A 72,089-nucleotide genomic window follows, 5' to 3' on the forward strand; every position below is an offset into this window, starting at 1 on the left:
GAATGAATGCTAAACACTTAATTGAATACATCTACATGCGAACTTGGATTAGAATGAATGCAAAACACTTGATTGATTGAATGAATGCATCTACAAGCAAGCATGCATTAGAATGAATGCAAAACTCATGATTGAATGCATCTACGTATGAGCTTGCATTAGAATGAATGCAAAACACTTGATTGAAAGTATCTACGTGTGAGCTTGCATTAGAATGAATGCAAAACACTAGATTGATTGAATGAACACATTTACAATTGAGCTTGCATTAAATGAATGCATCTACGTGTGAACTTGCATTAGAATGAATGCAAAACACTTGATTGAATTCATGTATGAGTGAGCTTCCATTAGAATGAATACAAATTACTTGATTGGTTGAATGAACATATCTACAAGCGAGTTTGCATCAAAGTGAGCTACAAGGCTTGATGCAAGGACTTAAGTTAGTTGAAGCCCACAACATAATGAGGATTAAAGCTCAGACAGATTCGAGTATTGTGGTCTCATTCATGAAGGCCCAGAAACAGTACCCATGGCAGGCAAAGAATATAATGGATGATATACAACACTATGTAGGGAAATTAGAATCATTTTCTATTGTCCATGTATATAGGGAGGCTACTAAGTTGGCATATGCACTGGCTGCCAATATTCCTACACTTAGCTTTATAGAGATAGTACCTAGTTTATTTCTGAAGATTTTAACAAAATTGTATATGAGGATGCTATAGGCAAGGAATATGCAAGAATGTAAAAGCTCTATTTATTTATTTATGAAAAGGGGTAAGAGACCTCTCTAAAAACTCTTCTTACCTACCAAAAAAATAAGTTTGCATCAGAATGAATGCAAAACACTTGATTGGATGCATCTACGTGTGAGCTTGCATTAGAATGAATGCAAAACACTTGATTGAATGCATCTACGTGTGAGCTTGCATTAGAATGAATACAAAACACTTGATTGATTGAATGAATGCATTTACAAGCAAGCTTGCATTACAATGAATGCAAAGCACTTGATTGAATGCATCTACGTGTGAGCTCACATTAGAATGAATGCAAAACATTTGATTGATTGAATGAACGCATGTACAAGCGAGCTTTCATTAGAATGAATGCAAAACACTTGATTGAATGCATCTACGTGTGATCTTGCATTGGAATGAATACAAAACACTTGATTGCTTGAATGAACTCATCTACAAGCGAGCATGCATTAGAATGAATGCAAAACCCATGATTGAATGCATCTAGGTGTGAGCTTGCATTAGAATGAATTCAAAACACTTGTTTGATTGAATGAATGCATCTACGTATGATCTTGTATTTGAATGAATGCAAAACACTTGAATGATTTAATGAATGCATTTATAATTGAGCTTGCATTACTTAACAGGGATGTATCCAGCTTGGTTAGTTGTTAATGGGGACTAATAATGGGTGATTTTAAAACTTTGGGGTATTTTCGTCTTTTTACCAAAAATTTAGGAAAACATGTAAAAAACACAAGATTTTAGGTTTGTAACAGCTGCGAACCCTAGCACACCAACTAGGGTAGGAGACAACAATGATGATTCTGATCAAGAACTTGAGTCATCTGATGAGGAGGGTGATATAGAAATCATCAGGACTACATTACTAAAGAAATATGGATTTGGTTCCTTAGAGAGACTCAGGAGAAGGCTAGATGAAGATGGACCCTTGCCTGGGGAAGATGCACAAGAACGTATCCAGTTTGAAGCCAAAGTTGAAGCAGCGTTGGTATTACAGAAAAAGGAAACGAGGGCTTCTGTCAAGGCCCAAGCTGTGGAGCCACAAAAAGAAACTGAGAAAGGGAAGGAAGATAAAGACTTTAAAGTGGGAAGTAACTCGTTAGGCAGCCAAGATACATTATAGAAACTCCAAAAAGATGTTGAGTACTATCACAAGGAAGCAAGAAATCGAGGATTCGAGGGATCTGGAAAAGTAACGCAACAAGAAGGAACAAAACTAGTGAAAGGATGAAACTTTGAGGCCAAACAAGATGCGTCTGGTATAAATATAGCACTCGAGGCTACTACTACAGGGAATGAAACGCAGAAACAGAACAATGGAGACTTAAGAGCTAAAAGCTCATGGGTAGAAGTGATTGGGAAGACGGCAGCAGGCAAAGAAGACCTAAGATATGTACCGCCAACCATGGTTAATGGCAAACCGATTATTCATGTGCAAAGTTCACAATTTGCTGGATTCAACAAGAAATTCAAAAATCTGGTTGTGGGTTCTTTTGTGGGGAAGAGGATGAACTACAACTATGTGAAGGAGATAGTTAGTAGGACAAGGAGATTGAAGAGTTTCATCATGAAACCTTATGGTGATACGATGTTTACATTTCAGTTTGAGAAGGATGATGATCGAAAAGCTGTTTTGGACATTGGTTCATTTCATATCGCAAGTAAGTTGTTTGTTGTTAGGCCATGGAGACTCTTTGTCGAGGCAGAAACGCGAGAGTTGAGAACGATTCTGATATGGGTTGTGGTTAAGGGATTAACCATGGAAATGTGGGACAAAGATGGCTTCAGCCAAGTGAGAAGTGTTGTTGGCGTGCCCATGTTCACAGACCGCCTAACAGAAAACATGGCCAGAACATCATATCGCGAGAGTGTGTATCGAGATTGATGTTGATTACCCATACCCAGAAAGCATTCCAGTGGTTCTAGACCAGAGAAGGGCATACAAAGTGGATTTTGAATATAATTGGAAGCCACCTTGTTGTTAGATGTGCAATATCTTTGGACACACAAAGTAGACCTGCCCGAAACAGCCTTTCACAGAGAAGCCTAAGACATAGATGGGAGTGAAATCAGTGTGGCTGAAGAAAGAAACAAAAGTGAATGACATTACCAAAAAATCAGAAGGAGAGAGTGAACAGAGGGAGAAAGAAGCTAGAGCAGAAAATAAGAAAGGAAATGAATGACCAGACCAAGAAGTTCAAAAAGTGCACGGTGTATCAGACGATAAAGGATGGGAATCTCCATGGAAAAAACATAGCTGCAAAGCTAGGAGTAATGGAAGTGATTCAAAGGATGAGGAAGGAAAGAGGGGTCGACTGAGTAGTAGTGGCACAAAGGGACAAGATGAACAAAAGAGAGAAAGGCAGCAAACTCAGAAACATGGGAACAATAGTCATGGCAACAAGCATTTGGTCATGGCAGAAGAGGATACTAAAGAGGGTGAGGCAACATACGAGGTGAGAATGCCACCATCGAACAAAGAAACATTGAGACAAGCAAAGATGGATAACAAAAGCAAAGAAGGAATGAGGCAAGGTGCGTCATATGAAACAAATAATCAAGATACCACACAAGATGGGCCTCGGAGGGGACCATTATTATCACTCAATCTTTCTTAAATGATAAGTGTAGGCTGCTAGAATATGAGGGGAATGAATAAAGCTTTTAAGCATTATGAGATTAGGGAATTAATTAGGAAGAATGAGATAAGCATAATGGGATTGGTGGAAACAAAGGTGAAGGAAGAGAATATGCAAGCAGTACTCAATGGATGCTGCCCAGGCTGGGAGATAGAGCACAACTGCGAATAATGAGAAGGGTAGAATATGGTGCTGTTAGAACTCAAATAATTGCAGCATGATACTTATTCAAAAAGATGACCAGAGCATCATGATGGATGCTAAGGTAGTAAGTGGCGAAAGCTTTGTTATAACAGTGGTGTATGGGTCAAATGAAAGGGAGAGAAGGAAAATATTATGGAAGAACTTGGTGCAGATGGCATGTACGGTACAAAAAACATGGATTGTGTTGGGTGATTTTAACTCGATGCTGAACTCACATGAGAGAATTGGTGGGAAAGAGACAAGACCGCAACATTTCCATGATCTGCTGGAATGTGTGACACTAGTTAGGCTAACAGACTTTAAATATAAGGGGAATTTCCTCACATGGAGTAATAAACAAGCTGTGAGGAAATGGAGAAACTGGATCGTGTGATGGTAAACACAGAATGGGTTAGTTAAACAGAGGCTACATTTAACAACCCAGGCGCAACTTCAAACCACTCATCAATGGTGGTGAAGTCAAGCAAACCAAGGGGACAGTGTAAGAAATCATTCAAATTCTTTAACAACTGGATACAAGAGGATGTGTTTCTGGAATTGGTTCAAGAGTCATGGCACATTCCGGTAGTTGGCAATCCAATGTATACATTTATGAAAAAACTGAAGCATGTCAAGGCTGAGTTGATCTCCTAAAATCGAGAGAGAGTATTGGCCACAACAAGAAAACAAGATGCACAAACAGAGTTGGATCAGATTCAGACACAGCTACAAATACAACCAATGGAAACAGAGTTGTTACAAAAGGAGAGGATAATCACACAGAGGTATGTAAGGGTAGCAGTGGTAGAGGAGTCAAAATACAAACAAAAATCGAGAGAACAAAAAGTAACTGTGGGTGATAACAATACCAAGTATTTTTTTCAATTCAGTGAAGGCGAGAAGGATGACAGGACCAGAAGGGGTATTGAAGGTGAGTAAGAATACGCAGATTCCAAATTATAGGAAATCTAACATAGTGGATGCGTAGTACGATCACTCTAATCCTAAAAGAAATATTAAATGATTGGTATAGGATGCTGGAATGTGAGGGGCCTAAACAGAGCTTTTAAGCAGTTTGAGGTGAAACACATGATAAGACGGAAAGAGTTGGACTGATTGAAACGAAAGTGAAGCAAGCAAAGATGCAAGACGTCATTAACTGCTGCTGTAATGGATGGATGGTGGAACATAACTATGAGTATAGTGCAAAGGGAAGGATATGGTGCTGCTGGAACCCACAGCAGTGTAACTTGAACATTATAGAGAAAGGTGAACAGAGTATAACCATGGATGCTGAACTGATGAATGGGAAATCATTCGTAATAATAATGGTTTATGGTTCAAATGATAAAGACAAGAGAAGAGAGCTATGGAGGATTTTGATTTAGGTATCGTGTACAATACATAAACCATGGGTTGTAATAGGAGATTTTAACTCAGTATTAAATGGGCAAGAAAGAGTAGGAGGGATGGAGACAAGACCGCATCACTTCCAAGATTTGCTGCATTGTGTAACAATGGCTGGGCTAGTCAACTTGAAATATTCAAGGAACTTTCTAATATGGAGCAATAAGCAAACAGTGAGGCTATGGAGGAAACTAGACAGATTCATGGTCAATGTGAAGTGGATAAAAGAGTTCGGAGATACAGAAGCAACTTTTAAAAACCCGGGAGCAACATCTGATCATTCATCAACGGTGGTGGAAACGATAAAAACAAAAGGGCAATGTAAAAAGTCATTTCGATTTTTCAACTATTGGATTGATGAGGAGGGGTTTTTTGAGGTGGTTCAAGATGCATGGGGGGTGTCATTGGTAGGAAATCCAATGTACACCTCCATAAAAAAGCTGAAGAACGTCAAGAATGCTTTAATCAGCTGGAACAGAGAAAAAGGAAAGGCATGCACAAGGAAAGTAGAAGCGGAAAGAGAACTAGAAGGAGTACAAAATCAGCTATAGAATCAGCCATTGGACCTACAACTCATCACACAAGAGAGAGTGATAACAAGAAAGTACGTCAAAGCTGCAATAGAGGAGGAGAACGAGTGCAAACAAAAATCAAGGGATCAGGTAGTAACTCTTGGAGACGGCAATACAAAGTATTTTTTTAACTCAGTAAAAGTTAGAAGGATGACAAACAAGATTACTTGCCTAAGAGATGGGAATGGGAAGATTCTGGAAGAGATAGAGAGTATAGGGGTGGAATGCGTGAAGTTTTATACTGACCTATACAGCTCGGATCAGATGGAAGAAATGGACTTCAGTATGCTAGAGGAAATTCAGGTAGAACAGCTGGATCAAAATACTCAAGAGGAGCTAATAAAGGAGGTCACTAGAGATGAAATTATTGAATGTCTATCAGGTATAGACAGTGACAAACACCAGGGAGTGATAGGTTCTCTTCATTATTCTTCAAGGCTGGAGGATTATAGGAGATGAGTTTGTTAAAGCTGTGAAGAATTTTTTCAGGTCAGGCATGATGTTGTAGGAGGTGAATACAACATGTATAACCTTGATTCCGAAAATACCAAAGCATAACTCATTGGGTGACTACAGGCCTATTGCATGTTGCAATGTGATATACAAATGCATTACAAATATCATGACACGCAGAATGAAAATTTTCATGGCTCAGGTGATATCCCTCAATCAGTCTACATTCATTTCTGGCAGAAGTATCCATGATAATATCTTACTTTCGCATGAGCTGCTACACAATTACCACAGGAATAATGGCCCACCTCTATGTGCAGCAAAAATTGATCTAAGAAAGGCTTATGATACTGTGAGATGGGACGCTGTTACTTTTGCTTTAACAAGGATTGGAGTTCCCTTACAATTTGTACAGTGGATTCAGAAATGCATGGAAACCCCGAGATATAGCATTATGATAAATGGAACACCTTTCGGGAATTTCAAGGGAAAGAAAGGTATCAGGCAAGGGGATCCAATGTCACCATATTTATTTGTTTTGGTCATGGAGTTCTTCACTCAAATTCTGAAACGGAAAGTAGAGGAAGGAGAATATAGGCTTCATTATAAATGCAGGACCCCACTCATCACTCATTTGTCATTTGCAGATGATTTGATTGCTTTCATGAATGGAAACCTGGAAACAGTATGAGCTCTAAAGGAAACTTTGAGTAAGCTGAAAAAGTTCTCGGGATTGCAAGTTAACTTACAGAAGAGCAATATATTTTACTCGGGAATGGATGCAACAAGGTGTACACAAGTCGAGAGTATTATTCAGTTCCAAAGAGGAGAGTTACCGGTGAGATATCTGGGACTACCTTTGATAATGACAAGATTAAAGAATACTGATTGTGGGGCTTTGATAGAAAAGGTAAGGACAAAGACACAAGCATGGAAAGGACGTGCACTGTCGTATGCGGGGAGGCTTCAGCTGTTAAAGGGCATCTACTAGACGTCTTCTTTTGTGTTGCCACAGCAAACAATAGATACCATAAATCAAATGTGCAAAAATTTCTTATGGTCGGGGCCAGAATGTGCTACATCCCACGCATTAATTAGTTGGGAAAGACTGTGTTTCCCTTATGAAGAAGGTGGTCTTGGGATTAGAAACCTCAGCACCACCAATATGGCAACAAATCTAAAGCATATCTGGAATCTACTGAGTGGGAAGGAGACGCTATGGGTTAAATGGATACAACTAAACTTGATTAAGGGCAGAAACTTCTGGCAGTTAGCGATACCCAATGACTGTTCATGGGTATGGCGCAACATCTTGAAAAACAGGAAGGAAACGAAACACATAGCACAACACCAGATCGGAGATTGAAGGGGCACCAAGTTTTGGTTGGATCCATGGCATTCGATGGGCATATTGATAGAGCACTTCCCTCCTTCTCTTCTATATGACTCAACTTGCAACCTGAACTCAACAATTGCAAATTTGATCAAAAATGGGCGCTGGAATACACCATGGCACATTAGAGTCCACATGCCAGACATTATCACCGAAATGGAAGAAGATGTTAAGGTGGGCAGAGGTGAGGACAGAGTCATCTGGAATGCATCACAAAAAAGGGAGTACACACTCAGAGACACGTATGAGAATGTAAGAGAAACAAGAAGACCGATTACATGGCATAACATCATCTGGTTTCCAAACAGAATTCCGAGACACTCGTTTGTAGCTTGGCTATCACTGAGTGAAGGACTAAAGACTTTAGTCAAGCTGAAGTAGTGGAATACAGTACAAGACGATACATGTGTTATTTGTAGGAAGGGAAGAGAGACAGTGATACATTTGTTCTTTGATTGTATGTACTCACAGTTTATTTGGCAATATGTGCTGAAGTTTGCAGGTTATCAAAGACCAAGAGCTGCTTCATGGCAACTAGAGATTGCATGGGTTCTACAAGTGACAAAGGGGAAAGGCTATAAGTAAGATGCAGTTCGATTATTGTTCACTGGTTTCATTTATAAAGTGTGGCAAGAGCGAAATCAGCGCATTTTTCAGAGAAAAGAAAACATGGTAGAGCAGGTGGGGAAAGAGATCATAAGGGATGCAAGGACCAAGCTACAATCGCTCAAAACTGAAATGGATGAGGGGCCTGAGAGAAGCAATTTCATAGCGAGATGGGACATTAATGTGAGAACAAAGCATAAAGAAATGAAGCACTGTAGCTGGGAGAGAGCTGGTGTAGGCATATACAATTTGAACACGGATGGCACACTCCAAGGGACTCAAGGAGGATGGGCAGCAGCAGTTCGGGATGTGAATGGGAATGTTGTTGCAGCAGCACATGGCAAAGCAGACTATGATACAATAGAACTGATCAAATTGCAAGGGCTTGAACAAGGGCTGAGACTAGGATTGCGGAAAGGATTCCAAATAGTGAGGGCACAAACAGACTCGACTTGTGTAACAGCATACGTGAAGAACAAAGGCCAGCACCCATGGCGGGCACATCACATGATGAAAGAGATACATGACATGATAGAACAGTTAGAAGAATTTTCCATTACGCATGTATTTAGAGAAGCAAATAAATTAGCAGACATATTAACATCTACCATACCTACAGCTAGTTATATAGAATTCGACTTTAGTTCTTTTTCAGAGGATGTAAAAAAGATTATATATGATGATGCCAGGGTCAAAGAATATGTAAGAATGTAACTAAGCTATGATTTTATTATGAATAAAATAGGGGTAAGGGACCTCTCAAAAACCCTGCTTGCCATTCAAAAAAAAAAAAAAAAAAAGGATGACAAATAAAATAACTTGTCTGAAGGACAAGCAGGGACAAATACTTGAGGAAATTGAAGATATAAGGGATGAGTGTGTGAAGTTCTATAAGAATCTATATAGCCCGGATCAGATGGATGAAATGGATTTCAATATGCTGAATGAAATACAGGTGGAGCAATTAAATCAAAATGATCAAGAGGAATTGATTAAGGAGGTGAGTAGGGATGAAATAATAGAATGCTTATCTAACATCGATAGTGATAAGGCGCCAGGTAGTGATGGCTTCTCCTCCTTGTTCTTCAAAGCAACTTGGAGAATAATTGGGGATGATTTTGTGAAGGTAGTAAGAATTATTTTCAGATCAGGCATGATGCTACAAGAGGTGAACGCTACATGTATTACCTTGATCGCAAAGGTGCACTCTCCAAGTTCTCTCAGTGATTATAGACCAATTGCATGCTGTAATGTGGTTTATAAGTGCATAACAAAGATTCTGACAGGCAGAATGAGATCATTTCTACCCAAGGTGATATCACTTAACCAATCTACATTTATATCAGGCCGGAGTATACAGGATAATATTTTACTATCGCATGAGCTGCTTCACAATTACCATAGAGATAATGGCCCTCCGAGATGTGCAACAAAAATAGACCTAAGAAAGGTCTATGATTCAGTAAGATGGGAGGCAATGAGATTTGCATTGCTTAGATTGGGAGTACCATTAATCTTCGCAAATTGTGTGCAAACATGTATTGAAACACCTAGGTTCTCGATTATGATAAATGGGACACCGTTTGGGTACTTCAGAAGTAAGAGAGGGATAAGGCAAAGAGACCCTATGTCACCATATTTATTTGTTCTGGTAATGGAGTTCTTCACTCAGATACTAAGAAGAAGAGTTGAGGAAGGGGAGTATAAGTTACATTATAAATGCATTAATCCACCTGTTACTCATCTGTCTTTTGCAGATGACTTAATTGCCTTTATGAATGGAGATGTGAACACAGTACGAAATTTAAAAGACTTTAGACAAGTTCAAACTGTAGTCGGGGTTGCAAGTGAATTAGGGAAAGAGTAACATGTCATATGTAGGAATGACTGACACTATAAGTACACAAATAGAAGGGATAATCCAATTTCAAAGGGGAGTGTTGCCGGGGAGATATCTAGGGCTGCCACTGATAACAACAAGGTTTAAAAGCTATAGATTGCATGTCATTGATAGAGAATGTAAGGAGAAAGATACAAAGTTGGAAAGGAAGAGCATTGTCTTATGCAGGGAGGCTGCAACTAATCAAGGCAATGTTAAATAACATGAGCATATACTGGACTTCTTCTTTTGTACTACCACAAAGTATTATTGATTAAATTAATCAGTTATGCAGGAACTTCCTATGGTCTGGGCCTGAATGCACCACTTCACATGCACTAATCAGTTGGGAAAAGTTATGTTATCCATATGAAGAAGGAGGGTTGGGGATAAGGGATTTGAACAAATCGAATTTAGCTGCAAGTTTGAAGCACATATGGTATATAGTGAGTGGAAGGAACACACTATGGACAAAATGGGTACAAAAGAATCTGATAAAGGATAGGAACTTCTGGCAGCTTAAAATACCCAATGATTGCTCATGGGTGTGGAGGAACATCCTTAAATATAGAAAGGAAGCTAAGAATATAGTTCATCATCAGCTGCAGATTAAATGCGAATGTGTCCAATAGAAAATGGAAAGTGGAATGTACCAGCACATGTAAGAGTGCATATGCCGGATATTGTCACATATATGGAGGAAGAAGGAAACTAGGAAGAGGAGAAGACAAGATCATATGGTCGGCATCACAGAAGGGTGATTACATAATGAAAGACACTTATGAGAGTATGATATTTTTCCAGTATCATGGAAAAATATGGTGTGGTTTACGAATTGAATACCAAGGCAGTCCTTTATAACATGGTTAGCTCTGAAAGGAGGTTTGAAGACATTAGTTCGAATGAGAGAATGGAAAGTAGTTCAGACAGATTGGTGTGTGTTGTGTTGGGGGGAAAGAGAAACAGAGGAACACTTATTCTTTTCATGTATATATGCACAAGCTGTATGGCAGAAGCTACTGAAGCAAGCTAGGAACAATAGGATGCGGGTAGCAACATGGCAAAATGAGATTGAATGGATTGACCAGAACTCAAGAGGAAAGGGATAAAAGCAAGATGCATTGCGACTAGTTTCCAATGGGCTCATATATGGCATATGGATGGAGAGGAATTGAAGAATATTTGAGAACAAGCGAATAAGGGCAGATCAGGTCGGGAAGATGATTTTTGATGATGCAAGAACTAAAATGGAGGCTATGACTATGAAGATGGAGGATGGGCCTGAGAGAGAAAGGTTTATGTAACTCTGGAGCTTAAACATCGAAATAAACACGAAGACTCTAAAGCATTGCAAATGGGAGAGAGCGGAAGAGGGAGTTCATAATTTAAACACAGATGGCACGATTCAAGGCATAGAAGGGAGATGGATAGGCATCGACAATACGCGATGGAAGTGGAACTGTACTTGCAGCAGCTTGCTAGAAGACGAAGTATAAAACAATAGATTTGATCGAGCTAAATGGGCTTGATAATGGGCTACGACTAGCGGTGAGACACGGTACAAAAAAATTAGAGACCAAACGGATTCAACTACTATAGTCAGTTTTTTCAAAGAACCGAGGCAGCACCCATGGAGAGCAAACTACATGATGGAAGAAATACAAGCACTTATTAGCGAGCTAGAAGTTTTTAATTTAGTGCATGTATATAGAGAGTCAAATAAATTAGTAGATATCTTAGCATATAATATTCCAAGTGTTAGTTTTATAGAGTTGATTCCAAGCTCTTTTTCAGAAGATGTAAAGAAAATCATATATGATGATGCGACGGGCAAAGATCATATAAGAATGTAACCAAGCCAGCATTATTTTTTATTTATACAATAGGGGTAAGGGACCTCTCAAAAACCCTGCTTGCCTTCCAAAAAAAAAACTTGCATTAGAATGAATGCATCTATGTGTGAGCTTGCATTATAATGAATACAAAACTCTTGATTGATTGAATGAACGCATCTACAGGCGAGCTTGCATTAGAATGAATGAAAAACAATTGATTGAATGCATCTACATGTGAGCTTGCACTATAATGAATGCAAAACACTTGATTGATTAAATGAACGCATCTACAAGCGAGCTTGCATTATAGTGAATGCAAAACACTTGATTGAATGCAACTACGTTTGAGTTTGCATTAGAATGAATGCAAAACACTTGATTGATTGAATGAACGCATCTACAAGCGAGAGCTTATAGTGGATGTTACGATAGTTACTGGAGGGAATGTGGTGGTGACTATTATTTATGCGAGTACCAATATAGTAGTTAGAAGGGAATTGTGAAATAATATCATGCAACAAGTTGTTACAATGAATAAACCATGGATCATCTTAGGAGATTTAAACACAGTACTAAGCACCCAAGAGAGGGTAGGAGGAGCTGAATTGAGGCCGCATCATTTCACAGACCTCCGAAACTGTGCAACAATGGCTGATATAGTAGATATAAGATACAAAGGTAACTTGTTCACATGGAACAATAGACAATAAAAGAGATTATCCTGCAAGTTTGACAGAGTCATGGTTAACGTAGAATGGATTGGGATGTCTGGGGATTATAAGGCATAATTCTTGAATCCAAGAGTAGTGTCTGATCATAATGTAATGGTAGTATGCTCAACTAAGCAAGTGAATGTACAAAAGAAGTCATTTCAACTTTTTAATTTCTGGGTTGAGGAGGAAGGCTTTATGGGTATAGTGGAGAAAGCGTGGGCATGTCCAGCAGTGGGTAATCCAATGTATGTCTTTATGAAGAAGCTAAAGATGGTGAAAAATGAGCTGATTATATGGAATAGAGAAAGAATAGGTAATGTCATCAATAGGGCTGCTAAAATGAAGGAAATGATGCTTAGCATTCAAACTGAATTGCAAGAAGAGCCGTTGAACATAGTACTTATCAGGAAGGAGATAGAAGCCATCAAGGAATATGTTAAAGTGGCTATGGCAGAAGAGGGTTTCCATAGATAGAAATCGAGGGATCAAGTTATTGTAGGGGATAATAATACAAAGTATTTCTACACATCTGTCAAAGCAAGAAGGAACACAAATAAAATCACCTGTCTCACTAATAGTGAAGGAACAATATTGGAAGACATCCAAGAGATTGGTGAGCAATGTGTGGAATTTTATAAGGAACTATATAGTCTGGAGCATATGGAGGAGGTTAGTTTCTCTATGTTTGCAGATATGGCACCCAAGCAACATATTGATGAAGGTACCTATGAAGAGCTGCAAGCAAGAGTAACTAGAAATGAGATAAATGAGGCATTATCAAGTATTAGTAGTGACAATGCTATAGGAAGTGATGGTTTCTCTTCTTTGTTCTTCAAAGCCACATGGAAAGTAATCTCTGAAGAATTCATTCAAGCCATTCAGAAAATTTTCAAATCAGGTATGATGCTTAGAGAACTAAACTCTACATGTATCACACTTATTCCTAAAGTACATAGTCCATCCTCTTTAACGGACTATAGGCCCATTTCATGTTGTGGAGTGATGTATAAATGTATTACTAAGATTTTAACTTCTAGAATGAAGAAGTTCATTCATCTGGTTGTGGCACCGAATCAGTCTGCATTTATTACAGGAAGAGCAATGCAAGACAATATCCTTTTATCTCATGAGTTGTTACACAACTACTTAGGGATTTGTACCCTCCAAGATGTGCAGCCAAGATAGATCTTAAGAAGGCATATGACTCAGTAAGATTGGAGATAGTGGAATATGCAATCCAGAGAATTGGCCTTCTAAGGAAGTTCATATAGTGTGTGAAAGTGTGTGTGGAGACTCCATCATACTCTATCATGTTGAATGGCTCACCCTATGGGTATTTCAAAGGCAAAAGAGGGATAAGGCAGGGTGGTGGACCTTACCTGTTTGTACTTGTAATGGATATTCTCTCAGAGATAATGATACACAGTCTCAAGGAAGAAAGATACAAGCTACACCAGAAATGTAATGAACCTATCATCACTCATCTTGCCTTTGCGGATGACCATATTGCTTTCATTTATGGAGATACTGATGCAGCTAAGTGTTTGAAAGAAAATATTGATATATTCACAAGATGTTCAGGACTAGAAGTGAATGTAAGGAAGAGCCAAGTATTCTTTGCAGGAGTTGATCAAAGCAATTGTGATTCTATACAGCTGATTCGTTCGTTTGCTACAAGTGAGCTACCGGTTAAATATCTGGGCATGCCCCTTTATTACAACAAGGTTAACATCAACTGATTGCCTTCCTTTGATTTCTAAAGTTACTAATAGAATTCAAAGTTGGAGAGGCAAGTTTCTATCTTATGCAGGAAGAGTCCAACTCATCAAATCAGTATTGAATAGCTTGAGTATCTATTGGTTCTCATGCTTTATTGTGCCACAAAGGATTATCGAGGATATTAATAAGCTTTTTCGGAATTTCTTATGGAATGGACCAAATTATGCAACATCCCATGTTGTCATCAGTTGGGAGAGTATATGTTATCCATATAAGGAAGGAGGGCTAGGAGCAAGGATGAATCATGCAGCTAATATGAGGCACTTATGGAACATCATAAACAAGAATGAAACTCTGTGGGTTCAATGGGTTTATAAGAATCTTATTAAGGAGAAAAACTTATGGAGTATGAATATAGTCAACGGCTGTTCCTGGAGCTGGTGAAATATTCTAAAAGAGAGGGATGAAGCAAAATACATTGCATTGCATCAAATTGGAGATGGAAAAAGCACATCATTCTAGTTAGATCCTTGGCACCCAGATGGGATTTTGAAGGAGAGGTTTCCGCAAGCTCTAAAATATAACTCGACTTGCAATCTTGGCAGCAAGCTTTCGGTGTTCATTGAGAATGGAAGGTGGTATGTACCTAATCATATTAGGGTACATGCCATTGACATATTTGAAAGAATGGAAGAAGAGGTGAGCATTATCAGTGGGGAAGATATGATGGTGTGGGCTGTTTCGAATAGGGGTGGGTTTACACTGAAAGATACCTACCACAATATAAGGGATACAAAACAACAAGTAGCATGGCACTCTATTGTCTGGTATACCAACAGGATTCCGAGACACTCTTTTATAACATGGATGGTGTTACAGAGGAGCTTGAAGACATTATGCAGAATGAAAGAGAGGAAAGTGATGACAGATGACACGTGTATTTTCTGCTGGGGAGAAGTGGAGACTGAAGAGCACTTATTCTTCAATTGTACATTCACTCAAGAGGTATGGAGTAAATTGTTGAATGCATGTGGGTATTCAAAGATCAGAGCGATCAATTGGGAGGAAGAAGTGAAATGGGTAATACTGGTTACAGCTGGGAAAGGATGCAAGCAAGATGCGTTCAAGCTTTTGTTTAATGGGTTTTGTTATTGGATTTGGAGGGAGCAAAATGAAAGAATCTTTGAACAGCAAAGTAAAATGGGGGATAGCATTGTCTTCAATGTAATGAGCGATGTTAAGACGAAGTTGAGTGCAATAAACTTAAAGATGGAGGATGGGCCCGAGAGGGAGTGGTTTGCTGATCTATGGAACGTGGATATTATGAGAAAAAAGAAAAATAAGATTTTTGCAGATGGGAAAGGGCACCTGACGGTATACATATTGTGAATTCATATGAGACTATGCAAGGACAACAAGGGGCATGGGCAGTTGTGCTCAGAGATGAAAGGGGGAGAGTCACGACAACAGCAAAAGGAAAGTCAGAATATAACACCATTGCTTTGGTGGAACTTCAAGGCGTGGGACAAGGTATGAAGTTAGCGATTGCGCAGAACATTAGGAAACTCCGGGCACAAAAGATTCTCAAAATGTAATAGCTTTTATACATAAATCTGTTTTTCCATGGGAAGCGAACAAGATGATGAGAATCATTAGAAGAATGGAGATAGAGCTGGAGGAGTTCAGTATAGTCTACATTTACAGAGAAGCGAACAAACTAGCGGATTCTTTAGCTAGTACTATTCCTGATGAGGCATATGTAGATATTAGTATATACTCTTTTCTAATGATATAATGAAAATTATAGATGATGATGTAATAGGAAGAGAGTATGAGAGATTGTAATCCAGTTCAGAACCTTTTTATTATGAATAAAGGGGTAGGGGCCCCCCTTAACAACCTCGCTTGCTGATAAAAAAAAAACACACAAACACAACAAGTGAGCTTGCATTAGAATGAATGCAAAACATTTGATTGAATGCATCTACGTATGAGCTTGTATTGGAATCAATGCAAAACACTTGATTTATTGCATTACATCATGAGAAAAGGAACTAGGACTGATATTTACATCTGGATCTACTGGATTGGTACTTCCTAGGGCATCAGCTTGCTTGTCGACTTCTCTATTCCCATGCTCTTACTACTGTCCATGCTTCTTGCTGCTTGTGTAATGTGCTAGCTTTCTATTCCCACCAATCTGAAGTATATGGTCTTTGTGTACTCATAATTCCTCCCGATTCTTTTGTGCTTGCTGCTTGTCATGTTGTTTACTCACAATAGTATCTTTAGGTTCTGTTTGCTTGTTGTTGCCCATATTTTGTAGGTTGTTTTCTTCTCTAGCACGCATTGTATGCCACGAGGTCCCTTTTAGGATCCTTTTATCTCCGTTTTTGCCTCTAGAACATGTCTTTTAAGATATTTGGTTTAGAATAGGCTTGTATCTTGAAAAAGCAATAAGAATATAAGTTTTCTACAATATTGATCATATAATTTGACTAAATTGAAGCATTACAAGGGCATAAAAACACATATTTGAGGACTGATCACCCTAACCAACATACTATTTTGTGGGCATCTCTACACTTATATATATGTAGAGATGTACATAATTGCCTCTCTCATATCTTATCTAACAAATAACCTAATATAGAACCTTTTTGTGCCTTCTTTTAGTGGATAAGATTAAGCCTTGTTGGGCCCAAGCCCATTGTTAAGCACCCAAAAGTGTAGTTTAAACCCCTTAATAGTATTCTACTTAGGCCAATTATGTCTATAATAAATGAGAGTTAGTATTATTTACGTATTTTTGTGTATTTCAGAACTTGAAGCTGATTAGGTGACTAAAGACACTATTTTTGCATGGAAAATGAGTCAAGATGATTGTTAAGGAAGTTCTATATTTAAAGCTCAAGAATCAAGAAGAAAAGCCTTTTTCAAGCCCAGTAAAAGTCAATTCGGGTAGAAAAAGGGACAAAAAGCCGTCAAAACTTCAAATAGACGTATCTTTGGACTCGGTCCTCAGAATTGAGCCTACTATAATTCAAAACGATCGGCTCAGAACCAGTTTTCCAATGGACTCTTTCTTGCTCTAATTAGATCTATAAAAGTGGACGAAAAGGGCATTGAAGTAATTTTCAGTAGTTGTGGCCTCTTTAGACTTAACCTAATGGACTCTAGGCTCACATTAGAGGCCCAAAGTCCCCTTTTTTGGCCCATGTACGAAAATGTAACCCTAACCCTCTCCTATATAAAGACAGTTAAGGCTAAACTTAAGCTCTCCTCCTTACTTTTAATTATTACCCTCTCATTAGTTTAGTTTAGTTTATAGTTTAGAATTAGGGTTAGCATTATAGCCTCCATTAGAACCTATCAATAAAAAGCTTTAGTTTAATATTCAATTCTCTTCTTTACATTATGTCTCTACTTTATTGTTTAGTTAAATTGATTTCGATGATACAAGGCTAAACCACCATTAGAGGGGGTTTATGAAGCCATGTGAGGATGATTAGTAATTAGTTATTTATCGTTTTGCAATAGAGTTCCAAGTCCTTCGTTGTGAGTTTCTAGAGATCGAACACATAACGAAGGGCTAGAGATTAGAAACCCCATCAAAGAGATTTTTGGGGGTGTTAATCTCTAATACTTTTTATCATTCATCAAATCACTGTTTTTCTATCTTAAATCTACTGTTTTGACATCATTAATCTCTCAATAGTGAATTATTTTAGTTTAATCTAGATAAGCATTCAAGTACGTACAAGCAAGAGTGGATCGAACACGACTACTCCTCTATATCGCATGATTTAGAGAGTATTCAATTTACCCGTTTTTCCATCTTTATCTACTGTTCAAGCATCTTCTATCTACGATTTTCACACATATTACGTATGCACTCGTTAAATGGCGTCGCTGGCCATCTTGTTTGCTTTTGTATCGCATGTTTAGAACACATTAAACTATTCACTATTTTCAAACTAAAATACTGTTTTCACTATTCATGATTTTCCAAAATATTTCTGCTACTGTTTCAGTGCATACGAGTTGAGAAACCAACTCCTTGCATCTCCGTGACCTGACCCTAAAAGTTTGAACCTACTCTTTTTCTTCGCGAGCGTGTGCACGCGCCCTAAATTAGCCTTCACACAGCGCACCCCACGCTCTCTCTCCTAGGCGCGACCCGTGAATTCGCTCTATATTGTTCTATTTCAATGCGCGCCCGTGCCCTACTTTAATTAGAAAATTTTAATTTTTTTCTATTAAGTACAATACTGCCTCACTAGTATAGTATAGTTCTCGTATGCCCAAAACTTTTAGTAATTAAAATTAATTTTTCATACTATACGGTGTCTAGAAAACTTAAAAGAATTGGGATTCTCTAATTAAGGAACGTGCACGCACAGGCAACCTCCCTCAATTCTTAAGTGGCCTGGCTGTTGGTTTGATACAAAAATATAAAAAAAATGAATTAATATTAGTTAAATTAGTAAGCCCACCTACTACCAAAGCCCGTTTCACAGGCCTGACATCCAAGCCGAACATGAAGCCCATCGTAAAAAGCCTGAACATTATTCTTAAATGTTAGCACTAATTAGCATAAACTTTTTACAGGACTTCACAATCCACATCGTGTGCCCGGACCAATACTCATATAATTGTTCAAGTAACATAGACGTGCTTCAAGGTTGTTGAAGGTGCTATTTATACGCGTAGCAAGGACGCTCCAGGTAACATCTCTCTACATCCTCGAATCTACTGTAAGAGAATTCTATTTCTAGTAATAATTAGGCTATTTTTGCATGCTCGTTAGGAATTGCCTATTAAACTTAAAACTTGCATGAGATTAAGATCTAGTACGCATAAACCTGCCATATTAGTTTATCGTAGACGCAGAAATAATCGTCTATCTAGAAATTCACATATCACCACACACACAACACCTACACCCACCTGTTTACTACATCTATAGCAATGGGTGAAGAAATAGCAAAGAGACCCCTCTCTGATTTTTATAAGGTTTTAAATGATGGGCCTGAGTCCTGCATCATTCTTGCAGATACTACAAGAGATTTTAGAATCCCCCCCAATATATTTAATCTGCTACATGTTTTCCATGGCTTAGACCATGAGAAGCCTTATCAACACTTACGTAAGATACAACAAGTTCTTACTACATTTCATCATCCTAACGTAAGACTTGAACAAATAAAGCTTAGGTTGTTTCCTTTCACCCTAGCTGACAAAGCAGCTGCTTGGCTAACAACGCATAAAAGTCGAACTCTGCGGTACATGTGAAAAACTAGTAGAATTATTTATGGAACAATTTTACCAGCCATAGAAGACTGATGAGATGGTACCAAATATTCATTTCTTTTGCCAAAAGCCTCAAGAATCTTTTTCTAAGGCTTGGAATCATTTCACTAATCTTCTAGTAGAATGTCCTGAAGCTGATGTTGAGTGATGAGTGTTTAAAAGAGTGTAAGAAGTGAGGTTCATCCTAGACTGTTTGGGCTTGAATGATGATGGGAGTTTGATGAAAGGAAGGTAGAGTTCTTATCACTTATGTTTTTATCTAAGTTATGAAGAACATTGAAAGCAAAGTTTAAGTTGTTGAATGATTGAAAGAAACAATACTTGGAAACAAATGAAGAGAATGATTGATTAAAGAACTAACACAAAGAAATAAGATTGATTGATTGATTGAAAATGTAAAAACAAGAACAAGACTGAATTGAAAAACAAGAAAGTAAATGACTTGAATTGAAAAACAAGAAAAATAAATCCTACATAACACTAAATTAAGTTTAGGTGCATTCTCTCTCCCTAACTTTTAGATTATATACCCCTACTTTTGCCTTTTACTAATTTGCCCTCCTCCATTACTTTTGAGACACCTCACACTTCACTTTTGCTTTTGCTTTTTAATTTCTTCTTGACCATGGTAGGTTTTTTTAGAATGACATATTTTGAGATAAGGGCCTCCATCTCTGGTCTTCTGAGTTAAAGGTTTTGACCTTTAACTTTGACCTTTGACTTTGACTTTTTCAACACTTTTTCATAGTAGCTTCTGGTCTTCATAATAAGCGTGATTAAGGGTCCTTTAGGTGTTAAGATGCAGCTTTTATGATAAATGGTCTGAAATTCTCTGTAACCTCAAAAAGGCAATAAAAGCTATGAGCTGTCTTTTCATTAAGCGTAAGAAGGGCTGTAATGTAGCAATATAAGAGTAATAAAATGCACATTTGGGAGCTAATCATGTCCTCATCAAAATCTTAGTAAAGACACACTAGTTCGTGCCTTCTTCAAAGGCCTATCCTAACACCATAAGGAGACTTTAGATATCATGAACGGAGGTAATTTCTTAAGTAAAGGAGCCACAGATGCTTATAACTTCTTAGATAATCAATCTAATAAAAGTAACAATTGGGGAGGTAACAATTACTCCAGCTCCATTCCTTTTTCTTCTGCAGCTAAGGTAGCCAATATGTTTGAGATAAAACTTGATCCTGAACTTAGAACTTTAATTGAATCCATCACTCATAAGGTATATGCCTTCTCTGTAAATAAACAAGAAGCGAAACCCACTCCAGTCATGAATATAAACTTTCCTCATTGTAATTTATGTTTTAGTTTTGAGCATTCCGATAATTATTGTCCTCTTGCCTTTGAACAACCACCACCACAGCTAGAAGATGTCTGCACTTTTAATATACATATCGCACCTTGGAGACAAAATCCTAATTTTTGTTTGCATAATAATCATCATCAAGCCGCACCTCCATGTTTTAATAATCAAAATGTTAGGCCCACCAATAACTATAACTAATTTCAACCAAAGCAAGGACAAGGGTAAGGTAATTACAATAATAACAGAAGTCTAGTCCCAGTACATAACAACTATCAAAATCCACAAGTTATTAATCAATGTGAGATAGTTCCTGTTACACAACCCGTGGCCACTCAACCTTCCTAATCTAATAGATTCGATGCATACATGCAAGCTCAACAACAGATTTTACTATCCATTCCACAATCTATCCAACAGTTAGCCCAAGAAAAAAACCCAACAAAAAGGCGTGTTTCCAAGTCAACCCGTACCTAATCCAAAATCAACAAACACATCCTTCGAAGTAACCGGTAATACTAGTAATGAAAATTTAATCCAGGGAGAATTAAAGGTCGTAACTACTCTTTGTTCAGGGAGAGTGGTTAGCTAAGAACAAAGTAATAATGCCAGAAGATTCCCCACAAATTGAAAAAGATAATGGAACCTTACTAGATACTGTATTCGAAACTGAAGATCCTACAACTGTAGAAGTACCAGTTAAACCTCAACCTAAGGGGAAAATAACAAAAGTTAAAGAAAAGGTCAACACTTCTATTGACCCTTATGTTAAGCTTAATTGGTTGTGTACCCCTCTCCTCATGGGAGAGGTTGCAAGTTCAAATCCCACCAAGTCTTGGTTGGGATTTATTTCTTGTGTAATTATGTGATGGGCCTTTGGACCAAGTGAGCCTTCAGGCTAGAGACAAGGTGGTGCTACAATGGGTGGACCAAGAAGCAAAAACAAGTCTTCATGGACAAGGTGCAGGCGGTTGGGTCTACTCAAAATGGCGCATCGGCGAGAGCCTTCGAGCAATATAAGCCTTCGGGCTAGGTTCTTTCAATGTAACCGGTGGGGTCTGCCTTAACCCTCTAAATATTTAAAAAAAAAAATATATATATATATATATATATATATATATGTAAAAACCGTCGTTTCCCCATAGGCTAGCCATGCTAAAGAAGGATGATAATTTTGACGAGATTAGGGAAGTTTTTAAAAATTTAACTATAAACCTACCTTTCCTCAATGCCATAAAACGTCTTCCAAACCATGCTAAGTTTCTTAAAGATTTGTGCACCACAAAGAGGAAAACAAACATACCTAAGGAAGGATTTTTAACTAAACAGTTTCCCTATTTATCTGAGCACAACAGAATCATTAAGTACAAGGACCCTGGATTCCCCACTATACAATGCACCTTAGGCGATACTTTCACCACAACTGCTCTTCTAGATCTAGGGGCAAGTGTTAACTGACTCCCATTTTACCTTTACAAATAACTAGGTATACAAGATCTAAAACCATCTAAATTGACTTTGCAGTTAGCCGATCGCTCAATTAAGTATCCAACAGGCGTAGTTGAAAATATTCTTGTTAAAGTTCAAGACTTCTATTATCCAGCCGACTTCGTTATTCTTGACACAGAAGTCGCTCATGACTCTGTTCCTATCATCTTAGGGTGTCCTTTCTTGACAATTGCAACTGCAAATGCCCTCATTAATTGTCGTGATGGTTCAATGTCCATTTCCTTTGGAAACCATACTGTTGAGGTAAATGTTTTTAAGATGATGCAACAAACACTAGACTCTACTATAGATGGAGAAGTTAGCGTGATTGAGAGCCGTGCTCAAGATAATAAAGCATTTCCAGAACACCAGATGCACTAATTTCTTTCTTTTGGCAGTACTGAGGATTCTTACATCCAAGAAGTGCATGCCCTTTTAGAGTCTACTCCTATCCATAATCTAGCTCCTGAGTTTAAAGAACTCATTCCTGAACAAATTTGTGTTTTTTAGGAGGAAAAACCTCTTGAGTCCCTCATTCCACTCCTCCCACCCTTAAGCTTAAACCTCTTCCCGCTGAGTTAAAGTACATTCATCTTGATTACAATCTCTCATACTCTTTCCCTATTACATCATCATATATAATTTCTTACATCATGAGGAAAGGAACTTGGACTGATATTTGAATATGGATCAGTTGTAGCGGTACTTGCTAGGCATCAGCTAACTTGTCCATAATGTGTCCATAACATGAAAACCCATTTCTAGGTAGGTTTGTGAGAAAAGCGCTGGCTAGCCCTTTAGGGTGTTCTTCCCCCATTTCGCTATCTCTCTGGACACCCCCGTATATTTGCTGCCAACCATAATTGTGCCCTTGTTAGTTACAAGTGCTGCCTTTATTGGTTCATGCACCCTCTCCTTTCCAGTCACTGTACCCGCTGTCTCAGCACATTCATCTTGATCCAGATGGCACTCATCTGATTATTATCCCATCTCAGTTATTTGTTACTGAAGATGCAAATTTAATTAGGGTGATTCGTGAACATCGTTCTGCGATTGGTTGGTCTATAGACGACATTAAGAGTATTAACCCTAGCATATGAAAACACCGCATACATTTGGAGGATAATGCGAAAACCTCCTGTGAGCCGCAACGCTATTTGAACCCTACCATGAAAGAGGTAGTTAGAGTGGAAGTTTTGAGATTACTCAATGCTGGCATTATTTACCCATCTCAGTTAGTGAATAGGTGAGCCCAGTTCATGTAGTCCCTAAGAAATCAGGTGTTACAGTCATCCATAATGAAGATGGCAAGTTAGTTTCCACCCGAGTTCCTATAACGTGGCGGATTTGTATTGACTATAGGAAGTTAAATGCCATGACATGTAAAGACCATTTTCCTTTACATTTTAATGGCCAAATGCTTGAACATCTAGCCGCCATACTTATTACTATTTTTTAGATGGTTACTCAGGCTACTTTCACATGTCCCTTCGGTACGTATGCATATAAATGAATGCCATTTGGTCTCTGTAATGCGCCTGGTACTTTTAGGCGATGTATGCTGCATATTTTTAGTGACATGATAGAGAAATTCATGGAAGTGTTTATGGATGATTTTACCATTCATGGTCATTCCTTTGAAGATTGTCTTTCAAATCTTTCTAAAGTTTTGAAACGGTGTCAGGAAAAGAACTTAGTCTTAAATTGGGAAAAATGTCATTTTATGGTCACAAAAGGCATAGTATTAGGTCATATTGTATCTAAAGATGGCATAGAAGTAGACAAAGCTAAATTAGATAAGATAGCGTCTCTGCCTATACCACGTAATGTCCGTGGCATTAGGCCTTTTTAGGCCATGCAGGTTTCTATACACGTTCCATAAAAGATTTTTCCAAAACAGCTAAACCGTTAACAAATTTGCTCCTAAAAGATGTTGCTTTTTATTTTAATCATGACTGTAAATAAGCTTTTGAAACTTTAAAAGCCGCTTTAACCTTTGCACCTCTCATACAACCACCAGACTGGTCTAAACCTTTTGAACTAAGAGACTGGTCTTATAACTGCTCATCTCTTATAAACCTTATTTTCCTATTGAACACCTTTACTTGACCACTAGTTTGAGGATGATATGGAGTCGCCACCTTATGGGTAACTCCATATTTCTTGACTAAAGCTTCAATAACTCTATTACAAAAATATTTTCCCCCCATCACTTATGATGTCCTTAGGTACGCCGGAACAAGAGAAAATATATTCCTTCATAAAAAAATACTTTGGTCTTATTATGGTCATTGCTACAACAAGCCATGACTTCAATCCATTTAGAAACATAGTCTACAGTTGCAAGGATATAATAAAACCATGCGAGACGGGAAACAGACCCATAAAATCTATACCCCAGACATCAAAAATTTCCACTATGAGAATGGGATTTAGGGGCATCATATTATGTTGAGTAATATGCCCAAGTTGTTGACATTTAATACACACTTTACAGTGTGCATAGGTATCATTAAAAAGAGTAGGCTAATAAAAACCACATTGAAGAACTTTGGCGGCAGTTTTCTTTCCTTTAAAATGACCCCCAATTGATTGTTCATAGCAGAAGGATAAGACTTCATTGTGCTCCCACTGGGGAATACAATGACGATTATCTAATCCGCACAATATTTAAAAAGGTAAGGTTCATCCCAGTAGTAAAATTTAACTTTGGCCAAAAATTTCTTGCATTCACTTTTAGACCGTATACCAAGAATAATCTCGGACACTTAGAAGTTAACAATGTCCGCATACCATGGTGTAAAAAAAATTGAATAAAGATGCTCATCCGGAAAAGAGTCAGATATCGATTCGGAATCACTGTCATCCTCATTACTTAACCTAGATAAATTATCTGCAACTATATTTTCAGCCCCTTTTTTATCCTTAATTTCTAAGGTAAACTCTTGCAGGAGAAGAATCCAACGGATCAATCTCTGTTTAGCATCCTTCTTCGTGAGAAGGTACCTAAGTGTTGTGTGGTCTGTGTAGATGATGGTCGTGGAACCAATTAAGTTGGGACAAAATTTATCTAAGGCATAAACAACAACTAAAAATTCCTTTTCAGTAGTAGTGTAATTACATTGAGCATCATTTAAGGTTTTACTAGCATAAAAAATTACGGTAGACTTATTATCTAACTTTTGTCCTGCCACATCACCAACAACATAATCACTAGCGAGTAAGGGAAGGTCCAATAAGCGGACCATTGCCTTAATAGAGCTGCAAGGTGTTAGAAAAAGGATCAAAATGGCTATTTTGCAGGGAATCAAGAAGCTCAGAGTGCAGACAGATTCAGCAAATGTTATCTTTTTTTCAAAACTGAAATGCAGTACCCATGGCAAGCAGAACAGATGATGAGGAGCATTACCCAGATGAGAGAGAAACTAGAAATGTTCACTAGTACTCATGTATATTGAGAAGCTAACAAACTTGCAGATGCATTGGCAAGTAATATTCCTACAGTTAGCTATGTAGAATTAGTACCTAGTTCTTTTTTGGAGGATGTAAAGAAAATCAGATATGATGATGTAGTAGGCAAACTCTATATCCGATTGTAACAAGTTATTTAATCTTTTTTAATTAAAAGGGGTAGGGGACCTCTATAACAACCTCACTTGCCTATAAAAAAAAGATGATTTATGGGCATATAGAACGGCTTTTAAAACACCTATTGGTATGTCACCTTACCGCTTAGGTTTTGGTAAACCTTGTCACTTGCCTGTTAAGTTGGAATACCGTGCCCTGTGGGAAAAGTCTTAATTTCAACATTAACGCCACTGGTGTCAAGCGCAAATTGCAATTGAATGAGCTTGAAGAAATCTGGAGTGATTCTTACGATCTAGCGAAGGATTATAAAGCTAACATGAAACGTATTCATGATAAACATATTTTGAGTAAAGAGTTTGATCTTGGTCAAAAAGTTTTGCTATATAACTCACGTTTGCATATTTTACCTAGGAAATTAAAAACACATTGGTCTGGACCATTTTTGGTTACTGATGTCACCCCTCAAGGTGTAATCACCTTGGTATCCCAAGGACAACAATACATTTCAAGTAAATGGTCAACGCTTAAAACACTTCCACGAATTATGTTCGCCTGCTGTAGAAGAAACCCTTCTACAAGACCCTGTTTATGAGGACTGAGCCTCTATACTTGGTGTGCTTCCTATCTATATTCTTTATTTTGGGAGTGCTCCATTAAGGTAACCGGACCCTCCTTTTGTAGTGTGTGTGGTTGTAAGTTCTGAATCCTTAGTACTCATTCATGTAGTTCACGTATTCCTCTCTTGCACTTTTTCTCGTTTCGTTTTAGTTGTGTTTCTCTATGGAGTGATTTACATCTTTATTTGCTTTATTCGTTGATTTTCAAAAATCCTTTTCATAAAAACTAGAAAACTTAAAACCCATAAATATTAGATAGATTAGATAATCTAGGTATCTGACTTTAAAATACCCACATTTTCACCAAAACAAAATATTTTCATCCTATTTCAAAATTTTGTTTGGGGGTGGGTAATCATCACACCTTGTTTTTTCAATTTCCTATATTTGTTTATATTGCCATTAGTCGTATAGATTCGTATGACACAATCTAGTCATCTAGATTTCCATCACCCACATAACTTATGCCATTTACGCATTCTGAGGTGTTCTTCTAACATTTCATATGTTACCCACTGTTAAATTTGAGTGTTTCCTAGATATTTAGATAACATTTTTCATGCTGATCATTTTCATAGCTCATTCGCAAATATCGGACTACTAACGAATCAGGAATCTTAGCTTTAAGTTTACGAGACAGCATGACATGATGGGTATTTCATAAAAGATTTAGGCTTGGGCCAAAAATTCATTTTCCACCAAAACCCATGATATTTACACCCCACCCACCATCCCATTTTACCTCGCACCCCGGCCTATTTCCTTCATCTTCCCAAACAAAAACAAACCTGACCTAAATCGCACAGAGTGCGACCCGCGCCCATCTAGAATTAAATCCAAGCGCGACCCGCGCCTTCATCACCACCAACCTTTACAAGTTTTTTACAACACCTTCCCCTCATCCTCCCCTACTTATTCTCTACTCGTATTCCAATTTCATCCACACCATGGCTAGACCAGTAAAAATCATGCCGGAATTCGCATTCAACGCCGAGATATTTCAGCTATTCTATGGGACTGAAATGCATGCTAGAGGGTGGGATAGAATGTGGTACTCTACTGAAGAGTACTACCATGAGGATTTTGTTTTAAGATTTTATCGGTTTAAGAGGACAACTCCATCAAGGAGGCTGTTTGTGAGCTTGGATGGAGTTGAGATGGATGTGACGCACGATTTCCTAGCATCCATCACTGGAATTGTCGCAAAATAGGTCACCATGACCTTACAAGGCTCCCAGTTCAAAGGAGTGCATCAGCTGTGCCAGGCAACAGTCACTGAGGATCAATCAGCTGGCTGTGACACAGTGGCTAGGGAAGAACATATGTGCCACCACAAAGCCCAGTGACATTAATTTGTCATTCCTACATTTCCTTTGGATTTTGCAGAATAGGAGGTATCATTTTTGCCTCATTGATTTTCTGCATGAAGAGCTTATGGCAATACGCCATACCACTGCACCCCTACCTATTTTAGTAACTAAGATTATGTTATCTTAGGGTTGCATGCCTGAGTCACCTAGGACTCATATTAAGCTTCACTCGAATGCCAAGGCATATAGTGAATGTGTCCAAAGGCATTGGACACTGCCTGAAGAGAGGGCTGATGGGATAGATCAGGATGAAGAGGATGAATATCCTGCTTGTTTTGCTAAGAATGTTATGGATCGTACTTCTTCTGATTTTTCACGTTTTTCACTACTCCGTAGCGGGATGCATACGCTTTATGATAGCCAAAGAACCCTAACTGAGATCTGTGAATCGATTCAGAGGTGTCAGGGTTCCATTCAACTATATCACCAAACCTTAGAGCAGAACTCCGAACCCTTGATGACAACCAGGCTTACATGCTTAACTATCTGGAGAATATGGAACAGGAGCAACAACAATACCGGGATGCGCAGGTGATAAGAGCCCAAAACTGTAGTTTTAACCCCTTAATAATCATACTGTTAGACCAATTATGTGAATAATAAGTAAGAGTTAATACCGATTCACGTTTTTTATGCATTTCAGCTTCAAAGTCCATTATGTGCGAAATGTGCCACATTAGCGAGATAAATGAGCAAAAGCCAAGCAGAACTTCCAAATGCCATATCTTTGGACTCGGACCTCGAATTGGGCCTACCTTATTCAAAACGACCGCTCGGAAAGAGCTTTGCAATGGTCCAAGCCTTGACCCAATCGAGGAGCAAAAGTGGACAAAAGTCCAGGGAAGCCAACCTGCAGTTGAAGAGGCCTTTTGGATCGAAGAAAGAATTGGGTTTTGGGCCTGATTCTCTGGCCCAAACCATGGCTCCAAGCCCATGCACGAATTTTGGATCTGGATGTATAAAAATAAAAGCTTAGCTCTTTGTTAATGGTAGCTACTTAGACCTAAATTAAGATATAGAATTCTAGACACTACACCATAATAGGATATTTGCAACACGCACCTTTTTTGATTTGCAACGGTTATTTACCGTTAGTAAGTTTCCAACGTTAAATAAGCGTTGGCAATGTTGGAAAGCGTTGCTTTATTTGGGTGAATTTCCGGAATTAATTGCTAACGCTTTTAAAAAGTGTTGGAGAAGTGTTACAAATTAAAACTTGAAATTTCAAGGAAATAGGAAAAACGAAAAATCGAAATATAAAACACAACTTTTTCTCTCCTCTCTCACACCAAGATTCCAAGATCCCTAAAATCTTCATCAAAACTAAAATCCAACTAATTTTCGCACTCCTCAAAACTAATTTTCGGTGGATTAAAACTTTAAAGTTCTAGCTGTTATTCAATTTCTAGAGAGAGGAAAAAAAAGGAGGGAATCAAAAGAAGAAGAAGAAGAAGAAAACAAGGAGGAGACATTCATTCCTCGTATTTTCTTGCAGTTTGAGGCTAGATCTCAAGTCTTGTACGTTCTTCTTTTGAGGTAATAATCTTTCATTTTCTTTCTACTTACTAAGATGGAAATATTATTATTATTATATATATATAGGAAGCACTTGGTTTATGTATTCACAGATAATGTCAAATAATAGAAAAAAAAAATTGAATAGAGTTGTGCATAGACAACAAACAAGCGGCGATATCTGTTTCTCTTATTAAAGTTGTCTGTTTGTGTCAATATGTTATTTCTTTTTTTCATGGGGAAGATTGTCTTTGAATCTGTGTCTCTTTTTCTCGTATATTTTCTCGAACTTGTGGATTTCTTCTTGGACATTACATCAATGATTCCCATTAAAATATAATAATAAATTCACTATGTTGGTTTGTTCTTTCTTGACTTTGTATGTATGGTTTTTAGTCAAAGTTGTAGTGTCATTGTGTCAACATGTCATTTAGGGATTTACCATTAGATCACGGATTTTGAATTATATCGTCAAGATTCCATAAGCATTAACATAGATAAATTGAGCATCATCTAGGTTATTGTTGAGGTTGTCCACCATATTCCTAAAGCGTATCATTAAATAACCGACATGCTACCGTTGATTCTCTCGACGCATGTAAAGCGGCCATCGAGGACTATTAGCCAATGCATTTGATTGCAAACCAATCTGACCAACACCAATCAAAGCCACTTTCCTTGCGCCATAGTTGTACAGAGTCTATATATGTACACGAAAACAAGATTTCATTAGCACTTAGTAGAGACAATATTGCTATATATGTACATAATTTTGATGAACTAAGAGAATGTAGTCAATGTACCCACCCTTAGTTGAGAAAACTGTTGAATTAGAACGTCGCATATTGCAATGAGGGTGTATTGGCAACTAGTTGAGTACATTTGGGGCATGAAGTAGTTGTTAAGGTAGTCATTGTTGCCCAAATCCAACTGAATAAATACATTGCCTTAGATAAGCTTTGCTGAATTTTCATCCCCAAGTATATTTACTACTTGTGAATTCCCTCACAACTTATAGATCACAACAGAGGCAAAAATCTCAAGAAGCCCTTAACCATGCATAGTCATGAACAAAACCATATCCGTGTTCTAACAATTCCTAGTTGTTCAAACTTGTTCTTCGATGCCCGATAGAATAAACAAGTTAGATAAAAAAGGACTAGTCAATGCTAAGAAAAAAGTTGGCCTTTAAATAAGCCACATCAAAACAAAAAACAAGTTATTCCAATTTCCACACAAAGGAAAGCAAAGAATGGTGAAGCTTAAAACACTAACTTAATTATCAACTTCATTAAAAAGCAATCATTATATAAACAAAAAGAAGAGGAAAGTTAGCTATCATTAGCTAAGTTAAAAAAAAAATGGATAAAGGGGTAGTAGTAGATGATATAGGAGAAGGTATGCAGTGTAGTAATCATCCTTATAAGAATAACCCAGGTGGGATCTGTGCTTTTTGTCTTCAAGAAAAGTTGGGTAAGCTTCTTTCTTCTTCTTCTTCTTCTTCTCATCAATCTAGTCCTTGTTCTTTTTTTTCCTTCTTCTTCTTCACCTTCTTTCAGGTCTGATAGTAATAATGGTGGGGTTAGTAAGGTTGGTAGTGTTAAAACTTATGGAAGTTTGGGTTTCACTACCACCGTAGTCTACTAGTTCGGCTGCCACTCATAATGCCAATGCCACTACTCCCAATTTATATCTGCATTTCCTTTGTTGCCGAATTGTGAGGAGTTGAATGTTCTTTAGCTCAATGCAGCTACTAGGTATGATTATCTTTTGTCCTTGCTTGATATAGTGATTTGTATTTCATTTGTTATGATTAATATTGATTGGAATATCTTTTCAAACATGTCAATCTATTTGTCCTCCTTTTTCAAACTGTGACTACATAGTATAGGACCACACAAAAAGCAAATTACCCACTTTAACTTTGGTCGCTATTCACTAAAAGGTAGGAATCAAAAGTCTAAATGGCTCAATCAAGTAGAATTGTGAAGGTATTTCAACGTTTTGAGGTTGTGAATGAGTTTTAGATACGAATTATGTCTCGGATATTTTTCCCCCTCACCGCGTGTGTAAAGGGCTTCGTTAAATTTGCAACAGTGAAGAGGAAAAGTTACCGAAAGCAAATCGAATAGGTGATGCAATATTGGACTCTGAAGTGTTATTTGTTCATGTAAAGAGGAGTTAAGGACATAGTGCATAACGCCTCAAATAATATACAAAAAAGGAGTAGTGTCTATATGCTTATATTGCCTATTCAAGTATGGAGCTGGGAGGAACATTGCATATCTTTCTCTCCTGGCTCCTGCTAGTTGTTTCAAACCCAAGCCCCGACCGTTATACTTCGAGAAAAACAATAAGCTGCCAACCAACATTGCTGTATGATATCACTTAATGACTAATTTTAATCAACTCCATGACTACATTGTCTTTTTTGTGCATTAAAATAAGGTTTGATTAGCTTTTGATGGAGTTGCTAATGGCCATTCTTGACTTAATTGATTTCTATTTGGATCACATATTCAGTTTCTCATAGCTATGTTTGTTTTTGAAAGTTTTATCTGTTGATCCTAATTTCCCACGAATTTTGTTTTTGAAAGTTTTATTTGTTTTTGAAAGTTTCTCATTTGTAGCTATTTGTTAAGATCTCATTCTTTATTATAAGCGTATATATATATGGTATAAGGACTATTCCATTTCTTTGTCATGTGAATTATGCTATACACAACAAGTTTCAAGTTATTTTGTCATTGCACTACCCTGCCTCCAGCTTACGGAGGTCTCTAAGAAGAATATGTGTTATGGTTTTTCTTAGCACATGCAGGGTAAATATTTTTGGTCAGCACACATGCAGCAAGGTTAATTAGAAAGAACATGGTGTATGCGTGTTTGGGTTTATGTAAAGCCAAAGCATAGATATCGACCACACTTCTGAGGATATTAGTGTGTGTGTTTTTTTATTTGGAGACTTGTTTGTGTTTATTGATTATTCATCTCAATGTTTGTGGTGGATGGACATTTGGACTTGGTCAACCGATTTTGTCTCTCATGTTATCATGCACATATGTGTTCTTTTCTTTAACATGAATGATTAGATGTACATAATTCAATTTTATAATAAAGGTGTTGACTGTGACGAATAAGAAAATTTGCATGGAAAATTCTAGTAGTAGCTTATCTAAGTATACATTGCCTTGTAAATTTATACACTTGTTTTTTTCACCCAAACTGCCGAATAGGTATGGCACCTTAGGTTACTATCTTATCCCTCTAAGCTAGATGAAACTATTTGTGATATCACCATGACTCAGTTTCACGTCCTATTACTAGGAGCAATTTAATGGTGTTTCTGTTGTTAGCTCCCAGTGTTTATATATTCTCAGTCATGTTATTGAGTCACTTCTGTGATGGTAAACAAAAGCCGATTGCTGGGTTTGGTCTAGTATTGTCAAATTTCTTAAGGAATTTCTGTTTTAATACTTAGAAAATGCGAATAAAGGGTGAATCCTTAGAAAACGCCACCATCCAGCAAACCTAATTAGTCTTGTATTTGGACATAGCTATCTATACGTTTGTGTGTAGCATATTCTTTTCATACTTGGCTTTCCTCGTCTGATTATAAATATCTTATTTTCCATAGTAAAGTAAAAACTTTATTCTTAGAGATAGAAAAAAGCATGTCGAGCTTTCGTCCCTAAGTGTTTTCTTCTTGCTTTGAAGCTTGTTGTCGATTCTGTAAAAACTGCACCGGAGTTTGGTCCGTGATATCCTTTTATCTTTATTTTTCTTTTGAATGCTAATATTCTTTCCCCCACACACTAATAATCTGAATAGAGATGGCTTTATCATAAAAGATGAGATTCCATAGGCTGATACTGGAGCTGAATATGTTGTTGAATCGACTGGTGTGTTTACCACCAAGGATAAAGCTGCTGCTCATTTGAAGGTTTGCTTTCGTGTTCTAGCCTCTAATGCTTGTTTATATTGACGGATCTGTGTTCTGTGGTTTGTAAATGTTTATAAAAATGGGATTATTATATTATAGTCCACGAAACGGAGTTTTCTTATTGATACTATTTTGAAATGAAATAGTTGTAGTCGGTTAATTCTAAAATGGGGTTGTTATGTAGTTTGTTTCTTAGTATGTGTAGTGATCTGAGTCTATGCAAATGAAGTGACAGTTCAGAGTAGAATAATGATATTTAAAAGTAATTAAAATTTGTGTGGTTGGATATATATCTACTTAAATACTACTAATAAGATTGAAATGAATTTGATTTCATTTTATTCCTAGAAGAAATTCTACGGATAGGATTGAAATGAAGTGGATTTCTTTATTTCATTCCTGGTTGTGTAGTTTTTATGTATTGACTTTCTTGTGCCTCTACTATGGTTGCATACTAATTATATATATTGTTTTCTAAAATGTGTTGGGTTGTCAATGCACAAGGTGGTGCTAAGAAGGTTGTCATTTCTGCCCCAAGTGTAGATGCTCCCATGTTTGTTGTCAGTGTCAATGAGAATGAATACAAGTCAGACATCAACATTGTCCCCAATGCAAGTTGCACTACCAACTGTCTTGCTCCCCTTGCCAAGGTTTGTTTATATTTCAATGGTGTTAAGATTTTCTGAAATTCAGGATCTCTGGCTGTTAATTCGGGATCTCTCACGAAATTCAGGCTTGCTCCCCAAGTGTGTGCACTTCGTGAGGGAAAAACGCCAAGAGTAACTCCCTGCAGAATTCGCACCCTCTAAAGTTAAATACTCGCGACTCCCTCTCAAGAATGTTTCTCTGCGCAGTTATTATCCCCCCGCCGACGAAGGTTGTCGCGACACTCGGGTGAGATTTCTCTGCAGTGGAATTCACCGCCTTCCGTCGCTTTCTCCGAGCTTTCTCTGCCGGGTTGCGCCCGCATCCTCATGGACAGCAGTGCCCTCATGTACCACAGAGCCCTCATGGACAAAGATCAGCAGATCGCCCTCTCATGCTCGTTCTCAAGATCCTCCCGATCCTCAACCACAACGTAAAATTCGCAGCAGCCCCCCTCATGTTCTTCAAAGCCCTCTCTCATGTTCGGCAAAGACTAGAAATCTCGGCCAGCTCCCTCGTGTTCGCATCAGCTCCTCTTGATCAAGAGCACCCTCATGCTCATGGGATTATACCGCCACAAAGGCATCTATTCTTCTGCGTAAGACACTCTAAAACAGTATATTCGTGGTATGGGATGTAAACATGTGTTGCTTAATTGCTTTGTTTGCCTTACTTCACCTGAATCATCGATGAGAAGAGAAGACAAACTAGCTTAAATATAAAAGAATATAATGTGCCTAATAGCGGATGGGATTTAACCGCTAAAACAAATGGGTAACTAACTATTCATGAATATCGCCTATTTAAGGTATTTTAACTATTTAAGGTAATGTTAAGTGCTTTTCTTGGATTCACAAGAACTTTCTTATGTCTGATTGTAATTTACTTGTATGTAGGTGCAACAATCAAAAGGTATCCCAAGGGCATCTGATTATCGGAATTCCATGCCAAGTGTCACTTGCAGGTAATTGCATTTTAACAAGGAGTTCGCTAAACCTTATTTTTAACTTCAGCTGTATCTATTGCCACACATGTTATGGTTGTTATCTATGGAATTATCACACACACTACACCATAATAGGATGTTTTCACTTCCATCCATTCATTAATTTTGTTTACTTTACTGGATCTTAATAGTACTAGTGTAGTTATTAATAATGCACCCTTTATAATTTATGTGAAAACAGTCTGTGTAAGTGGCTTGACACGCTTAGCTCATGAAGGTTTGCTATTTCAACTAGAATGAAATATGAGTACATCATTAGTAAAATTATTAAGTCATTCCGGAAAAGAATGTATTTGGTGAAGACTGAAAAACGAGAGAAAATACGAGATTATTGAAGAAATGTTTAAGGTAAGTAATTTGCGGCAAAGAATAAATTTGATTGCTCCATATAGATGATCAAATCTGGTGCTAAACATATATTTTTAAGTTTTTATTTATTGTATTATACCCCATGTAATCCATTTCGTTTCCTTCTTGTGAAGACGTGAAATGGAAAAACAATGTAGATACCACTTGAAGTTAGGGCAAGAACTGTTCTTTCACACTATTACATTGTGAGCACGTTAACTACCACCATTATTATGAACCCATTTGCCAAAAAGAAACAAAAACGTATCAAGATTATATTGTTTTCTTAGGAGCTCAAGTTTGTAAAACAGTAGGTCACTTCTTCTAATCATATGTTATTTTTCGCCTTACCACTTGTGAGGTTTTTGTGTGCTATTGTAAGTATTTCTCACCATCTCTCTGTTTTTAGCTGCCTTTTAGTACTATTGTTCATGGGTAGTGTTCATGTATATGATTTAATTTCATCTAATGCTCTGTTTCGTACTTGGTTCTTAATGGAAAAATCAATGAATGAATTACTTTTAGATAACATGTGTGTTGATTTATGCTTAATGTGTACTATCTTATACATAGAGGTTATTTGTTGTTAATCACAAGAGAAGTTTCTTTATACATGACTTACTCTCGATTCAGCTTTTTAAGATAATGAAAAAGGCCGTTATGTAAATGTTGGGATATGGCATATGATTGATCCACGCCGTTGTGTTCATGGCTCATTTTGTTGATCCTTGGTGTTGTTGGTCATTTTTCTTTGTTATTTAATTTAGATTTAATGACCTTATTGCGAACCGAAACCTATTATGAATGACTTCAAACAAACCTCTTCCACTTGTTCTCAGAATGTAAGAGAAGATCACATCGTAAATTATCTTTAGTATCGTTTACCAAAAATACTGATTTATTTTTCACCTTTAGTATCGTTTACCAAAAATACTGATTTATTGGTTCATATGTGGGAGAAAAAGTACATGGAAGCCAATATGCTCATAGTTCAGGCAGCTAGAACAAATTCAGGTTCTGAGATAAATCGTGTTTTTGGACTAAAACTATATTATTTATTTTGTCTACTCTTTACTTCCAAATTGTTAGATACTATTTTGAACTTGTCTCCTGATATGAGTTTTTGTAGTTTGTAGCTTCTCATTAGAACTGTGGTTTAGTACTTTGTATGTAGTGGTGAATTCTAGTGGATAAAGTTTTTGGGACTAGTTAAGCTGGTATTGTACTGAAAGATTTTGTGGTGGGGATAGAGTTAATTAACCATATAAAGTATTGCACCCATGCAAAATCTATTAGGAGTGGATTCTATAGCATATTTTCGTGGAAACTATGTTCTCTTTCTATAATTTACGATATCTCTGGCACCTCATATGGTGCATTGAGAGAAAAGAATAGGAAGTTGGAAAACATAAATGGTATGGACCACACAGAAAATTTGTGTGTGTGTGTGTGTGTGTGATGATGTATGCAGCTACATCACAGTTAGATGCAAAAATTATGTTTTTTGAATTATTTATTGTTGTAATTTTGTGTTGCACTTGAATAGAAATACTTTTACAAGTTACAGTTTTCCCTTGTTTGGATCTTTCATTCCTTTTTATTTTTTTTTTTTTTTTCTGAAAGTTGAATTGGATTTTAAGTAGTTAAGGGATTCTGTGTTTACACTATCTCCAAGCCTGTTTAATTGCTTAGATGGTTGCTAGTTAGCCCTGATTACCCTAATTGTTGCAGAAACTATTAGGCACTATCATTTACGGAGTTGCGGGTTTGTAGAGGAGACAGGATGGAACAATGGTCTGTTACTTACTTCCTTACTCGGTTCAAGCAAAGGATTCCAAAACTAATTTTAGTTCTGTTGGACATGTCTCAGATAAATGCTATAAATGCGACAACAGAGGCAGCTTGCCTAATTCTAAGTGTGGACGAGACCGTGAAGAACCCAAAGGTAAGGTTTTCTCCAGCTAGTTGTATGGCGTTTGTAGTGTTATCTATCAAACATGTTACACTCGGCCAAAAGTTTTGTGTCTTCATATCCCAAGAGTTCAGTTGTTCAAATTTTCTTATTTCTTTTTCATTCCATCGTGCCATCCTTGGTAGTCACAAGTGTTTTTAATTTTTTCTTTGCATTGTTATTTTCTAATGGCTATTCATTGTATTGATAATCCAAATTTGAGTGCACAAGGAGATGCTACCGCTAGAGCGGCGGGTTGAGGGCGGGCGGGCAGTTTCTCGTGGGTCGTGGAAGGGGAATGCGAAGGCATTGAGCTTTTGGGTTTGAAGATGCCAAGGACTTCCTAGAGTGAAAGGAAGATTTTGAAAGCAAGGGTGGTTTGTTTCATTAGGAAGTTTGCTTTCCTGTCCTTAATTTTGTTTGCTTCAGTTTGGAGTGAGTTTGTAGCTATATATATATATTTGTCTAAACCATTCTTGTATTCATTGGATTCTTGTATTCATTGGTTATTGTAGGTTTAGCTGGTCTTGCTACAAAAAAATGAGAAATTATTATTTTTTATTAGCAACCCATTAGCAACGGTTTATAACCGTTACAAATGAATTTTAAATTATGGAAATTTCTGTTTGCAACGCTTTGAATTTCTGTTTGCAACGCTTTTAAAGCCGCTTGAAATTTCTGTTTGCAACGCTTTGAATTTCTGTTTGCAACGCTTTTAAGCGTTGAAATTTCTGTTTGCAACGCTTTGAATTTATGTTTGCAATGCTTTTTTAAGCCGCTTGAAATTTCTGTTTGCAACGCTTTGAATTTCTATTTTAACGCTTTTTAAGCGTTGAAATTTCTATTTGCAACGCTTTTTAAGCGTTGCAAATATTTCCAACACTTTACCGACGCCATATTTGCAACGCTTAAAAAGCGTTGCGAAAATTATTCGCAACGGTTTTTTGCCGTTGCAAATAGCCTGTTATGGTGTAGTGAGATCTAGTTTTATTAATTAAATTAAGTTTTAGTTCCATTTAAATTCCTGTTTTAGATTAAATCTCTGAATCATTGTTCTTGATTGATTAGATAAATAAAGTAGTATTTTTATCAAGTTTGAATTTTGTCATTTCCAAATAGATCTAATTTCAATTCTTGTTCCTATTTCATTCCAAACATTAAGTTAGATTCATTATTGTTCAAATTAAGTAAATCTAAATTTCTTACATTATGTTTAGTTTAGATTCAATGGGAAATGTTAGATTGATGATTCAAGGCTAAACCTCCATTAGAGGGGTTGATGAAGCCTTGATGAAAACTTAGTTGTTTAGTATAGAAACGTTTTAGCATCTATTCCACTCTAGAAGGTCGTGTTTCACCATGAGAATGGGTGGGCAACCTCACATGCTAGTTAGTACTTGGTAGAAATGCCATGAACACTAGGGATTAGACTCGGAATTCTTGCCGTGAAAACATAAGAATCGAGATACCACAATCTGCATTTCAGGTCATTAAGTTGGATTCGAGGTGGATTCAATTCCCCTCTAATTCCTTTATCTAGAGTCAAACAATAGTATTTCCATAGCATTTGTAGTTAATTTCTAGTAATCATCTTAATTAAGTATCGTAGTATAATATTTCGTAAAGCTCTCATTGACTTAAGAGCGACTAGTTAGACTTAGAAAACAATCCATGCTAGGAAACTAGGAGTGGAACGAACTTCGTACTCCATTTAGTGCAATTCGCATTGAGAGTAGAAGCTTTGATAATCACGTAAAAGAATAGTTCTAGTTTACTTACGTTGTGAAGTCATAGTTCATTTCGTAGGTAGACTACTCATTTTATAGTTATCAAATGGCGCCGCTGCCATCTTAGTTGCACTTTAGCATTGTTTTCATAATAGAATTAGTCATTTTTAAGTCTCATTTCACCCACCCACCCTTGTTTGATTCATACTGTGGTTGCCGTTTCAGTTTTGGAAAAATTCCGCGAGAAAATACACCGAAGGCCACGCTTCAAGAGCCGACCAGCTAAGTTACCGGAATTCTCGCTTTAAACAATAGGCCGCTTCAAAGAGAGCGCGACCCACGCTTAAGTTACCGAGCTCGACTTTAGAAAGCGCCAGCTAAGAGCCAAGACAAGATACGCCAGCTTTAGCTGAAATTTCAGGATTTCCACGGTTTGATTCAAACCCGAAGTTGTCAAGTTTTTCGTGTTCTAATCTCTTATATACACTCAACACGCTGCACACAAGACGCTATTCATAAGCGAAGCAAAGGACGCTTATCGTATTCCTTTCTTCCATACCTCGCATTTCTAGTTAGAGGTTTTCTACTAGTATATCAGAATTGTTTGGAGTGTTGCATGTTTAGTTAAGCTTAACTTAGTCTTGCATGAGATTAAGGTCTGGTCGAACAAAAACAACAAACGTAATTACACGGCAACAAACAAGTCTATCTAGTACACCACCCACGACACCTCTAGCTACTATCACACACACCATACCTGACATAATGGCTGAAGAAAGAGAGACTCCTCTCTCTGACTTCTACAAAGCTTTGAGCGATAGCCCTAAATCTTGCATCGTTCTAGCAGACCCAGTGGGGGATTTTCGAATCCCCCCAAACATATTTAATTTGTTACCCGTTTTTCATGGGTTAGACCATGAAAAACCTTATCAGCACATGCGTAGGATTGAACAAGTCCTTACAACATTCCACCATCCTACGGTTGGTACGGAACAGATTAAATTAAGGGTATTCCCTTTCACATTAGCCGATAAGGCGGCGTCTTGGTTAACTGCCCAAGCGCCTAATTCTGTGGACTCGTGGGCTAAACTTGTTCAGCTGTTTATGGAACATTTTACCCACCCCTAAAGACGGATGAAATGCTTTCCAAGATTCATTTTTTCCGATTTAACCCTCATGAATCATTTTCTCGAGACATGGAATCGTTTCACCGATCTCCTTATAGAGTGTCCACACCATAACCTAGCAAAAGACACGTTAGTTCGTGCCTTTTTCAAAGGACTTCAACATCACCATAAAGAAGTCCTTGACATAATGAATGGGGGTAGTTTCCTAAGTAAAGGAGCCTCGGAGGCTTACAAATTTTTAGAAGACCAAACTAAACGGAATAATAATTGGGGGGTAGTGATGATATCCCCCGCTCCGCTAGTTCTTCTTCAACAGTCAAGGCCGCCGGTATGTTTGAGAATAAAACCGATCCAGAACTTAAAAATTTACTCGAATCTCTAACTAAAAAAGTAGAGGCTATTTCTGTTCAACAAAAGCCTATCCCCGTCATGAATGTAAACTCCAACCCATGTAATTTCTGTTTGAGTCCAGAGCACCCTGACAATTATTGTCCTCTAGCTTATGAACAACAACCACCCAGAGCAAGATAATGTTTACTCTATTAATAACTATCCTATTCCTAACGCCCTTGAGACAACATCCCAACTTCAGTTGGAGAAATAATCAACAAGTAACGCCTCCAGGGTACAATAATCAAAACGTTAGGCAAGCAAACAATTATAACCAAGGTCCACCTAGACAAGGACAAGGTCAAGGGAATTATAATAATTATAACAACCAAGCGCAACCACGACAAGGTCAAGCACAAGGTCAGAATAATTATAATAATTATAATACCAATAGAGGTATCGTCCGGTTAATAATACTAACTATCACAACCCACCCATAAATAATCAACGAGATAGTTCCAAATGCACCACCCGCGACTACTACACCTACACAACCGGATCGTGATCGATGCCTTTATACAAAGTTACCCAACAACTTTTCCAAACAATGACTCAATCAAACCAACAGATCTTTTATAATCCATAAATCGGGCATACAACAGCTTAGCCCAAGAGAAAGCTCCAACCAAAAGGCGTGTTTCCGTGTCAAGCGATACCAAACCCTAAAACAAAGAACACAAAATTTGAGGTAAACGGTAATTCTAGTATCGAAACTACAATCGTAGGTGACCTAAATGCCATCACCACTCTCCGCTTCGAAGAGTGGTTGATAACAAAGTAACTACTTATAGTTACCCCATCAAGATTCTACACCGATATCGAACTAGATACCGCAATAGAAACCGAGGAGCCTACCACGGTAGAGGTACCGCAGCTTAAATCACAACCAAAGAAACCGAAAAGCCAAGGTTACACAAGTAGTAGAGCCATATGCTAAATATAGAGCTTAAACCACCGCTCTCAAAAATTAGCCATGCTAACTAGGGATACAAACTTTGAGGAAATTAGGAACGCTTTCAAGAATCTAACGATAAACCTCCTTTTCTCGAAGCTATTAAAAAGCTTCCTAACCACGCTTAACTTTCTTAAAGAGTTGTGCACTACTAGGCGAAAGACTAACATACCCAAAGACGCTTTTAACTCAATCAGCCCCAACTTTATCCTAAAATAATGGAATTGTTAAGTACAAGGACCCCGGGTCGCCCCATCACAAATGCACCTTAGAGATTCCTACACGACGAATCGCTTTATTAGACCTCAAGGCGAAGTGTTAACTTACTCCCCCGTGATACTTGTATAAACAAATAGGTCTACAGGAAATGCAACCTACAAAAATAACGCTGCAATTAGCGGACGAAAGTCAATTAAGTATCCTAAAGGTGTAGTGGAAAACGTTTGTTAAGGTTCGTGGATTTCTACTATCCCCGCTGATTTTGTTATCCTCGATACGTAAGTCGCTAATGACTCAGACCGATCATCTTAGGACGCCCTTTGGCAACCGCCAATGCGCTTTATAAATTGTCGCTGATGGAAAGATATCCTTATCTTTTGGCCATCTTTCCGTCGAGGTAAATGTTTTAAAATGATGAAACAGCTTACCGATTCGCCTATAGATGGGGAGGTTAGCATGATCGAGAGTTTAGCTCAAGATTATTTTAACAACACGCTTCCCGAAAACAATATGTACAAATTCCTTTCTTTGAACTTCGATTTTGTGAATGACTCCTACTTAGAGGAGGTCAACACCATCCCGAATCCACACCAATTGTAGACCCGCCGGTTGCTCCATATATCGGAGTATGAAGACTTGCTACCTAAGCAAGTTTTCTTTACGCAAGATAAGGACACTTATGAAACATCAACGGACATTCTCGTCCACACCAGCTTTTTAAACCTCTTCCCCGAGAGTTAAAATATATTCAACTTGATCCGATGGTAGTCACCCGATAATTATATCTTCTCTCGCTAACTAAAGATGAAGAGACATCTTTAATAAGGGTGATTAGGGAACATCGGTCTCAAGCGATTGGTTGGTCCTTAGCTGACATTAAGGGGCATTGACCCTAATGTCCGCGACTCATCGTGATCCATTTGAGGATAACGCCAAGACTTCTCGCTAACCCTCGCCGCTTTGAACCCCGCCATGAAAGAGGTGGTTAGGGAAGAAGTCTTATGATTACTCGATCGGGGTATTATATACCCAATCTCCGATAGCGAATGGGTAAGTCCCATTCATGTAGTTCCTAAGAAATCGGAATTACCATGGTATCGTAACGGGAAGGGTGACTATGTTGTCACCAAGGTCCTATGAAATGGAGAATCAGTATTGATTACAGACGCTTAAATGCTATGACACGAAAAGGATCACTTTCCCTTACCATTTATAGATCGATGCTAGAACGCCTAGCTGGTCATGCCTTTTATTGTTTCCTCGATGGCTACTCCGCTATTTTCAGATTATTATTGATATTGATGACCAAGAAAAGATAACCTTCACATGTCCCTTCGAACATATGCCTATAAACGAATGCCTTTTGGCCTTTGTAATGCCCCCGGTACCTTCCAAATGTGTATGCTTCATATATTTAGTGACATGGTAGAGCTTTTATGGAAGTTTTCATGGATGATTTTTCTATCTATGGAGACTCCTTCACAGATCGCTTTGTCTAACCCGTCTAAGGTTTTGACACGGTGTGAAGAAAAGAGCCTCGCTTTTAAATTGGGAAAAGTGTCATTTCATGGTAAAAGGGCATAGTACTAGGTCATATTGTATCTAGTGATGGCATCGGGCGCAGATAAAGCCAAACTAGATAAGATAGCTTAATTACCTAAAACCACGGATCTGTCCGCGGAGATTAGAGCCTTTCTAGGCCATGCAGGGTTTTATAGGGCGGTTCATTAAAGATTTTTCAAAAATAGCTAGGCCTTTAACTAACTTGCTTTTTGAAGGATGCAATCTTTGATTTTAATTTTAACTCAGAAACAGGCTTTTGAAACCTTAAAAGCCGCCCCTAACCATCGCACCTATTATACAGCCTCCCCGATTGGTCTAAACCTTTTGAACTCATGTGTGATGCTAGTGACTATGCAGCTTGGTGCCGCCTTTGGGACGTAAAATAGATAATAAGTCCACGGTTATTTATTATGCTAGTAAAACATTAAACGACGCCAACGGAATTATACAACTACTGAAAAGAATTTTTAGTCAGTCATTTATGCTTTAGATAAGTTTCATCCCTTATTTGGTTGGTTCTAAAACTTTAGTTTACACGGACCATGCAGCTTTTTAGGTACCTTCTTGCAAAGAAGGATGCTAAGCGTAGATTAATCCGATGGATTCTTCTCCCGCAAGAATTCACATTAGAAATAAAGGACAAAAGAGGGTCGAAAACGAGTTGCTGCCGACCACTTATCTAGACTTACAAAATGACGATAGTAGTGATTCCGAGTCCATACCGACTCTTTTCCCCGATGAGCATCCAGATGCTATTTTTCATCACCATGGTATGGACATCGTGAATTATTTAGCAGCTGATGTTATGCCTTATAATTGGTCAAGAAATGAACGTAAGAAGTTCTTGCCGAGTCAAGTTATACCACCGATGAGCCCTACCTTTTAAGTATTGTGCGGATCGATTATTCGCCGCTGCATTCCCCAAAGGGGAATATAATGAAGTTCTATCGCTCGCCATGACAAAGAGTGTGGTGGCCACTTTAGTGGAATGAAAACAGCCGCTAAAGTTCTTCAATGTGGATTTTATTGGCCTACCCTTTTAAAGGATGCCCAAGTGCATTGCAAGACGGTATTCGCTGCCAACAACTTGGGCTTAATCAATGGCCGCAATATGATGCCATTAAATCCAATCTTAATAGTAGAAATTTTTGATGTTTGGGGTATTGATTTCATGGGCCCTTTCCCTGCTTCCCACGGTTATATTTATATTCTAGTTGCCGTGGACTATGTGTCTAAATGGATAGAGGCCCTAGCTTGCCGTAGAGCAATGACCATAAGACCGCTTGTATTTTTTATTAAAGAATATATTTTCTCGTCGGTTTGGCATTCCTAAAGCCATCATTAGTGATGGTGGAATACATTTTTGCAAATGAGTTGTTGCATCCCTAGTTAAAAAGTACGGAGTTACACACAAAATAGCAACTCCTTATCATCCACAAACTAGCGGACAAGTAGAAGTTTCTAATAGGGAAATCAAAAAAGATTTTAGAAACAACAAGAAACCCCGATAAGAAAGATCGGTCGGCGCCTATCGGATGCCTTATGGGCATATAGAACTGCTTTCAAAACTCCTATAGGTATGTCTCCCTTTAGACTTGTATTTGGGAAACCATGTCATTTGCCCGCCAATTAGAGCACCGCGGCTCGTGGGCTATAAAAGCCTTAACTTCAATATTGATGAGGCGGGCGCCAAACGCAAGTTACAATTAAATGAGCTTGAAGAAATCCGTAGCGATTCTTACGATCTCGCGGCGGATTATAAAGCCAACATGAAACGGTTCATGATAAGCATATCTTGGCGTGAAAGAGTTTGTGGTCGGACAAAAGGTTTTGCTTTTTTACAACTCCCGCCTACATATTTTCCCGGGGAAACTAAAACCCGCTGGTCCGGGTCCTTTTCGTTATCGGAGTCACCCCTTACGGGCAATTACCTTGGTAAATCCCAAGGACAACAAGCATTTTCAAGTTAATGGTCAACGGTTAAAACATTTTCACTTAACTTTTGTCCCCCGATGTGGAGGAAGTCCTTTTACAGACCTCGCCTATGAGGATCGACCTTGTCATTTGGTGTACTTACTTTCATTTCCATATACCGATAAGTACACCATTCAGTAACCGGCCCTCCCTATGGAGTGTGTGGCTGTCGTAGTACCGGATCCTAAGTCCACAGCTCACATAATTCACGCTTCCACTTTCGCATGTTTTCTCGATTTTTGAGTCATGTTCCTCTATGGAGTGAATTATGTATTTATTGTTTTTCATGTTTCTCATAATAAACAAATAAAATAAATTAAAATTCTTAAAAATCATAGACATAGCAATCCAACAAGTCTTGGGACTCGACTTTAAATCCATCCCGCTTGTAAACAAATTTTGTGTTTAAAAATTTGTTTGGGGGGGGAAATCAGTCTTTCCATCCGATTGCTCGAACTTTCTAGTTGTGTTGTTTAGGTCCATTAGTATAGTTCATTGGGGTTGACGCCATCTAATTTAGTGTTCATTAGTTCGCATAACTTACGCCATGCACGCACTACGAGGCGTTTTCCACTATCTTATTAGTCACCCCCGGTCAGAATAGAGTAGTTTATGGATCATTGATTGGAAATTCTCTCCTGATCATTTCCATATCTCATTCGAAAAGAATCGGACCGATAACGGCGGAAATCTAGTTTGAAATTGCGCTTAAAAATCGACGAAAGTCGAAATATACGACCGGGCTGGGCCAACTCACACACTCAAAACAAACAGCGCCACCCTTTTCCAAAAACAAATCGCGACCTTCATCTTCTCCAGCCGCTTGACACAAATTAAAATCCAAACCCTATCAACCAAAATAAAAAAAAAATATAATAGAATACATCACAATAAGAAGACCACCCACGCCCATTGTGAAACACCAATCTTCCACACAATCCAACCGTTTCCACCAAGAAACCACCCACCAATTCAAGTTTTCAAACTCTGCCGAACCTACCATAACCACCACTGTTGGTTTGGTTAGTTTTCATCAAACTCAATCCACCACCATCTACAAACCCCAAATCAGTTCAAACTTCAATGGCGCTACGACGAGAATTCTCACGCTGAAAACGCTTTACCGATACAGCCATTTTATGACGCTGAGATGTTTAAGAGAAATTGAACGGACTGTGGTATTCGACAAAGGATTTCTATCACTATGATTTGGTAGAACAGTTTTATAAGAAACGAGAAGTGGAGGAAAATAGGATTTTCATTAGGATAGCAGAACGCTGAGGGAAGTTACGAGACAGTTGTTGGGAGCTATTAGGAATCACCAGAACCAACCTAGATATTTACCATTCAGAACCCCAAAGATACCGCAGTTCCTGCTTTGATGAAAGATACGGTCATAAAGGGTGAATACAATACGATATCTCATTATGCTCGCCAGACGACTCGAGAACCAATCAACCGGGTCAGAGCTCGCTGGATTGGTAAGAACGCCCTCGAAAGACAAAGTCACGACATCGGACTTCGTGTTCCGCGACGCTCTCGATTTTGCAAACGGCGGAGTATAATTTCTGCATCCTTGATTTAATTTTGAATGTGATTAGAGGAGGGAAAAGAGCCCGGCCTCTTCCCGTGATTGATCACTAAGATTATGCTCTCATTTAGAGCCGCCGCTAGATCCGCTCCTATTAAGATCAAATTGCCTTCTAATGCAAGTATTTATAAGGAATGCATCCAAAAGACTTGGCCGCTTGTCCGCAGAGAAGGAAGTTGAGTCGGATAATGTAGGGAAGATATGACATGGTTGGTTGAGGATAATTTTGATAGTCATACTTCTAATTTAGAACGAATGATAATGCCGCGAACCGGTTTTATGATGCGCGGTTATCGTGATTCGAAGATATTAGACATAGACAAATTGTAATTTCGAATAAGCAAACGAACCTTCGACGAGAGTTGAAATGCTCAAAAGGGGTCGAAGATATCTTGTCCGACTTGGAGGTTATCCACAAGAATCACCAAGCCCAAGATGCGATCAAGATCGAGATGGAAGCAATGCTTGTTCAGATAGATGCTAACGACGCATGCCACTCGTGGATGAGTCCGTCTCACCGAAGTCCGAGAGGCATGAGCGCCGTCGCCAAGCAGTCGATGGCTCAAGCCATTCGTCACCACAGCCAGCCTCCCATCTCGTGGACCATCTTCTTCACACGCCTAGGTGTTCACCATCACCAGGTCCCTCGTATTTTATCGCTTTTATTGTTTAGTTAGTGGAATTTTATTTCAAGAGTTAGATTTAAATATTAAGTTGTTTGTTTTAGATTGCTTGGATTTCATATTATTTTAATATAATTTATTTTGATCATCTTTCGTAAGGTTGTCTTGGAGTAAAAGTTGAAAATAGTGGTAGCATGATATGTAGGAGAGTTTAGATACCGTGGTTGTTAGGAAATCAAAACTATGGTTAGTTTCCGGTTTCGGTTTGGCGCTTTTCTATTTCCGAAATTGCCTTAAAACAATTTGGCAATTTGCCGATTCGCTTTGGAAACCCGTAACCTATTTAAACTTCCATCATACTACACTCACAACCCACACTACACACCACAATCATCTTTCCATAATCATCTTTCACTTTTCACTCCAACCTTTTTTCTTGTTTTTCTTAGAAACTCACTTTCTCAGACTTACACGAGCGCCCGACGCTTCAAGCAGAGCGACTACTCGCCTTATATTATAATCAGAATCGAAAAATCCCTTAGAGCTACGCAAGCGCTTCAAGTAGAGCCAATTCGCCAAACACCGGAAATCGAAAATCACCGAAGCGCCACGCTTCAATTAGAGCGCCAATTCCGCTTAAAACACGTAATTTCAAAACCAAAGAGCGACTCATTTATAATGAAGGCCACTCTCTCCAAGAATCACGAAATTTTCGATTTTCCGAGGTTCTTCCGTGTTTTCGCAGCCTATTCTACAAGTAGTATTGAGATGACACCACCTATAGTGATTCCCCGAACAGTCTTTTGAAGACTTGATGGGAACCTATACCTATGGAGCATCGTTCACGAGCCGATCGTGCAATTAGGATGGCGCATCTTCCGTGAGTGATGACGATTCTTTTCACCTAAGCTAACCTGAATTCTTCTATAATAATATTACTTTTTTGTACCCAAGAAGGAGAACAAAAATTTTCCCTTACTATTGATGGTACGACTATGGAATTCAATAAACACTTGATAGCTTTGGTTTCGGATTGCCATTACCCCGACCCTATGCACACGGGGGATATATGACGATAACTCATACCTATATGAATATGCCTATTTCCATGAGTATTATGGGGAGGGTATTTCAGATCATGGACCAAGACCAATATAACATCGCCTCGAAAGTAGCCTATCACCGAATGTAGGCATTAACCATGTTGTTCATCATGATGAACATTCTAGGGGAACGGCAGCTTTACAATAATACCGCCGGGTGACGCTTTTCCTTTGCTTTAGCCGAGGGACGCCGAGGTATGACATTCCCCGAAGTTTTAGTTGCTACTCCGCTTTAGCCCATACCTTGAGGCATAAGTACCTTCTTATGCCTGCCTTGGTTTGCCGCCTTATACGGCGCTTGCCTACCCGTGATTCTTCGCATACGCATTACACAAATTGGAAAAGGGTCGAAATCATGAGACCCACCAATCGTATGGTAAGATCATTCCGAGCCATGACTTGGTCGGATGGCAGGTGCAACCACATTTGGTTGCCCCTTACACCCCATCGCACCAAATAACACTAGAGAGGTTAGCACTAGTTGATGATACACGACGTAAGGCGGGCAAGTTGTTATGGCATGGCAGATGATCGCGAAAGAACCTCATATAGAAGAGGAGGATGACGAGTAGATAGATGTGCGGTGCGTAAGTTTTAGTTAAGTTAGTGTCCGCTATGTCCCAAGCAATTTAATTCTGTTAACCCCATAATGGGTGGAACTCTTATAGAGTCAAGGCCAAGATTTTTATTATTATATTTGTATGTTTTAACCTTGTTTTGCGATGTTCCCTGAATTTCACGCCGCTTCAATGGTATTTTTCCTACCCTCTTATTTAAATGCTTTGAGGACAAAGCATGCTTCTTGTTTGGGGGCATAGAAACACGGTAATTAAGACATCCTGTTAGGATATAGATAGGTATAATATGCACTTGTTTTCTAGTTAAAATTTCAAAACTCAAAAATAAAAATAAAAATTATGCTATACACTTAGCAATATTGGTATTGTTTTCTTTCTCTATGCTCTTAACAATCTAGAAGTCTCAATGAAGCTTTTGCATCGTAATAATAGTTAGGAACTTAGGTTAATATGTAGGTAATAATCTTTGCATCTATCTATAAACATATTACATGAGTATCTATGATTGTTTGGCAAGAAGTTTCTCAAATCTAGGCTAGAGTACTTATTCTACAAATCCTCGTGGAGAATATAGCCTAAAGCCTTATATGAGTGAAACATTTGAGAAATGACACAAGGGAGAAGTAAAATCCGGATAGAGAAATCACACGCCCACTTGCTTGATCACTAAACCATATCCTAAGCGAGAATTTAGGCCCTCTTTTGGATCGATATAGCCGAAATTCAAACCTATGAATTATTGTCCGCTAGTCGCCCCTCTGAGCCTTTCTTTAGCCTTCCATCAACCACAATTCCTTTACCCTGTTACAAAAACAAAACAAAATAAAAAAAATATATAATAAATCAACCTACCCAATCTAGAATAAGTCCGAGAATAGAATGAGTGAAGAAAGAAGAAGAGAAAACCCGTGGTAAACAAAAGTTAGTTAATTGCTTCGTAAAATAAAGAAAAGAAGTTTCCATCCAAAGAAAAGAAAAAATAAATAAATAAAAAATAAAAACTCCAAAAAAAAAAAAATAGAATAAAAGGAGTCAAAAGCCAAAGAAAAAGAAAAAAAATATATATATATATATATATGGCTAAGGATGGAAACAAAGTGTAGAAGCAAAAGTAAATAACAAGGTTTTCTCTAGTTACATAATATGAAGACTCTATTATCTCAGACTTGTCCTTTTTGAATATCCATTTCCTTCCTTCTTAAACCATCTCCTAATCCCCGCAACACCTAATAAAGACCTCTAGCTCAATTAGGAATAGGTTAGTGGGATAGTAAGTGGCGATGTGTTTGATCGACCCGCTTCCTTGTTGTCATTGAGATTGTAAGGTAAAGTGTGCCCACCGCACAATCGGAGTAGCTAAAACTTGAGTGGAAAAAATCGAGAGTGGTTTTTGTCTTGACATTTATGTGAGGACCTACTTAAGGACGCTTATTCGAAGTTTTCGAAAACGGACCTGCTATTACATTTCATAGATTACTCATTGTTATATGTTTATTTTAGATGATTGATTATTATGTATATATTAGCTTAGGGTTCCGACCGGGTTATTCTTATGTATTTGCTAGTGAGATGTATAGATAGTTGAGACATGAATGAGAAAACAATAGTTTTATTTCTTAGTCGCCAGTAGTATAGATGAAGTTTGTGAGTACCTTCACCGAAAACTCTCATGAGGCTATAACTCGTCCACTAGGGAATTCCTAGTGGTTTAAGGCCTTGTTGCATATGGTCAATGCAATCGCACTCAAATAAAGGAGAGTAGTTAGAACTCCATTTTTGGTCACTTATTCTAATTTCTCATCTTTGCTTGAGGACAAGCAAAATGTCAAGTTTTGGGGTGGTTTGATAAGAGCCCAAAACTGTAGTTTTAACCCCTTAATAATCATACTGTTAGACCAATTATGTGAATAATAAGTAAGAGTTAATACCGATTACGTGTTTTATACATTTCAGCTTCAAAGTCCATTATGTGCGTAAATGTGCCACATTTAGCGAGATAAATGAGCAAAAGCCAATGAGAACTTCTGAATGCCATATCTTTGGACTTAGACCTCGAATTGGGCCTACCTTATGTCAAAACGACCGCCTCGGAAAGAGCTTTGCAATGGTCCAAGCCTTGACCCAATCAGAGGAGCAGAAGTGGACGAAAAGTCTGTGGAAGCCAACTGCAGCTGAAGAGGCCTTTTGGATCGAAAGAATTGGGTTTTGGGCCCGATTCTCCGCCCAAACCATGGCTCCAAGCCCATGCACGAATTTTGGATCTGGATGTATAAAAATAAAAGCTTAGCTCTTTGTTAATGGTAGCTAGTTAGACCTAAATTAAGATATAGAATTCTAGATCTAGTTTTATTAATTAAATTAAGTTTTAGTTCCATTTAAATTTTGTTTTAGATTAAATCTCTGAATCATTGTTCTTGATTGATTAGATAAATAAAGTAGTATTTTTTATCAAGTTTGAATTTTGTCATTTCCAGTCTAGATCTAATTTCAATTCTTGTTCCTATTTCATTCCAAACCATTAAGTTAGATTCATTATTGTTCAAATTAAGTAAATCTAAATTTCTTACATTATGTTTAGTTTAGATTCAATGGGAAATGTTAGATTGATGATTCAAGGCTAAACCTCCATTAGAGGGGTTGATGAAGCCTTGAAGAAAACTTAGTTGTTTAGTATAGAAACGCTTTTAGCATCTATTCCACTCTAGAAGGTCGTGTTTCGCCATGAGAATGGGTGGGCTTACCTCACATGCTAGTTAGTACTTGGTAGAAATGCCATGAACACTAGGGGATTAGACTCGAATTCTTGCCGCGAAAACGTAAGAATCGAGATACCACAATCTGTACTAGGTCATTAAGTTGGATTCGAGGTGGATTCAATTCCCCTCTAATTCCTTTATCTAGAGTCAAACAATAGTATTTCCATAGCATTTGTAGTTAATTTCTAGTAATCATCTTAATTAAGTATCGTAGTATAATATTTCGTAAAGCTCTCATTGACTTAAGAGCGACTAGTTAGACTTAGAAAACAATCCATGCTAGGGAACTAGGAGTGGAACGAACTTCGTACTCCATTTAGTGCAATTCGCATTGAGAGTAGAAGCTTTGATAATCACGTAAAAGAATAGTTCTAGTTTACTTACGTTGTGAATTCATAGTTCATTTCGTAGGTAGACTACTAATTCTATAGTTATCAGCAGGCTCCGTTTCAAGCCGAGGTCTTGACATGTTTGCCCTAGACTGGAGGGTTGCCTTCCTCTTCTGACTCCCGGCGTGAGCGTCGTCGTCGCCGTCTTCATGAAGGTTCTGGACCATCAACATCTCAGGGATAAATCCCTTCTTCTTGTTTTGTTGTGATTCATTTGATTTAGATTTATTTTTGTTTTGTAATAACTATTTAATTTCCGTACTTGTTTTAATTTAAGTACCTTAGTTTAAATTCATAGCATTTTGTAGTTAAGTAGTTAGTATTTATTTGTTTATGTGATTGCTCTACTACACATATCGTTAAATTTAATGCATGATTAATCACATATTCTTTACCATATAGTTTATTTTGCGTATCAGCATGTTTAGGTATTTTACTGAACTATTGCATGACCCCCCCTCCCCTTCTCAAATTGTTTCGGGGTGGGGTGGTATATTTAAATTTTGCACAATGTATGTGCACGTATAAAATTGCATCCTTTAATCACATTTTTAGATGTCTTGGGCCAAAATATAAGACTCCTTGGGCCTAGATTTATTCACATAATGTAATTAGGTACCTGATATTTCGAGGAATTCCAAAATTTCACAGAATTTCATAAGTTAATCTTATATAGGAATCCCACAATATATCACCCATGGGCCTTTTTTGATTAAATTGGGATCCATAATGTAATTAGAAACCTTATATTTCGTGGCATATCAATATTTCACAGAATTTCGAAACTAATCATATATAGAAATTCCAAAAACTGAAATAGAATTCATATGTAGGAAACTATTCCTAAAAATATGTTTTTGCACATCTTTTTATTTAGCAATCATCCGCCCTTATACTTTTTTTTTTGGTTGGTAAGCGAGGTTTTTAACGAGGTCGCCTACCCCTTCTCATTAAATAAAATCATAGCTTCTTCATTTTTTTTTTTGGAAAGTGAGGTTGTTAACGAGGTCCCCTACCCCTTATTATTAAGTGAAAATAGTCATAGCTTGTTACATTCATACATACAATTTCCCTACTGCATCATCATAAATTACTTTCTTTACATCCTCTGAGAAAGTACTAGGATCTAATTCTACATAGCTAATAGTGGGTATTGTACTAGCAATAGCATCAACTAACTTGTTCGCTTCTCTGTAGACATGAGTGATAGAAAATTTTTCTAGTTGCTCTTTCATTCGGCTAATACTCCTCATCATGTGTTCTACTTGCCACGGATGTTTCCCCTTATTTTTAAACAAGGATATTACTGTTGTCGAGTTAGTTTGTGCTCTTATATGCCTAATCTCGTGCGCAATAGCCATTTTCAATCCCTGCTCGACACCTTGCAACTCTATTAGATCAATAGAGTGCTTGCTAGCCCTTCCCTTACTTGCAACAATAACCTGTTGTTAAATGTAAAATGATAGTTTTACCTACGAATAAGTAACGAGACTCAAACGCAAGTAAAACTAAAACTATTTTCAATGCTAATTTATCAAAGATTTCTACTCTCGAATGCTATCGCAATAGAGTTGGAGTAGAAGATTCGTTCCACTCCTAGTTATTTAGAATTAACGTTTCCTAAGACTATTGGTCCTACCAAAGTTAATGAGAGTACGACGGGAATTTATACTACGATGCAATTTATGCTAACAAAATACGAATAGCTCAACTACGAAATGCTAAATTGATACTAGAAAAAGAATTAGGGGGGATTGATTCAACCTTAACTCAACTTAATTAACTAGCAAAGATTCGTCGCAATCCGAATTGCAATGCTTTCGCATAGCAATTGGGTGTTCCAAATCCCTAATCGTTCATGGTAATCTCTACCAACTAACAACTAGCATGTGAAGCAATCAAACCCATTCTCATGGTGAACTAATTACTTTCTAGATTGGAATGTAAATTTATTACTATTCTACGCTAACAACAATCAAGCTTTCATCTAGGCTTATTCAACCCCTTCTAATGAAGGTTTAGCCTAGATTCATTAAACTATCATTTCTCATGGAATTCAAACAAGACATCATATAAAGATTGTAAATTTACTAATTTGATCTAAACAATAATAATCTAATGATTCCAAATGAACTAAAACAAGATTTAAAACTAATTGGAACTATAATTATGATTTAACTAATTATCACTTGAAGACAACCTAATTTATGAATTTGAAACAACTAAAACTTAAACAAGAATTTAATCAATAAACTAAATTGAAATGAAATTGAATATTTTATTATAAACTAATATTTGATTCTAAAACAATAATCTACTTGTTCTAACACTAATTAATTGAAAAGCTCTTTCTGAGCCGGTCGTTTTGACATAAGGTAGGCCCAATTCTGAGGTTTGAGTCCAAAGATACACCTTCTTCTAAGTTCTCACTGACTTTTTGTGTTTCAAGCCGCGTGTTGACTTTGACTCCAATGCACATAATTGACTCCAATGCCTGAAATACATAAAAGCACGTAATCAGCATTAACTCTAATTTATTACTAACATAATTAGTCTAAAAGTATTATTGTTAAAGGGTTAAAACTACAGTTTTGGGCTCTTATCAAACCACCCCCAAATAGCATTTTGCTTGTCCTCAAGCAAATATGAGAAATTAGCATAAGTGACCAAAAATGGAGTTCTAACTAATCTCGTTTCACCGAGTGCGATTGCATTGACCATATGCAACAAGGCCTTAAACCACTAGGAATTCCCTAGTGGACGAGTTATAGCCTCGTGAGAATTTTCCAGTGAAGGTACTCACAAACTTCATCTATACTACAACGACTAAGAAATAAAACTATTGTTTTCTTATTTATGCCTCAATTATCTATACATCTCACTTAGCAATGAATACAGAATAATCAAGTTGAAACCTAAGCTAATATGTGCATAATAATCAATCATCTACGAATAAATATATATACAATGAGTAATACTATGAAATGCACTAGCATGTCTGTTTCTGAAAACTCTGAATAGCGTCTTTAAGTAGGTCCTCATATAAATGCGAAGACAAAACCACTCTGATTTTTCCGCTCAAGTTTTGCTACTCCAATGTGCAGTGGGCACACTTTACCTTAACAATCTTAATGACACACAAAGAAGCCGGATTTGATCAAACACATCTGCCACTTACTATCACACTAATCTATTCCTAATTGAACTAGAGGTCTTTATTAGGTGTTGCGGGGATTAGGAGATGGTTTAAGAAGGAAGGAAATGGATATTCAAAAAGGAGAAGTTTGAGATAATAGAGTCTTCATATTATCTAACTAGAGAAACCCTTGTTCTTTTGCTTCTACACTTTGTTTCCATCATTAGACTTTTTATTTTGGCTTTTTGACTCCTTTATTCTATTTTTTTAGAGTTTTATTTTGTTTCTATTTTTTTTTTTCTTTTCTTTTCTTTAGATGGAAACTTCTTTTCTTTTTCTTTTCTGAAGCAACTAACTAATTTTTGTTTACACAGGTTTTTCTTTTCTCTTTTCTTCACTCATCCTATTCTCAAACTCATTCTATAATGGGTAGGTTGATTTTTATTTTGTTTTTTTTTTTTTTTTTTTTTTTTTGTAAAAGGTTAAGGAATTTGCGGTTTATAAAAGGCTAAAGAAAGGCTCAGAGCGGCGACTAGCAGAAAATAATTCATAGGTTTAAAGTTTTGGCTATATCGATCCAAAGAGGGCCTAAATTCTCGCTTAGGATATGGTATAGTGATCCAGCAAGTGGACGTGTGATTTCTCTATCCGGATTTTCCCTTGTGTCATTTCTCAAACGTTTCACTCATATAAGGCTTTAGGCTATATTCTCACATGATTTGTAGAATAGGTACTCTAGCCTAGATTTCAAAAACTTACTGCCAAACAATCATAGATACTCATGCAATATATTTATAAAAAGATGCAAAGATTATTATCTACATATTAACCTAAGTTTCTAAAAACTATTCTAATGCAACGCTACGTGAGATTCCTAGATTATTGAGAGCATAGAGAAAGAAAACAATACCAATATTCCTAAGTGTATAGCATAAAATTTTTATTTATATTTTTGAATTTTTGAAATTTTTGATGTTTTACTAGAAAACAAGTGCATATTATACATATCTATATCCTAACAGATGCCTTAATTACACATGTTTCTATGCCACCCCCAAACAAGAAGCATGCTTTGTCCTCAAAGTATTTAAATAAAAAGGGTAGAAAAATACCATGGAAACGCATGAAATTCTGGAACATCTACAAAACAAGGTTAAACATACTAATATAGAAAAAGAAATATAGACGCAACTCAATATGAGTTCCACCCATTATGGGGTTAACAAGAATTAAATTGCTTGGGACATAAGCAGACACTAACTGAAACTAAAAACTTACCTTAACTCCCGTTTAAGCGTCATCCTCCTCATCTTCCTCTCCAAAGAGATAAGGTTCCTTCGCGTCCTGCCATGCCATGATAACTTGCCAAGCCCGCCGCCGTGTGTCATCAACTTGTGCTAACCTGTCGAGTGTTACTATGTCTAATGGGGTGTAAGGGGCAACCAAATGAGGCTTCACCTGCCATCCCGGTCAAGTCATAACTCGAAATGAACAATCCACCCAATTAGTGGGTCTCATGACTTCAACCCTTTTCCAATCCGTGAACTGGGTACAGAATACAGGTAAACAACCACGCATGATGCGACAAACCAAAACAGGCATAAGAAGATACTTATGCCTCATGCTTTGGGCTCTCTTAAGACTAACCACTAATACTCGGGGAATGTCATATCGGCGACGTCCCTCAGCTAAAGCAAGGAAAACGTCACCAACGATACTATTTGCAGAAGTAAACTGCCATTCCCCCAAAATATTCATTATGATGAATAACATGACTGTGCCCACGTTAAGGGACAAGCTACCAAGGGCTACGTTATATGTCCCTTGGTCCTCTATACGGAAAATACCGACCCTATAATTCTCATGCAAAAGCACATAGTTGTAGGCAGAGAAATTATCAACTATGTAGCCCCATGGGTCTTGAATCTCAGCACGCATAGGAAGCTCAACAACAAAAGCCAACAAGAACTTGGCTATTTCCATTGTTTCGTCTTCAATGTTGATGGAGAACACATCCATCCGATAAAAGAATTTACAATGGTCATAAAAATACGAGGTAAGTGCAGGAGAGTAAAGTTCATCAGAACTTACCATTAAAAATTGTCATCCTGCTTGTATGATTACTTCGTGAAACCACGTACCATAGGTGTCACTTTGGAACAAGTCTTCAAAAGACTGTTCTGGTATGATACGAGGGGATGTCATCACCAGACTACTCCCTAGAACAGCTGCAAACGATCTTGGAACAACCCACAAAAAATTGGAATTTTTCGTGCCTACGGATGTCAGAGCGCAAGGGGCGCTCAAACTATGCCTGTGTAGGGCGCAGGGTGCGCTCAAGCTATGATTGAGTTCCAGGCACTTAGGAGCAGGGCACGCTCACTTTTAGTTTGGGACGGGCGCGGGGTGCGCTCTGGTCTAAATTGAGTGATAGGCACTTAGGCGCAGGGCTCGCTCACTTTTTGCCTGGGATGGGCGCGGGTCACGCTGAGGTGAATTTCAAGTTACAGGTGGGCAAACGCAGGTGGCGCTCAACTGAGGTGCAGGCGCGCTCCGTGCAGCTGACGTGCTGAAGTGAAGAAGAAAAAAGGAAAAACTTGGGAGTGAAAGGTGAGAGATGAAAGTGGGATGTAGTGTGGGTTGGGAGTGTAGAATGAAGGAAGTTTATATAGGTTTTGAGTTTCCAAAACAAATCGGCAAGTTGCCAAAAAGTTTTAAAGCAATTGCCGGAAACAAATATTTCCAAATCTGAAAACCGAAACAACCCATATTTTTTATTCCAAAACAAACCTAATATCTTTTAGGTTGAATTTATGATAGTAACTGCCTAACTCATTGAGATTTCGTCCTACCACAATATCTAATCATAGACATGCCAATATCGACAATACTCCCAACAATCACCGCAAAACTACTTCTAATATTGTGAATCATATAAAAATCATGCTAGAAGAAATAATACCACCCCCAAACAATTCGGGAAGGTGGGATTAACACAAAAATCAACACATTATTTGGAAAGAACCACATTAAATTAAAATTGAAATTAAAATTAAGATTAACTACCGAATTCAAATTTAGCTACTGAATTCAACTACTTAACATCCAAACTAATAAAAATAAAACAACTAAATAACATCAAAACAACAAAGTTTTCTAAACAACTAGCCACGTGATGAAGATAGACCCTGAGATGGAGATTGGGCCTGGGATGGAGATGGGGCCTGAGATGAAGAAGTGCCCGAGCCATCCGTCCTTTGGCGACAACGCTCATGCCTCTCAGACTCATCTGAAACACAACCCCCCAGGGGTGGCATGCGTCGTAGAATCTCTACGTGGAACAGGCGTTGTGCTTCCATCTCTGCCTTCATCTCTCAGATAATGCGATTGTGGATTGCCGAAGGAGTGTCTCCATGTTACACAAGAGATCCTCCTGACCCTTTTTGAGCATTTCAAAACTCGTATGAAGGTTCTTTTGTTTATTTCGAATTATAATCTGCCTATCCCGTACATCTTCACAAATACCATAAACGCAATGCACGCCAAGATGCAAAGACCGACATCGTTCTAAATCAGAAGTACACCTCTCCAAGGCATCTTCATCCAAACATGTCATATCCTCCATTTCCTCATCCGAATCAACCACCCTATCCTCCGGCAATTTCCAAGTCTTTTGGAAACACTCCTTATAAATAATTTCATTTGAATGCAAATTCAACATAGTCCACTTAGTTCTTGGTCCCCCAAGACAACATTATCTTTGTAATTAAAGAAAGAAATGGTGCAATACTCTTCCCAACTCCTCTAATCATATTTATTAAAAACTCGAGGATACAAAATTCATACACCTTCTCTTGCAATATCCAGAGAACGTGCAGACATGTCAAACCGATGTCGCTCACTTTCTCCTTCCCAATGATGTTCTTACCAATCCACTGAGCTACAGCCAGTTGGTTGGTTCGCAGAGATGATTGTCGAGCACAATGAGAATTTGGATTGCATTGACCCTCCATGACAGTGTCTTTCATCAATGCAGGAACTCCAGTATACTGGGATTCCTGCAAGGTGGCTTCGAGGTGGCGTTCAGGCATAATGCCTAAAATCTCAGCCAACTTCTCTCTCGATAATTCTCTCCTAGTCCCAACCACCTTCATGAAAATTTTCTGACCCTCCAACTCTCTCTTCTTATAGAATTGTTCGACTAAATTGGAGTGGTAGAAATCATTTGTCGAGTACCACAACCTATTCCAATTCCTCCTAAACATCTCGTCACGAAAAAACGGTGTAAAGCGGGCGACAGTAAAAGCTTGTTCCAGCAAAATTCTTCGTCTTAGAGCTATTGGTGTTTTGGAACAATTTGTGGGTTTGAATAAGGTGGAGGAGACGAGTTTGAGCAAACTCACTAAATATTTGGGAGGAGGCGCGGTGGTGGTTTGAAATTTTTTATAGTTTGGTGATTTTTTTTATTTATTTTCGGTGGTGTAAAAGGTTGGAATGGTGGTGGAGATGTTTTGGAGATGGTGAAACTATTATGGCGTGATGTTGTTTAGGTTTTTTTTTTTTTTTTTTTTGGTTAGGGTTTAAAATTTGGTAATGGCGGAATTGGAAAGATGAAGAAGAAGAACGCGATGCGTTCTTGGTTCGTACTGTTGACTTGGGCCCAAGCCCAATCAAATTCGGAAATGCCCATTTTGTCTTCATGCATGCAAAAATTAAAATTGGAATTCTCGATTCGTTACAGGTCCGATTTTTTCAAATGAGATATGAAAACGATCAGGAGAGAATTTCCGATTCAATGATCCATACCACATTCTAATCTAACTATGGATGACATATAGAAAGGTTGTAAATGCCTCGAAATGCGTGAATGTCGTAAGTTATGCGTACGAATGAAAACTAAATTCATAGGTAATGTCAACCCAAATCAAATTACGATTAAACGGCATAAGTAACAAAAATAGAAATTTGAACAATCAAGGACGGAAAAACCAACACCCCACCCCCAAACAAATTTTTGGCAACGAAGTTTGAAAATTTGTTATAACATGGGTCTTTTAAAGTTAGATTCCCGAGAGTTCCTAGATTACTATTTTTATAGTTTTGATATATATTTTTTTTTCTTTTTATGAATAAAATTTAATATAAGAAAAATGAAAAACAATAAAGACATAATTCACACCATAGAGGGACATGACTCAAAAATCGAGAAAACATGCAAGAGTGGAAACCGTAAATTATGTTAACTGTGGACTTAGGATCCGATACTTACAGCCACACACTCCATAGGGAGGGCCCGGTTACCTGAATGGTGCACTTACCAATATATGGTCGTGAAAGGAAATACACCAAGCAACAAAGGTCAGTCATCATAGACAGGGTCCTGTAAAAGGACTTCCTCTACATCAGGGGACATTCGCTTGTAAAAATATTTTAATCATTGGCCATTGACTTGGAAGGTATTGTTGTCCTTGGGATTTACCATGGTGATTGCCCCGTAAGGGGTGACTTCAGTAACCAGAAAAGGACCAGACCAACGGGTTTTTAATTTCCCTGGAAAAATATGTAGACGGGAGTTGTAAAGTAAGACCTTTTGATCTACCACAAACTCTTTGCGCAAGATTTGCTTCTCATGAACACGTTTCATGTTAGCTTTATAATCCTTCGTGAGATCGTAAGAATCGCTACGGATTTCTTCAAGATCATTTAATTGCAACTTGCGCTTGACACTCGCCTCATCAAAATTGAAGTTAAGGCTTTTTATAGGCCACATAGCGCGGTGCACCAATTCAACGGGTAAATGACAAGGTTTCCCAAATACAAGTCTAAAGGGAGACATACCTATAGGAGTTTTGAAAGCAGTCCTATATGCCCATAAGGCATCAGATAGACGCTTCGACCAGTCTTTCCTATAAGGATTTACAGTTGTTTCTAAAATCTTTTTGATTTCCCTATTAGAAACTTCTACTTGTCTGCTAGTTTGTGGATGATACGGAGTTGCTACCTTATGTGTAACTCCATACTTTTTTACTAGAGATGCAACAACTCTATTGCAAAAATGTGTTCCACCATCACTAATGATGGCTTTAGGAATGCTAAATCGACAAAAAATATACTCCTAACAAAAAACACAAATGTTTTATGGTCATTGCTACGGCAAGCCATGGCCTCTATCCATTTAGACACGTAGTCCACAACAACTAGAATATAGATGAAACGGTGGGAAATAGGAAAAGGCCCTATGAAATCAATGCCCCATATGTCAAAAATTTCTACCACCATGATTGGATTTAATGGCATTATATTACGCTTAGTGATTCACCCAAGTTGTTGGCAATGAACACACGTCTTACAATGCACTTGGGCATCGTTTTCATACCACTAAAATGGCCACCACACTCTTTGTCATGGTAGAATGAGAGAACCTCATTGTATTCCCACTAGGGAATACAAGAGGGAATACAACGACGAATAATCTGATCCGCACAATACTTAAAAAGGTAGGGCTCATCCCAGTAGTATAGCTTAATCTCGCCAAGAACTTCTTAAGTTCAATTCTTGACCAATCTTCAGGAATAGTATTAGACGCTAAATAATTCATAATGTCAGCATACCATGGTGCAGAAAAAATAGCATACAGATGCTAATCAGGAAAAAAGTCAGGTATGGACTCAGAATCACTATCATCGTCATTTGTAAGTCTAGATAAGTGGTCAGCAACTACGTTTTCGACCCCTCTTTTGTTCTTTATTTCTAATGTGAACTCTTACAGGAGAAGAATCTATCGGATTAATCTCTGCTTAGCATCCTTCTTTGCGAGAATGTACCTAAGGGCTGCATGGTCCGTGTAAACTAGAGTTTTAGAACCAACCAAATAAGGACGAAACTTATCTAAAGCATTAACGACAGCTAAGAATTCTTTTTCAGTAGTTGTATAATTCTTTTGAGTATCGTTTAGAGTTTTACTAGCATAATAAATAACAGTGGATTTATTATCTAGTTTCTGTCCCAAGATAGCTCCAACTGCATAATCACTAGCATCACACATGAGTTCGAAAGGTTTAATGGGTGCAGAGGTTAAGGTGGCTTTTAAAGTTTCAAAAGCCTGTTTACAGTTAAAATTAAAATAAAAATGGCATCCTTTAAAAGCAAATTAGTTAAAGGCCTAGCTATTTTCGAAAAATCTTTGATAAAGCGCCTATAAAAACTTGCATGGCCTAGAAAGGCTCTAATATCACGGACAGTCCGTGGTATAGGTAGAGTTACTATCTTATCTAGTTTGGCCTTATCTACTTTGATGCCATCACTAGATACAATGTGACCTAGCACGATTCCCTTTTTCACCATGGAATGACATTTTTCCCAATTTAAAACCAGACTTTTCTCTTCACACCGTGTCAAAACCTTAGACAGGTTAGATAGGCAGTCAGTGAAAGAGTCTCCATAGATAGAAAAATCATCCATGAAAACTTCCATGAAGCGTTCTACAATGTCACTAAAGATATGAAGCATACACCGCTGGAAGGTACCAGGAGCATTACAAAGGCCAAAAGGCATTCATTTATAGGCATATGTTCCAAAAGGACATTTGAAGGTAGTCTTTTCTTGGTCATCAATATCAATAATAATTTGGAAATAGCCTGAGTAGCCATCCAAAAAACAGTAAAAAGCATGACCAACTAGACGTTTTGAGCATCTGGTCTATAAAGGGTAAAGGAAAATGATCCTTTCATGTCATGGCATTTAAATGTCTGTAATTGATATAGATTCTCCATTTCATAGGACCATGCATTGCAACATATTCACCCTTGGCATTACGTACCATGGTAATCCCTGATTTTTTAAGAACCACATGAATGGGACTTACCCATTCACTATCAGAGATTGGGTATATGATGCCAACATCGAGTAACTGTAAGACTTCTTCCTTGACGACCTCTTTCATGGCAGGGTTCAAGTGACGCTGAGGTTTGCGAGAAGTCTTTGCGTTATCCTCCAAATGGTTACGATGAGTGCAAACATTAGGGTCAATTCCCTTAATGTCGGCTAGAGACCAACCAATTGCAGAACGATGTTCTCTAATCACCCTGATCAAACGTGTCTCTTCCTCCTTAGATAATAGGGAAGATATTATTACCGGATGACTACCATCTGGATCAAGTTGAATATACTTTAACTCAGGAGGAAGAGGTTTAAGCACCAGGGTTGAATGAATGTCGATAAATGCTTCTGGAAGGTCCTCATCTTGAGTAATGAATACTTGCTTAGGCAGCAGGTCTTGAAACTCATAAGATGGAGCAACAGAAGGGTCTACGATAGGTGTAGACTCGGAGATGGTGTTGACTTCCTCTAAGTAGGAGTCATCGGCGAAATCTAAACTTCCAAAAGACAGGAATTTATGCATCTGGTTTTCTAGAAACGTGTTATTAAAATAATCTTGAGCTAAGCTCTTGATCATACTAACCTCCCCATCTACAAATGAATATGGTAACTGTTTCATCATTTTAAAAACATTTACCTCAACAGAAAGATGGCCAAAAGACAAGAACATTGAACCATCGCAGTAGTTTATGAGCGCGTTGGCAGTTGCAAAGAAAGGACGCCCTAAAATGATTGGAACAGAGTCGTTAGCGATTTCTGTATCGAGGATAACAAAATCAGTAGGATAGTAAAAATCCTAGACCTTAACAAACACGTTGTCAACCACACCCTTAGGGTACTTAATAAATCGATCCGCTAATTGCAACGTCATTTTAGTAGGTTGGATCTCTTGTAGACCTATTTGTTTGTATAGATAATACGGGAGTAAGTTAACATTTGCCCCCAGGTCTAGTAAAGCGGTCGTCGTATGGGAATCTCCTCAAAATTTGTATCCTTGTTTAACACTGCTAATCTATGGGGAAACGGTGGTTTCTCTCTATATTTAGCGTATGGATCAACAGGATGTCTAACCTTAGCTTTTTGTTTCTTAGGCTGTGGTTTAACTGGTACCTCTATAGGGGTAGGATCTTCAGTTTCTATTTCGGTATCTAGTACAATATCTGGTGTAGGGACCACTGGTGGGGTAACTATAGGCATAGTTACGTTGTTATCAGCCACTCAGTCAGAACGGAGAGTGGTGATGGCATTTAGCTCACCTACGTTTTCATTTTCGTTACTAGTATTACCGTTTACCTCAAAGGCTGCGTTTGTTGTTTTAGGATTAGGTATCACTTGTCTTGAAAACATACATTTGGGTTGTACTTTCTCTTGTGCTAACTGTTGTCAGGAAAGTTGGATGGCTTGTAAAATCTATTGTTGGGTTTGCATAAAGGTGTTGAAACGATCCGGTTGTGGAGGAGTGTTAGCTATAGGTTGTGTGACAGGAACTATGTCACGTTGATTATTAATGGGTGGATTTTGATAGTTATTATTTGCCAGAACGATACCTCTATTAGCATTATAATTATTATTGTTATAATTATTATAATTATCCTGACCTTGTCCTTGTTGTGGTGGAGCTTGGTTGTTATAATTACTATAATTACCCTGATCTTGTCTTTGACCTTGTCATGGTGGGGCTTGGTTATAATTGTTTGCTAGCCTAACATTTTGATTATTAAACCCTAGAGGTGTTACTTGTTGATTATTTCTCCAACTGAAGTTGGGATGTTGTCTCCAAGGGGCATTAGGAATAGGACAACTATTAATTGAGCAAACATTATCTTGTTGTGATATTTGTTGTTCATAAGCGAAAGGACAATAGGAGTCGGGATGCTCTGGACTCAAACAGAAATTACATGGATTGGAGTTGACATTCATGACGGGGATAGGCTTTTGTTGAACAGAAATAGCCTCTACCTTTTTAGTGAGAGATTCGATTAAGTTTTTAAGCTCAGGATCGGGTTTCATCTCAAACATACCGGGCCTTAATCATTGTAGAAGAACTAGCGAGCGGAGATATCGCCACTACCCCCAAGTTATTATTACACTTTGTCTGATCTTCTAAAAATTTATAAGCCTCTGAGGCTCCCTTACTGAGGAAACTACCGTCATTCATTATGTCAAGCACCTTTTTGTTGGTGGTGTAACAGTCTTTTGAAAAAGGCACGAACTAACGTGTCTTTCGCGAGGACACTCTATAAGAAGATCGGTGAAACAATTCCAAGCCTCTGAAAATAATTCATGAGGATTTTGTCGAAAGAAATGAATCTTGGAAAGCATTTCATCGGTCTTCAGTGGTGGGTAAAAATGTTCCATAAATAGTTGAACAAGTTTGGCCCACGAGTCCACAGAATTAGGCACTTGGGCAGTTAACCAAGATGCCGCCTTATCGGTTAAGGTGAAAGGAAACTCCCTCAGTTTAATTTGTTCAGCACGAACCGTTGGATGGTGGAATGTAGTAAGGACTTGGTCAATCCTACGCATGTGCTGATAAGGTTTTTTATGGTCTAACCCATGAAAAATGGGTAACAAATTAAATATATTTGGGGGGATTCGGAAATTCCCCATTAGATCTGATAGAACAATGTAAGACTTTGGGCTATCGTTCAAGGCTTTGTAAAAGTCAGAGAGAGGAGACTCTCTTTCTCCAGCCATTATTTCAGGTGGTGTGTGTGGTATGCTAGCTAGAGGTGTAGTGAGTTGTATACTAAAAAGGCGTGTTTGTTAACGTTACCGATTGATTACGTTAGGCATTTTTCTTCGGCCTGACCTTAATCTCATGCAAAGCTAAGAACAATCTTAACTAAACACGATAATACTCAAAACAATCCTGATATGCTAGTATAAACCTCTAACAGGAGATGCGAGGAGCAGAAGAAAGAAGTACCTGAATACCTCCTTGCTTCGCTTATGAATAACGTCTTGTTTACGCGAGCTCAGTGTATTTAACAAGTTAGAACACTGAATAACTTGAAGTAATGGTAGTTTGAACAAACCCGTGGGAAATCGGTAGTCGAGTAGAGGGCGCTGGGTCCTTCGAGAATCAGCCTAGGTAGGGCCTGTGTCGCGACTTCGAGTCCAACTTCGTGCTCCAGCTTCCCCGCTGGGCCTTCGAGTTTTGCCTTGGCAAGGCGCGGGTCGCACTTAAGTAAACCTCAAGTTCTAGGCACTTTAGCGCTGGGCCGAAGTTTTTCCTTAGCGCTGGTCGTGCTCGTAAAACTCAAGTTCCAGCGCTTCATTGCGAAGTTTTGCCTTAGTAGGGCGCGGGTCACGCTCCGCGTATTCCTGCGAGGAAAAATTCAGTTCTTAAACAAACAACCACAGTTAGAATCAAACAAGGGTGGGTGGGTTATGAGACTTTGGAAGACTAACAATACTAAAGAAAACAATACTAAAGGGAACTAAGATGGCGACGGCGCCATTTGATAGGAGGTAAAATGATTAGTTTTACTCCCGCATAAATGATGAAACATAAACACAAGTAAAACTAATACTATTTTCAATGTTAATTTATCAAAGATTTCTACTCTCGAATGCTATCGCAATAGAGTTGGAGTAGAAGATTCGTTCCACTCCTAGTTCTTTAGAATTAGCATTTTATAAGACTATCGGTCCTACCAAAGTTAATGAGAGTATGATGCAATTTACACTACGATGCAATTTATACTACGATGCAATTTACGATTATTCTACGCTAACAACAATCAAGCTTTCATCAAGGCTTATTCAACCCCCTCTAATGGAGGTTTAGCCTAGAGTCATTAAACTATCATTTCTCATGGAATTCAAACAAGACATCATATAAAGATTGTAAACTTACTAATTTGATCTAAACAATAATAATCTAATGATTCCAAATGAACTAAAACAAGATTTTAAACTAATTGGAACTATAATTATGATTTAACTAATTATCAATTGAAGACAACCTAATTTATGAATTTGAAACAACTAAAACTTAAACAAGAATTTAATCAATAAACTAAATTGGAATGAAATTGAATATTTTATTATAAACTAATATTTGATTCTAAAATAATAATCTACTTGTTCTAACACTAATTAATTGAAAGGTAAAACTAGATCTAAAACAAGATATGAAAACTAATTAATGGAGATGAAAATCTAGATCTAAAACTATTCTCTCATGGCTATCTACTTTTCTAGTTTTTTAAGAGTTAAGTCTTGTGTGCTCAGGCAGTAAACTAGGGTGTTTTGCTTTAATGGTGGCAAAAATAGGGTGATTATTCCTTCAAGGGGTATTTTAGTAATTTGGCAATAAAAATAGAAAAACATGCGAAAATCAAAAGAAATTAGGTTTACTGCCGCTGCAAGTCCTTGCACACCTACTGAGTTTGCTGATGAAGATCATAGCGAGAGGAAAATTTAAACAAGTGAAGATGAGAATATCAATTATTACAAATCAATAATCATAAAGAAGTATGGAGAAGGATCGCTGGAGAGATTTAGGAGGAAGCTCGACCTAAAGATAAAGGAGGAGACTCTGGATCTTGTGGCCAAGAGGGGTGCGCAGATGGAAGAAGATTTATCCGATGAGAATGAAGCATTGAAGGCCGTAGATCTACCAGCTGGAGAGGGAGAAGTGACACGGTTTGAAAAAACTAGATCTGAAACAACTGGGATCTCAGGCGAAGAAGGAAAGCTGGTAGACTACTATCAGAAAAAGCTTAATGAGGTATTTGGAGGTGTAAACAATGAAGATATGCCTAAGGGGTCACAACTAACAAAACTAAAGAAGAACTGATTCAAGAGGCAAAGAATTTGTTGGTGGCTACTGGATACGAGAGTGAAGATGGCGAAATCTTGCAGATTTTGGGTGATCCAAAAAAAAACGAACTAGGAAAAGAGGCAAACTTCCCTAAACGAGACAAAAGTTAGCAGTACTAAACCAAGTATCTGGGGATCCATGTGTGATGATAGACTTGATTCGGGGGCAGCAAAATGAGAGTCTTCAACTGATAATGAAGCTCCAGTAGTAGGGGAAAAAGAATACACTGATGCCACGAATGATGAGGGTCATGATACTGATCATGGTGGCCAGAACATGAAGGCTACCACAAATACAGACCAGCAACCAAGCAAGAGGTTATGGGCAGATATAATTGGGCGTAAGGCAGTTGGGAAGGAGAATCTAGAGTTCATCAAACCAACAATGGTAGATGGGGAAGAAACAGTACACATTAAATCTAACCAGTTTGAAAGCATCAAGAAGAAATATGAGAAGATGGTTTTTGGAAGTTTCATCGGGAAGAAACCGGGGTTTCTGTTTGTACGAGAAGTTGTTACCCGAACCTGGAAACTAAAGAACAAGTTCTCAATGAAAACTTATGGGGACACAATGTACACTTTTGAGTTTGAATCTGATGAAGATAGAGAAGCAGTACTTGACACAGGAAGTTTTCACATAGCAAGCCAACTTTTTGTAGTGCAGCCATGGAAGCTATTTGTGGAAGCAGAATCAAAAGACCTAAAGACAATCCCTATATGGGTTATTTTGAAGAACCACCCATTAGAGATGTGGAATAAGAGGGGATTCAGTCAAGTTGTCAGTGCTATAGGGATACCAATGTTTACAGACCGACCAACAGAAGAAATGACAAGGACAACCTATGCAAGGGTGTGCGTGGAGGTGGATATAGACTGTAAATTCCAAAAGGAGATCCCAGTGGTGATTGATGAGGTTCGAGCAATGAATATCAAAGTGGAGTATAACTGGAGGCCACCACAGTGTTCGCGCTGTAAAGTGTATGGGCATACTAACCAAACATGCCCAAATAAACCTAAGATAAAGATGGAAGCAAAACAAGTATGGCTGAAAAGAGGAACTAAAACTGAAGATGTGAAGGTCAATACTGGGGAAAAAGGAATACAGAGAGAGTCAAAAAAAGCAACAAAGACACAAGAGAAGTAAGTGCAAGAAGTGTATGTTGTAGAGGACGAAGCAGTTCAAGAGAAAGACATGGGAAATGAGAGTGAAGGATGGGAGTCACCGACAAGGAGACACATGGTGAGAGCAAGACCTGAACATAACAGTTTCAATGCGGAAGGCGCGCAACAGAATAGTGGAAGTACAGTTACTATTAAGGAGGGGAAGAATGGACTAAATGGTAGGGCAGCTGTAGCAAATCCTATGATAGCCAATACTAAGCAAAGTAACACACAGGACCAAAGGCGGTACAGTCATCAGTCTCCTCATAAGTTCAAATGACTAATACATCATGTTGGAACTTCAGAGGATTGGGCTTGAGATATCTATGGTAAGCAAAGAAACTGATAAAGAGTATACAAGACATGAAAGCAGAACTTAATTATCTCTCCTTAGTACTTTTGTATAAGGAAACAAAAAACATAATAGATGCAATGGCTGTAAAAAAAACCTACTGTGAGGTTTATAGTTATTATACCTAGTTCATTTGTTGAGGATGTAAGGAAAAACTGCATATGAAGATGCAAAGGATGGGTACGAATGTAACAACCAAATAATTTCTTTTTTAATGAAAAGGGGTAGGGGACCTCTATAAAAACCTCGCTTACCGATAAAAAAAAAATGGAGGAGACTAGATCCACATTTTCGTGCATGGGCAGAGGAGCCATGTTTTGGGCCGAAAATCGAGCCCAAAACCTAATTTCTTTAGTCCACAGAGCCCTTCTCAGCCGGATTTCTCTTCAACAGACTTTTTTTCCACGTCTACTCGTCTGATTGGATCAAGGCTTGGACCATTGGAAAGCTCTTTCTAAGCCGGTCGTTTTGACATAAGGTAGGCCTAATTCTGAGGTTTGAGTCCAAAGATATGGCCTTCGGAAGTTCTGCTGACTTTTGTGCGCTGTTTCTGCCCACATTGACTTTGACTTTTCAGCTTTGACCGGTATTTAAAAAGGTTTTTTCTCCTTGAATCTTGGCCTTTAATCACAGAAATTGTTAGCAACTAACCCTTGCTCCTTTATCTCGCCAAAGTGACACATTTCTGCACATAATTGACTCCAATGCTTGAAATACATAAAAGCACGTAATCAGCATTAACTCTTATTTATTACTCACATAATTGGTGTAAAAGTATTATTGTTAAAGGGTTAAAACTATAGTTTTGGGCTCTTATCACCTGCCTATTCTCATCTCTAAGTACCGCTGCTATTCACCTAAAAGCCCTTGCAAACTTTCATCTGTATTTAGATTTACTATTCCAACTTCTGCTCGCTCCTACTTACAGTATCGCTGTTGCCTCTGCTTTGTATGAACCTCCACACGCCATGTATCTTGAAAGTGTTGCTTTTCTGGCCCCTCTTCCATCTTGAATGCCATTGCTTGGAGTTTCGTTCTCACATCACACAAGACAAGATGCACAACCTGATGAGTGAATCGCTGCTTGTTCTCAAAAAATTTGTCATTGCGTGTCCTCCAGATCCAATAGATGTATCCGTTCCATACTAACCTTATAGCATCCTATTTCAGCCCTTTCCCTGCTGATTCTTTCTGAGTCCACTCGATTTCTTCTCTCCATGTTCCAGCTTGTGGTCTATTGCACCCCATTGTCGCTAGCAAAGTTTGCCATACTTCCATGGAAAAACTGCAGCCATGAAACAAGTGCTCTTCATTCTCTATCTCTCGCCACCACAAGTTGCAAGTGTCAGTAGTAACTTTCTTCCATTCCTTCATCTTGTCGAGAGTTCTTAGCCCTATGTTGAGCCCCATCTAGCTTATAAAGGAATGTCTCGGTATTCGGTTAGAAAACCAAACCAGACGATGCCATGTAGCTGATTTCCTGATCCCTCACAAACCTTCATATGTATCTCTCAAGCTGTAATCTCCCTGATGCGTGGCAGTCCAAACCAGTTTATCCTATCCTCCCATTATTTCTATTTTTTCCTTTGCTTGTTTAGCAATTTCTCTGATCCCATTCTCTATGTGTTCTGGGAAACACCACTCCCCTTGTTTTGTAAATTCAGAAACTATGATATTGAGGTGGCCTCTAGAGCTGTACAAAAAAGCTTGCGGAAACTTTTCTTTTAGAATTCCACTTGGGTGCCATGGGTCTAGCCAAAAGCTTGTGTTTCTTCCATCTTTGATTTGATGTATGAGCACTTGAGCTGCTTCCTTTCTATCTTTGAGCAAGTTTCTCCAAACTCTATGAGCAATCATTAGGGACTTTTAGATGCCAAAAGTTCCTACCTTCGATTAAATTCTTGTGTAACCACTCTACCCATAAGTTTTCTGCCTTTGTAACCAGTTTCCAGATGTGTTTCATGTTAGATGCTTAATTCACTTTAGATAGGTCCCTTATGCCCATGCCCCCTTCATCATATGGATAACACAAACTCTCCCATCCTATCAGAGCATGGGATTGAGCACAATCAGGCCCTGTCCATAGGAAGTTTCTGCATAACCTTTTTATATCATCAATAGCCTTCTGAGGTTTAATAAACGAAGCAAACCAGTACACACTTAGATTATTTAGAACTGCTTTAATCAACTGCAATCTCCCTGCATATGATAAAGCCTTTCCCTTCCAGCTCTGTCTATGGTTCTCAGTCTTGTGGTGATCAAAGGAAGCCCCAAGTATTTCACAGGTAGCTCTCCTTTTGGGAATTGTAATACCCCTTCAATCTCTGTACAAGTCAGCTCATCTACTCCTACAAAGAATATTTGACTTTTCTGGACATTGACTTCAAGGCCAGTGCATTCCCTGAAGGTGTTAAGATTCTCTCTTAGCTTTGTGGCTGTTCGGATATCTCCATGCATGAATGCCACTAA

General features: G+C 38.1%; 3 protein-coding genes and 1 long non-coding RNA gene across 4 annotated transcripts; all 4 read left to right on the forward strand.

Moving 5' to 3' along the window:
- Positions 1–8,092: 8,092 nt before the first annotated feature.
- Positions 8,093–8,743, forward strand: LOC147498137 (uncharacterized). Its single transcript, XM_086563146.1, has one exon. It carries the CDS (start codon positions 8,093–8,095, stop codon positions 8,741–8,743), a length of 651 nt encoding a protein of 216 aa, XP_086419272.1.
- A 6,119-nt stretch (positions 8,744–14,862) lies between these two features.
- On the forward strand, positions 14,863–15,564 carry LOC147498138 (uncharacterized). Its single transcript, XM_086563147.1, has one exon. The coding sequence runs from the start codon at positions 14,863–14,865 to the stop codon at positions 15,562–15,564; it is 702 nt and encodes a 233-aa protein (XP_086419273.1).
- Positions 15,565–33,111: 17,547 nt separating this feature from the next.
- On the forward strand, positions 33,112–34,966 carry LOC147498139 (uncharacterized). The gene is made up of 2 exons (XR_015194220.1): positions 33,112–33,321; positions 34,863–34,966. It is a non-coding gene; the product is annotated as an uncharacterized LOC147498139 (long non-coding RNA).
- Positions 34,967–68,384: 33,418 nt separating this feature from the next.
- On the forward strand, positions 68,385–69,251 carry LOC147498140 (uncharacterized). Its single transcript, XM_086563148.1, has one exon. The coding sequence runs from the start codon at positions 68,385–68,387 to the stop codon at positions 69,249–69,251; it is 867 nt and encodes a 288-aa protein (XP_086419274.1).
- The last annotated feature ends 2,838 nt before the right edge of the window (positions 69,252–72,089 follow it).

This window comes from Coptis chinensis, chromosome 5, assembly GCF_015680905.1.
Source record: "Coptis chinensis isolate HL-2020 chromosome 5, ASM1568090v1, whole genome shotgun sequence".
Classification (NCBI taxonomy): Eukaryota; Viridiplantae; Streptophyta; class Magnoliopsida; order Ranunculales; family Ranunculaceae; genus Coptis; species Coptis chinensis.

What these genes read in the sequence shown, in the direction of transcription:
- LOC147498138 (XM_086563147.1), top strand. Translation starts at nt 14,863, where the DNA reads ATGGAAGAAGAGGTGAGCATTATCAGTGGGGAAGATATGATGGTGTGG.
- LOC147498140 (XM_086563148.1), top strand. Translation starts at nt 68,385, where the DNA reads ATGAAGGCTACCACAAATACAGACCAGCAACCAAGCAAGAGGTTATGG.
- LOC147498137 (XM_086563146.1), top strand. Translation starts at nt 8,093, where the DNA reads ATGGTAGAGCAGGTGGGGAAAGAGATCATAAGGGATGCAAGGACCAAG.